Genomic DNA, 72089 nt, shown 5'->3' with positions numbered 1-72089 from the left:
TCACGGGCCATTATAGTGTATTTTGGCAATTTTTTATTGAGACAGGCTGTGTTTGAAAAAGCCCGCCCCAACTCAAAGGTGACGGTGGAAGGTGTATCATTCTTTAGTAGGCCAGACTTCGCACATGCCACTGTAGAAAGACGGTGGCGACTTAGGCAGATGATTGCTCAATTTCAAGAGTTGGGGGCGGAAGCCTACTTGCTAAGCCCTGCGCGTCTAAAAGTTGTCTACAAAACAACTACAAGATTTTTTCTTTCAGAAATTAAGGCGGGGGAATATGTACAGCAGTTGAAAACTGGTCAAGGGAGGGGCTGCTGTGAATAGTTGTTTATATGTAAATGTATGTGATACTGATTGGGGTGTTTTTTTGAACATCTATCGGTTAAGGGTTTTGATCGGGAGGGTGAAGATGAGGGGCCGCGTGTATTGATTGGCAAGCCATAAGTGTGTGAAGGTGTTTTACGTATGGGTGGGCTAACGGGACTGGCAATTACCATCTTACAGGCTCAGAAGCCTGGCGATTCCATTTGTAGGGGTAAGGGTTGGGGGGTGGGTTAGAGGAGGGCGGGGGGGTCACAGGGACAAAAAGGATAATGGGACACGCAGTAGGGGGTGCGGGGATGGATCTTATCAGTGGAAAAGGTGTCAGGGTGTGAAAGCAGCAAAGTTGAATAAGGCATACAGGGGAACTAGAAGGATCAGCATCCATAAAAAATGGGACAGCAAAGTGAAATACGTATCGCTACAGTGAACGTTTGTGGGCTCAATAATAACAAGAAGCGGCAGTTTGTAGGAGAGGTTTTCAAGTCATGGAATGTCGATATTATTTGTATGCAGGAAACACATATTCCAAGTACACAAAAGCAGCTAATGGAGTTTTATGGGTGGAAGCTAGCGGTTTTTACACGACAACACACAACCACTAGAGGGGTAGCGATATTAACTCGGATCAGTACTCTGGTTATACATAAACAATTTGCTGATAATCTTGGCAGGCTTGCTCTGTTGGAATGCTCGGCTAAGGGACTAAGGTTCACTCTATGTTCTATTTATGGATCTAACACAGATGATCCTGAGATACTGGATTGGCTTAATTTAGAAGTTACGAATTGGGCAACACCTATCATAATGTGTGGAGATTTCAATATACATTTAGATAGTAAAGAAGCCATTCAGGAACAAACTCTCTACCTGGGTAGAAAAAACAAAGTTTTTAGGGCACTTCAGTCATTGGCCATTAATCATGGCTTGATCGACGTCTGGCAGTTGTGTTGCCCGCAGGATTCAGGGTCCACCTTTTTCTCTGCTCCGCATAAGAAATTAGTCAGGTTAGACTACTTTTTTGTGACAGCCTCTCTACAAAATCAAATAGGGGTCAATAGACTTCCTAGAATTATATCAGACCACAACCCATTGGTTTTGGCTTTGGAGACAGGGAGAAAGGGCCCGCAGCCGAGATCTTGGACATTTGATAGGACACTATTAGCTGATCCAGTGTATATCCATAAAATGAAGGAATGGATCCCTGAATTTTTTAAGATAAATCAGGGTTCTGCTTCTTGTCAGATAGTTTGGGATACTTTTAAAGCTGCTGTCAGAGGAGAAACCCTGAGTTATGGGCTAAGAAAGGAGAAAATACGCATGGATCAGCTAAAATTAGTTCAGACAAAGCTGGTTAAAGCTGAGCAGCGACTAGGGGAAGTGATCCGCAGTGGAGTAGATATTTCAGACATTCTGTGCGATGTGAATATCATCAAGGCAGAAGCCGCCAAGATTTTCATGGATAAGGCTGCTGCAAAATTTTTAGTATACCGTCTGAAATGCTATGAGTATAGCGGGAAAGTGGGCCAACAGTTGGCCTTAAGAATAAGACAAAAGCAGGTATTTGGGAGTATTAAAAGCTTAGTGAATGAAGAAGGGCGGATGGTACATAACGGTCCTGAGATTATGGAAGTCTTTAGACAATTCTATCAAAAATTATATACCCAGGAAGAACAGCCCCAAGAAGAGGAAGGGATCGATGCCGCGGGCAATGAGATATCAGGTCAGTTAAGAGAGGAAGATAAGGCAGCTTTAGAAGCACCTATGACACTGGAGGAATTGGATGTAGCAACTCGTGCCTTGGCAAGTGGGAAGGCGGCAGGGGGGGATCTAATTCCATTAGAATTCTAGAAAGTTTTTTTTGTGGAGATATGTAAACAGCTACTTAACTTATTTATTGAAGTACAAGCAGGGGCTCCTCAACCGGCCTCCTGGGGGGAGGCTAAGATAGTAGTTTTTTTGAAAAAGGACAAGGAACCCACTCAGCCTTGTTCATATCGCCCAATCTCTTTAATTAACAGCGATGCCAAAATCTACGCTAAAATACTTGCTAGCCGCTTGAGTTTGGTAATTTCAGGCTTAGTATCTCCATGGCAGCATGGCTTCATCCCGGGGAAAAGCACGGCAGATCATATAAGACGAGTTATTACGTTACTTGATGTTAGTGCAGTAGCGAGGCTTCCCATGGCAGTAATGTTGTTAGACGCGGAAAAAGCCTTCGATCGGGTCCATTGGCCCTTTTTATGGTCTGTCTTGCGTAAAAATAACATCGGTCCCGGGTTTGTCAAGGCAATTCAACAGCTTTACCAAAACCCAACGGCTACGATACAAGTTGCCGGGCTAAAGTCGTCCTCAATCAATATTCAGAGAGGCACGCGACAAGGGTGTCCGTGTTCACCACTGCTTTTTGCGCTATATATTGATCCCTTGATCAGGAATATGATTCGGAATGGTCGGATCATGCCAGTCTCATTGAAAGGGGGGTGTACTAAGATTTTAGCATATGCAGACGATATCGCGGTGGTGACCACGGACCCCAGGACTGCTATATTGGAAATAGAGCAGGAAGCCCTGCAGTTTGGGAAAAGATCTGGTTATTTGCTGAACAAGAGTAAATGCCAAATATTGGTGAATGAATCAGTAGATTTTAAGGACGAGCGGGTGCTGACACAGGTACAATATTTAGGTGTTAAACTTACAGCAAACCTTGACGAAGTGGTGAAAATAAACATGGGCCCAATTTTAACAAAGACTAGGAAAGATCTCGCTCGCATTAACAATCTACACTTGTCACTCATGGGACGCTGTAATGTGATAAAAATGGTGTTTTTACCCAAAATACTCTACCTCTTTAGAACAATCCCCCTAGAGATTGGGCAAGATTGGTTTAAATTAATAGAGGGATTGGTTAATAGCTTCATTTGGTCTTATACAAAGCCGCGCCGGGCTTTCCATTATATGACTCTCCCAAGAGAGCAAGGGGGGTGGGCACTTCCCAATTTTAAACTTTATTATTTGGCAGCAGTGCTTCAGTATGCACAGATACTTTATGTTACGGATAGACCCGGGCAAGATGCTCTCCCTTCGATATATACCCTGACTCTGGGCAAAGAAGGAGACGCAGTCTTCCTGCGGATTCTGGAACCCAGCTACTATAAAAAGGTTAAATTTAAGGTAATTTATGCTGCATTTAAGGCATGGACCCAGGTTAAGCGCAAGATAGGTATTGGACGAATCTGCCACTACACTCCCTTGTGGATTACCCCCACGCTTCCAGCAATATTTAAAGATCACTATTGCTTGAGGTGGAGTAATCGGGGTATTCACAAAGTCGGGGACTTTTTTCACTCTGGCAGCCACCTCAAATCTTTTGAGGAACTGAGTGCAGAATTTGCGCTGGAAAAAATAGACTTTTTTAAATTTTTACAGATTAGAGCCTTTTTACTAACTAGTATGACCCAAGGTTGGCACACGGATAAGATTAAGCTAATGGAAGTCTCACGACACCCCACTAGCTGCGGTATTAAAAATCTGTATCCACTGCTCTTAAATTCTATACAAGATGACCTGGTGACATTGGTTAAAAAATGGGAAGCACGGGTTGGAGCTAAAGAGACAGAGGTTTGTGAGTTTATGGAAATGGCACGGACTGTTTTAGTGTCTGCTGGCCCGCAAGCTCAACACTTTATGGTATTTTATAATTTATATTATACACCTGCTAAGATTGCGAGCTGGGGCAAAACGGCGAGAATTATGTGTCCACGATGTGGTTGCCCGAAAGCAGATCTCTGTCATATGTTCTTTCAGTGTGTAAAACTGGGAAGTTTGATTACTGGGATATCCGATATATTGAAGAAAATCTTGAAACAGTCTATCTATCTGACACCTCAAATGGTTTTATTGGGAGTTGATCATTCAGTCTGCAATAGTCGAGATAGATACTTTCTGTTCATAGCAATGTCAGTATTTCGTAACTGCATAGCATCTCTGTGGCGTGATGTCGATCCCCCACGGTTCAATTAATGGTTTTCACAACTCTTATCTATGTATCACCTGGAGAATAGCCTGTATGAACTAAAAGGAGCAGCGGCCTGTAAAAGATTCACTAGAGCTTGGGCACCTCTCTCCGTATGGCTCTTGGGCCCCGAGAACGTGCGACTATATAAGTAAATTTATGAGATTCCTAAGAGTAGAAACTATTATCATTCCCTCCCTTAATTTATAAAAAAATATATATGTATAGTAAAAAAAAATGCAAAAAGACAAAATGAGTATGAGTATAAGTGAGAATTATTTTACTTTAGTCTACAGTGACTTGTTCTGTGATTTATTTTCTATAATAAGCTTTCTTTGGCAAACTTTATGTCATTTATCTAGTTTTAAAGGAAAATCAACATCAAATCTATAATTATTTTTTTTTGTTTACAGATAATTTGCAGTAATATGAATTTGTGGATGTCATGGAGTTCTACTTAAGAAAAAGCAGATTATCACAAAGCTAATCTTCGGAAGAACTTCCTACCCCCTTTGTCCTTTCTGTTGATTTCAAGTTTGACTTCTTAGTTACACATACTTTACCCAGCATTTAAAAGAGGTAGTAGAGCGTCTCCATGGACTTGATATGTATATTCAGTCTTCTGTTATAGAATGTATTATTTATGATGTTATCTTCTTTAAAATGCAGCGTGGAGTGTCATTAAAGGAACGTATGCATAATGTTAGCCTCCGTGTCCTTAATGAAATTCAGATTCTGTTGGCATTTCATTTGGAGAATCACTATTCTCACACCATACCGGACCCCTAGAAAAGAAGTGAAAGGCTGTACAAGGCACACAAGACAAGGCGCTTCATCATCAAGAGGACCATTGGGATACTGAAATCCGGGTTTTGCTGCCTCCACAAGCCTGGCAGGCAGAGCACTGCTGTACAGACCTAAGACGTGCTGTAAGAGCATTGGCACATGTGCCATACTACACAACATTGCCATAAGGAAGGGTCTGCACAACATCATCGTTGAAAAGGAATCTGACTCAGATGATGATTTACCATCACTACAGGTGCAGCAGGATGAGGCATGTGCAACAGAGGGCTGTGCACGACGCAGAGATCACCAAATAGCTATTTTTGAGGTTAGAGTCATTACAACGTCTTAGAAATTGACATCTGACAGGATGGTAATTCATAGTGGTGCATAACAGAAAAATCACCTATTAATTAGGTTGTTACAATAATGTCACTCTCCTAAACTAACTGTATCCATTGCAGATGTAACATTGTGTCAAGTAGGCAACAAAGTATGCCATTAAATACAAACAGTGGACTCATGAGTGTTCATGGTAGTAATTTCTTCCGGACTCTTGGTATGGGTGCCTTGACAGCAATGTTCCCTCTATTTTTGTTCCCCTGTGTGCAGCAGTGTAAGGTCTCTGTGCGTTGCAGTCAAGGCTATGTGCAGCAGGAACTCAACCATGCATGCTAGTGCAGCGACAAATATCAGTGCAAATACCACTCCAAACTTTTGTTAAAAAAAGTGAAAAGACAGTGCATTTCCACACATACAGCACCACATGACGGGTCTTAAGGCAGGTTTGCAATTAAGATACATACACTTAGGGTTGACCTTACTAATATCAATTTATTTCTACCCAAACAAACACTTTTTAGCAAAATTAGGATAATCAAAGTATGGAAAAAAGCATAACTTTCTACTTGCATCAGGCAGCTTGCATGCTGTTCTTTGATGACGGTTCATTCCCACTTGAGCTATGCACATAAAATATTGCCCTGTGATCTGCATAGTACACATTCTTTGCAGCAGGCATATTAACCCTCTGTGCTGCCTTAGCTGAGTCAAAACTGCCAGAAAGAACCCTATCTCTCTCCAGCAGGTACATTAATCACCAGACTTATATTAACACTTTTATTGTTGCCTGAACACTGTTTGATATGCAAGGACCTCTGCAGTGCTTTTAAAACTGCTGCACTACAATACCCCACCCCCAGTAACAAAAGCGCCTCCCCCCCCTTGCAGCCTCCAGAAATGCCTAATGCCTGGTATGGCCAGTCTTGCCTTGTTCATCCTGCATGGCATGGTTGGAGGAACCTCTGATATGACTTTATTGTTGTGCGCTAAGTGCCAAAAATGACATTTGCGGACTAAGGCCCATATTTATACTCTGCTTGTGCCGGATTTGCATCATTTTTTGTATCCAAGTTTAGCGCAAACCTAACACCATATTTATACTTTGACGCTGGACCCGTCTAACGTCAAAATATCTCAGTGTGCGTCATTTTCTGAATGGGTGAAACCCCCTTGCGTTAATGACATGCAAGGTAGGCGTTCCCGTCCATAAAAAATTACTTAAACACCCGTGCACCATATTTATCCAACTGCGGAAAAAATGGCGTACGGCTTGGAGGCAGAGTCGGAAAATCGCACCAAAAATTAACGCCTGGGTCAGGGCAGGTGTTAAAATGGGGCAAACACACCAGTACTTAAGGAAAACCCACAGAAGCAACATCACAGCTCCAAAAGGAAGACATGGAGGTGCTATTCATCCAGCATGCACGAAGACGCAGAGCACAGGAGCAACAGCAGCAGCTTCCAACACACCAACAGGGACCCCAAGGCAGGAAGGCAGGAGAGGATATTCCGGACCTGGAAAACCCTTCAGGGCCTCAGGGAACATGACATCATCCAGAGGTACAGACTAAACTGGCAAGCCATACAGCAGCTGCTGCGCCACATTGAGCCACAGTTGGCACTCAGCTTGCAGACACCTCACATCATTCCACCAGAGACCAAGCTGCTAGCTGTCCTGCACATGTTGGCAAGAGGCTCTTTTCAAACCACTGGTGCCCTGGTTGCCGGGATCTCACAGCCCTCATTCTCTGCCTTCCTTCCAAAGGTACTGGATGCCACCATCTCCCTCACACCCCCCACATCAGCTTCCCCAACACACAGCAGAAGCAGCAGGAGACCAAACTGGGCTTCTGTCAAGTCAATGGCTTCCCACACGTGCTTGGTGCCATTGACTGCACACATGTATGGATGCAACGGAGCATCTATACCGCAACAGGGAGCACACACACTCCATCAATGTTCAGGCCATTGTGGATCACCGGGGATTGATCACCAACATCGTGGCAAAGTATCCTGGGAGTGTACATGATTCATTCATCTTCCGCCACAGCATCATAAATCAACACTTCCAGGATGGACGATATGGAAATGGCCTACTTGTTGGTAAGTACAGAAACCTAGTTATATACACACTGCACAGCAACCCTGTAGGACACACAACACATACACCACTACATTGACATGTGGCCAGGAAGGCACTGAGGTTGTAACACTGCTAGTCATGTTTGATATCCTGACCCAATGGGATACACACCTATGGACAAATGACAGATGCAAATAACAACAGATGCCACTCCAGAGCCACAAGGGACCAATGTAAAACCACACAGTGACAATGACATGGCCTTAACTGGCAGTACAACTTGGAAGATGAATCTTCCAGTATCACATCAATAACACTCAATCACACACCCTTCCAAGCAATGCGTACTGTGTAAGGGGTGTGTAATGTGTTTTGCTGCAGGTCAAACACCATGAGACACATAGCATGATGATGCTGACTGTAATGAAGGTGACATGGAATCATTGAGGCAGTACCAACATCTCACATCACTACTGGGGTGACATTGCCCGCTAGCAATAAGGAAGTGGACTGTGCTATGAACACATATTGATGTGACAATAATGTCAAGGTGCACACTGCTACACATAAGGATTGAGACAATTACACATATACATAACAGATGTACAGGCACGTGGACCTTCTGACACTCAAGCCTTCACCACCACAACCAAGTTAGCCAGCTTACCTGGAGCAGGTTCAGTAGTATAGGTACATGTTTGCACATGAGCCAACTCAGTGAGGGCACAAAAATAAGTTTGCCTAGAACTTGTCACACATGGGATATTTGTGCATTGTCAACTGTGAACACTTCAGTGCTGCCAACTTATGGAGATGTGTTGTACATTGTCACCTAGCCAAATCAAAGGGCCTCACTGTTGTTTTTCACATGCTATTACATATGTTGAATTGGATGGGATGTTCAGGCCATTTAGTGCAACTGTGTTACCACCACAGTGGAATCGATTGTGTGTGTGGAAGTATCATGTCACCTCCAGTGAAGGCACATTGACACTTCTTTCACATGACATAATGCATGGGAGATACACAATGAACTGCAAGTTTACAAATATATCACTGATATCAGGTCAATCAGCCAAACACCAGTTTTGATAATTAAACAACCCAATGCAGAAAGTACATTCTAGAAGCCTAGGATCCCACACAATAACACAAATACAGATGAGTCACAGACAACACAAGATAACAACTGCCATGCAAAGTGATAATCAAGGTGCAAGCAACATCCAAATATTTACATTCATTTTTTCTTTCAGTTGATCAGGGTTATGGGATCCAGCCATGGATCATTACCCCATTTGCCAACCCAAGCACAGCATCAGTGCGTGCCTATAATGAGGTACATCGTAGGACACGCACCATAGTAGAGAGGACTTTTGGCATCCTTAAGTCCAGATTCCGGTGCCTCGACATCACCGGAGGCAGCCTCCTATATTCACCTGAAATGGTCTGCAAGATCATTTTGACCTGTGCCATCCTGCACAACATTTGTGTAAGGAGGAACATTCCCCTCTATGAACTAGACCCACAAATGCCTGAAGAGGAGGATGCTGTTCATGAAAATGAGGGAGACAATCCAAACACTGCAGCAGGATTGTGTGAGAGACAACACAATGTACAAAACTTCTTCTAACTATAGTCACCATCACCACTTTGTTATCATATGTCATTAAACACCTACCTTCATCACTCAATCGTGCTCTGGGTAATTGTTATGCATCACATGATCCCTAGGAATCATAATCAGAGTTTAGCCTCATGGAGCATTGAAGAAATACAGATTAGGATGCTGAAAAGCCACATCACATTTGATGGGTATGAATGTACACCCAACATCACACACAGAGTGTAAATGACATATATCCTGTCTATTTCACATGTGAAGGGCAATATCAGAGGACCACAGCTATGACACACATCCATGTTGCCAACATGGTCCACTGCAGCACATGACACACAACTAAGACACCATCAACCATAAGGTAAAAAAGTGTTTCATACATGAGGCAGTGGATGTGCTATTGCATTGGTAACAGGAATGTATGACCAGACCCTTGACAGCAGTAAGTGTGACATCAGCTATCTTTGCAAGGAGCATGTGTGACAAGGAGTCCATCTAAGCAGAAAATGGATAGCACGAGTGCCCCAGGTATGACAAGCATTGTTCACATGACATGCCCTGCGCAGTCCATCCCAGGTAATAAGTCCTGCCACTGCCATGTTTTCTGTCTCTGCCCACCCTTCTCTAGGGGGGCATGTAAATGGACTATCTGTACCCTGAAAATATTAATCTACACACACCCAGACTCCCATTCTGACTCCTGTGTGCTTCCCTTTTCAGTATGGCATGCCATAGTCATAGTTCATCAGTCTGCATGGACTTCAGGTCCGATAATGCACTGCCTGGTAGTCGATAGGACCTGTAATCAGCTGTCCATTGCTTCCCATGCGAAAGGTCCAATTGGCCCTTTGAACTTGATTCTCAACTCCAGGACTTGTGAGAGACTGAAGCTGCACACACCTGTTAGCACTTCCATGCAGACCAGCCATTTGAACTTGCCCTGCCACTGCTGCTGCCTGGAACTGATTAGAAGCTGCCATTTTCTGAATCTCCTTGTTGTGCATGGGTGTACAAATCACTTGTGTAACAGAGCCCTTGGGGGATTGTGTAACCTTGCAGACAACAGCACAAAAACTGTTTTTAGTTCCCACAGTGTTGTTCCAGCTTTTCCCAGTCAGAGTCTGCTCACTGTATATTTGACATGTTCATGTTAGTTCCTGACACAGACTGCATCCTGTTAGCCTAACTGGTTCCTGTCTTTGCGTTAACCATAGAGGTTCCCTGTGGCTATAGTTGTCTCATAGTTGCTTTCCATGCCCTCTCTTTCCTCCTGGGGTATTGTAACTGGTAGGTCTACGATGAATCCTTAAATAGATAGTATAGTTTAATCAGTTTCCTTATCGTATTCTGTTCTGGGACATGTATTCAAATTGCCTAATCCAGTCCCCATTCCTTGTCTGGTTTGCATGTATTCATTAGTGCCAAACAGTGACAGTGTGCTATGGTTGTCTTCATGGATTTGGTATGGTGCCTCCAGCACAACAAACAAGGGTTGCTAATGTGTATGTAAGGACAAAACATGTTTGTGCCCTGTCAGTCCACACACAGATTCCCTTCTGCAGCCACCTTTTGATGGTGCTTGCGTGGTGACTAGCAGTGAGATTAATCAGTACAGAGACACTGATGTTCCCTGTTGCAGTGGGAATTTTAGAGGCCACCCTGTGTACAAATGTTGTGATGAAAGTTGCCTGTTTCCTATTACTGATCCATAAAGTTTTTAAGCACACCAAGGTTGCCCTGTCATTAGCCTTATTCAAGTTCTGCAGTGCCATAGCTGGACTATCCCCATGTGTGTCGTTAGTTGTTCTTTGGCTTTAGTTCAAATCTGCTTTGAAGGATTCTATGTTAATTCAGGGAATGGCTCCACAGACTCATGACTAGACCTGCCCGTAACTGTGACAACATGGAGGCCAGTACTGACACAGGGTACAAATGGTCACACACTTGAACTGGACACCTTTGTGCACTGAACCACTGGAAATATGTGAACACATGCAGCATGGTCTGCTGGTCCTCCACAGCCACAGGAGAAACATAGGTCATTTACATGACTCAAATTGTGGTGTACCTTAACTTTTTTGGATTGGAGTTGGGACTCTGTGTCACAAACACTGTACCTACCTAGCATGTTCAAATGCCTGACTCATGGGTAGTATACACACAAGTGACCATAAAGTGGTATCCAACATTCCATTACATGTGATGGCTTACATTTGTAACATTGCCATTATCAACCGTCCTCCTGTGTATAGTTTGTCATGGGACATGTTTTGTCCCCAAAGTCAGGGAAGTTCACGCAGCATAAGACACAACAGATATGACAAACACATATCATGACTGATGCACCTCAATGAATGGCATCTGATGGTTATCCATGATTACAACACATGCATACAAGCACATTATGCAAAACACGTCTTGTGACGTTCACACAGAGGCCCAACAACAATTGAAATAGCCAATTCACAGACATAAACACACAGGCTGTGAGTGAATTTTTAAAGTTGCGTAGCCTTGCTATCCTCTATTGATGCACCACCTGCTCAAACTAGGGAATACCAATTTTAATTCCAAATGTTTGGGTTGCTGTTGCGTCAGTTAAGAGTGCTAATCCAGCACTACAACATGAGTATTATGGTCCGCAGTAGTGTGGTCTGCCACATGTGCCCAAACACTAGAACACACACAGCAGGCCCTAACAGCCTACCTTTGTATAGTTACAGCCTTCATGTATGTTAAAAATGAGAAAAATTACACAAACACAGTTAAAGACAGAAATTGTGACGCAAAAAAGTAAAAAAAGACACATATGCGTCAAAATATGCAGTATATGCGTTAAAAAATGACGCTCGCACCCATTATACATCGATTGGTCCCTAGCGTTAATTCCAAAACTGCACGCCATGAAATTGGTTATCCATGAAAAATATATTGATTCTTGAATGCGGGGGAATGTTTAAGCATATGCGTCAAAAAATATTGACGCAAAGCCCGTAAGCATCATAAAATTACATGCATCATAATAAAAACGCACCGCATTTGAGTCAAGAAGTGATGTAATAGGATATCCTGTTTACAGAAATGGTACAGTGGGTGTACATTTTCACTTTCACTTTGCAGTCTGTGATTCTTCTAGACTGTGTGGCTGTGTAGAGAGTTGTTTCTGTCAAAATTGTGCTTTTGTCTCATGTGTGCCATTCTAATTGTCATCTGTTGTTTTTGTAATTGTCTCTGTAAATCAGTGTAAGTGTGTTTTTGTCATTTTTTGTGTCTAATTTTCTCTTTGTATTGTTGGGAGTGTGTAGTGGGTATTGTTAGTTGGGGTATTGTTGGGCTGTTTGTGGGTTCTTTATGTTTCATTTTCATACCTCCTTTCCCTGAATTTTCCTGTTTTCCCTTTCCTATCCCCATTATTTCTGTGATGTTGGGAAGGCCACGGCTGGGGAGAATGGGTGAGGAGGAGTTGGGGGCTTTGATTTGGCTGATGTGCCACTTTCTCCCCCTGATGTTAGAGGCTGGTGGCAGGGTGATACAGGGGTATCACACCGAGACCAGGAGGCTCAGGTGGTCCAAGTTGCTGTTCCACTTAAAGAGAGTGTTCAACAGCCAGTGCAACGACCACCAACTTAAACATCACTGGGCTGACCATGCGGCCAGAGAGCAAGACCTGCTGGACCACCTGGGTGTGGTGATTGGTGGCCCTGTTGGTGAGTACAAATCAGACTAATATGTACAGTAAAATGCTCTGTAGTGACAGTAGCAGATTTTGCATGCAATGTTTGTGGACATGTGGAATGCAAGTTGAACATACAGTGGCCCTGATGTATACTATATTTGCTACGCATTATCGTCATTTGTTGATGCAAAAGCTGCACAAACTTACAAAAGACAACTTGATCTTGGAAATTAGTGCTGCTTTGACGTCAACAGTTGATGGTAATGTGACACAAACAAAAGTATTATTCATGGCCTGTGAGTGTACCAGGAATGAGATGTATTTCACATGCTAATGCAAGGAACAAATCTAGTCCCCAATTATTTTGAATACATGTCTGAACTGTATTCATGGCCAGACGTACAAAGATCTTCCTAACCTCTGGTAATATCTTAGGCTGATATTTTGCCTTGGATTGTGCAGCATTTAAATTAATTATGGATGCCAAAGTAATGCACACTTCATAATATCTAAATGTTTTGTGCTACTTTCCATAGCTGTAGCGTAAAAAAATGAAGCAAATGCTACACATAAAAAATAAAAAAAGATCTGGCCCTAAGTTCATTGTTCCTTTGTGTTTTGTTTTGGCTTGGGCAGAATTGCTGGTACAGAGCTGATGCATTTGCCATCTGTTTCATTTTATAGCCAAGCAATTTTCTAAAGATAGGTGGTCATCATGGGATCCCTGAACTTTGTGAATGCATGGTCACAAATTATTTATTTGCATGATATTGTGCAAGGGATCTCTGACTCCTTCCATCATACATTTAAAGTGATGAAATAGTTTGCTAGTTTACGTTTGGTACACCCCTGCTGATCTACTGCAGCATATGTACAATTGTTAAGTTCTCAGTATGAAGGCTATCACAGACATGGGTGTATGCTAAGATCAGCAGACCAGCATTCCTGTGAGTGCTGCCATTCCTAAGGTGCATACAAATTGAGACCTACCTCATCAAGATTGCCAAAGTAGGACATTTGCTAAACCATGTTTCAATTAGGGGACAGTGTCAGTTCGTTGTATAACCACTGATCACCCAACTTGGCAAATGTAAGATAATGAATGTGGCTAACTGTGATCTACAATACCTGATGTAGGTACACAGGGCCCTGAGTAACACATTTCAGGTGCAATGACTACACCTGTGCCCATGCATTCTGTCACAGATGATCAAATTAGACACTGTCAGCATATATTTCTTTGTTGTTTTGATTTAGATAAATGGCCAATCCATGTTTATCATAACATTGTCATCAAGTAACACACAGGATCCCTGCCATCATGGTGTCATAGGGGGCATATATGGCTCTGGGTACACTGCCAATGTGGCATATGTAACCTACATACAACACAGGCACACATATAATGGACCATAGAAAGCACAATAATTCCTGAACTAAACTCAACCCACATGATCATCACACAGTAACTCATTGTCCCTTAATGCACAAGCCACAATACCTGAGTGACTGGTATTGCAGTGCACCAGGAATGTGGCTTTGCATGTCTCTCATAACAACAAATGAAGAAACGGAGTACCCTCCAGAAATAATTCTGCACAAAATTGAGTAATCATGTTTGGCACCACATGATTGTTAGGGCCAGTGCATGTGTGCATATGTGTGTCTATCACTCACTGGAGTGACAGGGTGAATACATGTTTGCAGTAGTATGTCTGTTGGGGTGTGTACATGCCTGCGGTGCTGCTCCATCATGTGAAATGTCACACACAGTGATTTGTTGTTCCAAGTTTTGTACAGTGAGTAGACATTGAGCACATTTCACCCTTCCATGTTTTACAGGTGGACCAGCCCCCTACACAATTGGAGAAGTGGCTCGATTTGCGGACCCAGACATCCGGTAAGTGTTGATATTTTAGTTCTGTGTTGTGTTTGCAGCTGTTGTGTGATTGACTACTGTGTGTTGGACACATTGCAAGGTATGATGTGCTGGCAGATGATCTGATATGTGACTTGCCAGGAGTTTGACATTTTGTTCCATGTTTGAGTTGGACAATCAGTGGCGGAGAGTCATATTTTGGGATTCCAGTGCTGCGCTATAGGCATGGGCAGGTGAACAGGGTGATATTTGTTGCTACATGTATGCCAATGATAAATTTGGAGGTGGTCATTTTCATGATTTAGTCAGCAAGTCATACCCTGATTTACACAGACCAGTGATGCCAAAGTATTACCCACAGACTTGAGCCTCCCTGTTAACTAATGAACATGTAGGACTGTATGTTTGACTTCCTAGCAGCATCTAGCTCCACATGTTGTGATATGGCTATGTGGCACTTGAGTAGAATGTCATAGGTGTGCATGCAGCTCAAGCCCAGATGGGTGCTTGCATCTATGTGCTTGTTTTTGGAAAGGTATTAGTGAGATCAAATGATGTTGACAATTGTGCACAATTAGGAACTTAAATGTGGATGTGATTGTCCAATGTTTAAGTCAATCCTAGTTGGCAGCTCCCCTTACCTGTGGTGGACTGACTAAACCCATGGACAGCTGTCCAAAGCTTCCTGTCTGTCCTTGATTTTTGAAAGTATGTGTTGCATGTCCATCACTCCCTGAGGCACAGGGTTAGGGATATGAAATATGTGTACCTAGGTGTGAGGATCCCAGTGTAGAAGACAGACATGTAATTCCAACATTCATTTGTTCCAACCTAGGATACCCCCTCATGATTAGCAACTGCATACCGTCCAGGCAATTCCATTTACAAATCACAGATCTTGTGGGCCTTGATTGTCATCCAGAAGATAGTCATTAGTTGGCCTGTCACATGTGGAGTACTTGCAGTATTTGTTACGTGACTAATGGCAGTACAATGATGCACAGATCATTTAAGTAGGTACACACCTTTTTGAGCGTTGCTGTGCTGTTAGATAGTAGATGTGTATGCTGCATTGGCCTGTCATTCCTCAGGGACATTCTATGATCTGTACTGTGATTTGGACTGTTTCAGCTATATTTGAGGAAGTGTTACACTATCATCTGTAGAGGTATCACACAATGATGTCACTAATGTTTGACTTTCTCTATTTTTACAGCTGCCAACATGAATGCCCATGAGATCAGGGAATTCCAGAGGCGGGCAATGCGTTACCGCCACATACTAGATGTGGAATCTGGGTTCCGCAATATGGCACAGCGTTATCGGCATGAGAGAGCCACAGGGGTCTGGAGGGCATTTGCCCAAAGGGTGCCATCCTTGCCCACAACAGCAACCAGCACAACCGCTCAGACCACAGTTGCCCAAAGGAGGACAGCCACTGTTGCAGGTCCGTCAACCTCATCAGCTCCAGGCCCACAGACAGCAGCTCCTGCACCTCCCCCTCCAAGCACGGCACCGGCACCAGCAGTGCCATCCACTAGTGGCACACAGACAACCCCAGCTGCAGTGATAGACAATGCTGAATTTCAGTCTATGAGACGTTACATGCAACGTATTTTGCTCAGGATGGACATGCTGCAGCAGGGGGTGTCCCGCAATAGCAAGAGACTGCAGGGTATAAAGAAGATCCTGCAGAGGGCAAATATGTGACTTTTGGACCCTCAGCCATGATTCCCTCCCCTCCTTCCTCTTTCCTGGTTTTTATCTTTAGTGGGTTTAGGGGGCTTAGTGTTAGGTTAGAGTGAGCTGTTAGTTTAGTTAGTATAAGTAGGTTGGGGGTGGAGGGGGTTATATTATTACATGTTTTTTTGTGGGTAGGTGGGTGGGGGATGATGTTGGAGTTTATGTATATAAACAAAATACAAAAATACAAAAATAGATATAAAAATATATTATTTGATTAGGATAAGATAGTATGTGTTTCGGTTAGTATATGTTGTCCTACATGTGTCCCGTCATATAAGGGGGATGGGGGGCTGTTTAGTTAAATGGGATAGGTAAGTTTAGATTAGGGTAATTAGGGCCAGTTGTGGGTAATGTGTAGTTAGGAAAGGTTAGGTTAGTTAAGGTGTTTCCCCTAGTTTTATTATCCTTTTTTACTGTTAAATAAATATTTAGGTACTCCTTTGCAGTATGTGTCATATGCTTCGGGATCGGGGCCTTGGCATGGGCGAACAGTGTCAATTTAGTATTTGCATTTGTGTTCCATCCTGCATCTAAATCATATTATTGACATGGTTGTTCACAATGGCAGCAACACCAAAGCTACTTCTCAATGCATCTGCCATCCATTGCACCCACCACTCAAGGTTACTATGGTTCCCAATGTGTTGTGAAGTTTGGATGTGTTTTTAAACCTGTCATCGTTTGAGACCTGATTTGGAATCTTGGGCACTGTGGTATGTCTGCCTGCAGCCTGATGTTAATGTGAACCCTGATAAGCTGAATGATGTTATAATCTTATGTAGTATTGTATACATAACTCACACCTATCATTTCTTACATTGTACTTCCAGGTTACATAATTGTCCATACACTCATACACATCCATTCCTGCTGTATGGTGTGTGTGTGATGAAAGTTTATAGTCAGATGTCACATACATAAAGATTGTCATGAAGGGAATGTTGGACACATTGATTTTCAGCTTATACATACCTTGAAACTGACTTTTTCAGTCCAACACAGCATTATATTGTTAGTTTTCAATTTACTTCAGAAGTAAGCCTCAAGAAGCGCAGATGATGGTACTATCCAGACCCCAGTGCATAGTTATCTTTCAATGCAGTTGGATTGACATTCTATGGCCATTAACATGTGACATACATCACTAATCTCCTACACAGTTGATGTGTCACATTGTACAGAGACAAAGTGGTTGTGTAAGTGCTATTTATTTGAAAGTGCTGTAGTGCAATAATTACATAGTCCAGGATTGTGAGTCCATTAGTGTGATGTCTTCTGTTGTGAAGCTACACAAGTGCAATGGGACATGTCAGTGCAGAGGAACATGAATTGCCAATGGGGTAGTGAGAGACAATCACAGAGCATAGTGTCAAGGTTAACAGTGTGCTGGAGAACAGTGGATGTGATTAACTGTTGCAAGACTAGCATGTTAACAAGCACAGGACCTAGGATATCAGTGCTCATGTGGCATGGACTTGTGCTACCGGGTACTTCTACGGGTGAAGGTGATCTGTTCCACGTCTTCATCTTCTGATGTGTGTGTCATCTCCTCTAACCTTGGTGGTGGTGGGTTTGAAGGGGCAACACACACTTCAGTGTTTGAAGACATGGAGTCAAACATCCCGGAAGCTGCCAACTGTGGGGCTATTAAGGGCATTACTGCAGCAAGGAAGAGCTGCTGGTTCTTGAGTATAGCAGCTACATCACTGTGGTAGGCAGCCAGGTCGGCCCGGGGGGGGGGGGTCATAATTGCATTTGTGCACGCAGTGAAAGGTTTGGGGTGCCAGGTGTTGTGGCAGCTCCCTTACTGCAGTGGTGAATTCCCTTACACTTTGTTGTAGTCCATGCAGGATGGATGTTAGCACTTGCATGGCTGCTGCCTGTTCTTCAGATGACATCATGCACAAATGCATCCCCTCAAGGCTGGCTGCCATATTTTGCATCCCCACCCGTAACTCCTTGGCCAGCTCCCGCTGTACTCCAACTACAGTCCTCTCAAAGGTGGTACCAGTGTCCTCAGATTCCTCAGCTGGGTTGCAGCTGCCAGGTCGTACTATTGGGGTGGTGGGTGGGTCCTCTGTGATGGCTGCTAATTCTGTGCTCCTCCTTGTGACTGAAGGTGGGGTCTGGAGGGTTCCAAGGACATCTTGGAGGGTCTGCTGGCTAATTTTTGTCAGCTCATCATCCATCTCATCAGGGAAGTCCTCGACAAGCATATCCCCAGGAGAGCCTTCGTCCTCTTCAATGAGATATTGTACAATTAGTGTGTCTGTGTTGTGACATTTGTAATGTGACGTTCCTGACTTCCTATCAGTTGAACATTGTGATCTTGGTTCCTGTTCATTGTGCCTGTCATTAAGATTATCAGTCTCACAGTCCTATGCCCCACCTGCAAGTCACATGTAGTATGGGCAGTTTGGGGAATTGTCTGTGTCACATCCTCTAGGTGTAGGTTCTGTACAAATTGTATGTTGACACCTTCTTGTACTACTCAACCCTCCGTCTATTTCCATTATCATGGTGGGGCCTTGCACTGGCTGTGGGTGTTCTGATGGCACTTGCACCACACTTAACAATCTGGAACTGACCCAGTCTCTGATATTTCACATCCACCTACATGTTGCTGAGACCTAGCATATACTATGTATAGCATTGGCATGGCACGATACAGGTGTCATCATTGGTAGTGTGTACTGCTGATGTTGGGGAATGTGTGCTACATTGGATTGCGCTGCAAGTGTTCCATTTCCTCTTATGACTGTGCGGGTGTGTTTCACTAGCTAGACACATATGCCCTCCCCCTCAATGCTGTTGTCTTAGCACTATGACACTTGAGATGCTGCATGGTGGCATTGCAGCTATTATAACACAGGCACAGGGTAGACCCTGAAATGTGAAGCATGGGTATGACATTACTGCTGTGTACCTCATAATGTTTATAACAATACCTGTTGTTTATAGCACCTATAGACATGAGCATTTGACAGGATTTACACATTGTTAGTAATTACAGGGGATTGATAACTTCGTCATCCTGAACCCTCTATTTTGGGTGTGTTTGATCCATGGGCACATAACTGCCATTTGCTACTTGACCTGCACACACAGCACAGGTGGTAGTGGCAACTGTTGTCAATGGCAAATACCACTTGCGGATATGGCCTGAGACTGGAAATTGAGCCCTAGTTCATGTAATGACAATACCAGCTGTCATGTGACAGCAGGCCAGTTTTATGTTGTACCCTACCCCCTGGACTGCCTTTGCCTTTCCAACAGCCTTGGCATGGCAGAGTACCCCCATGCAAAGGTTGTTGGTGTAGTGTTGTGCTGTGCCCCAGGTTTCCCCTGCACAGTCCATGCACCCGTGCAGTGCCCCTTTGCCCTTTCCACTACCTGATTATCATGGCTGACATGCATTGTGTAGTAGGTATGTCCCCCCTGCTTGCAGTTAAAAGTTAGGCATTTTTGTCCCCCATGCCTCTTACCCTGCATCTGTTTTGTATCCTGGTAGTCTGTGCTGTCCTGTCCTTGAATCCTTGTGATGATCTCCTCAGGGATGACGGCTGCCACCATCTCCTCCATGTGGTCCAGGGCCTACTGCGGTGCTGGACTCCCACCTTCAGTCTGCAGTGCTGCCTTCCTGTTCCTTACCATCTTTTCCTTGGTCCTGCGCTTGCAGTCATGCCAGCGTTTCTTGCACACAGTGACTGTTCTCCGTACTTCTGCCACACTGTTGATCTTATCGACAATTTGTTGCCAAATTGCCTCTCTCCTCCCAATTGGCATTTTTGAGGTGACAAAAAGTTGATGCTGGTGTTCCGTCACCTCTTTCACCAGTATTTCCTGCTCCTCTTCACTGAACCGGCACTTACATTTCTTCTTCTCCCTCTCCTGGGTCTTGTCTGGGTCCTCCTGGCTGGTTCCTGGTCGGTTGTAGTCTTCCTGGGGTCTCTCATGGCTTCTGGGATCCATTTTGGGGCTCCTTTGCACATTTTGCTGTGTTTGCGCCGGTTTTTGACCCTATTGTGGCAAAAAAGGTCCGTATCCGCTTTGCAATGTCGTAAACCGGATAAAAGTCATGTCTGCCACGTTAACGTTGTTTTTCTTTACGATGTTTGAGTAAAAAAAAAATGAATCTAACCTGTGGTTTGTGCCACGGAGCATCAAAGTATACATTTGACGCCCAGGTGATGCTAAGAAATGGCGTTAGCCGGCGTTAAACTTTTTGACGCAAAACTGCGTCAGCGCAGTTTTGCATCAAAAAGTATAAATATGGCTCTAGTTCAGCAGCAAGTGGCTCCTGCACTTGCCACTTGCTACATTCCTTTCATTAGCAGGAGCGCTGCTGCAAGGCAGACTGTGTGGCTTTTTGAAATTATTCCTCTCATGAAAGTGTCCGTCATGCTTCTAGGTGGCACTGCTGTTTTGTGGCTTTTTAAATATATTAGTGATTATGAAAGCTGTGTTACCTCACTTTCATAATCCCTAATATATTTAAAAAGCCACACAAAAGCAGCACTGTCTAGAAGCATGACAGGCACTTTCATGAGCCTTGCAGATGCAGCTGCGTTCCTGTTACTGAAAGGAAAGTGGCAAGTGCAGAAGCCACTTGCTGCTGAATATGGGACCCTGTTCAACTTCACAGGCTGCCGTGAAAGAGGAATACCTACCTACCGCTCGTGTTCCCCTCTTCCACAGTGGTCTCTTCCTCTGCCTGAGATGGCTGCCACTTGCTCCTTCATGTACCACAACAAGGAAATGACAGTTTTTTTGTGCTGCTTGTATTTTAAAAGCAGTGGCGTGAAATGGTCTCTCGTGGGAAGTGCCATGCAGTGAAGTGTGTGCGCGCTTCTCATGAGACACTGAGCTCTTGGGGTTATATAGGTGTGTGCAGGACTTACAGGTAGAAGTCCTTGTCAGCATTACTGGCCTGAGGGAGTGGGGACATGTCAGACCCAGAACTGTTCTTGCATGTATGCCTGGCACAGCATACCTCCTGCAAAGATGTGGCACTGATGCTAGTTCCGTCTTTACTCTCAGGTGGCGGCAGTATGCTGGAGACAGAGAGGTTGTGGGTCTGAATGTCCTCAAGGGCTGTGGTCACATGCATAATTCTGACAGCAGTGCCTCATGTTATTCTGTACGTTGACAGTTCTCCTTGCAAGAATAGTTGTGGCTAATGCCAATCGATTCATGGAACGGGTAAAGGCATCAAAGTGTGGCAGGTACCGCCTGAGTCTGTGTCCCTGCACCCATTGCTCCTTCTCCATGGAAGCAATCCAATCACCCTGCCTCTTCTGCAATTGCTCCTTCAACTATGACTTATGGAGCAGATGCCTATTAAAAGTCTTAATTTGTTTTCTTTGCAGGTTCTGCATGGAGATATTGGACTTCTCCAGACCCTCAAACACAGGAGAGCTGCCTGCCATGTCGTCTAACACATGCTCATTGTGGACTATAGCTGGCTGGCACCCACAGTGTCTGTGTGGCCTGCCCACAGATGTGTTGGTATCCCTGCTTTTGGTTTGTCCCTCACCATCGTCCACAGAGCCTGGAAGCGATAGAACGGTTGTTTGTCTAGCAGTAGGAGTTGGACTAATGGGCCTACGGGTTGCTGATGTGCTGGCTTCCATTCCTACGCGTGTGTCACTAACGTCTTCAGCCTCAATTGTTTGTGACAAGTACTGGGTATGATCTGTGGAAATGCATGTATATTGTTAGTAAATGGTTAAGGTCTGTTCACAATATTGTTGTAGCAGTGCTTCATGTGTGTGACAGGATGGTAATGGACAGGTCTGTGTAGTGAGTCTTCAGCCCACAGTACAGCATGCAACTATGGTGTAGTGCAAATCCCATGATGCATTGCCAAGGTAGTGCAAGCATCACAATGGAGTCAGATTTGTTCTGATGTCTCATGTGAGGAATTACAAACATTATGTTATGTGGAGTAAGTAAATGGGAAATGGCTTACCCTGGCTGGTGCCTGCAGGGCTAGAGATGTCAATGTCAGACACACCAACCACACTTTCGGGTTCCAGTGTCTATGCCATGACCCTCAGCCATCCTGCTGGCAACCTTATCTTTTGTGCAGGATTTCAAGTCATACCACCTTTTGCGGATCTCTGGGATGGTCCTCAGCGTTCAGCCAAGGGGGGTCACCTTCTCCAAGATACTATTCCATATCTTGGCCTTCTGGCTCTCAGGAACAGAGAGAGAAACCTTCCCAAATATCTGGTCCATGTGGGCCACACATTTCTATGTTAGTAGCTCCAGCTCCTTTTCAGAGAACTTAACCTTGTGCTTCCTTCCCCAAGATTCCTTATTCCCATATTCATGTGGTGCAGTGCAGTAACAGGTATTCCCTTACCAGTAGTGAGACAGGTGCACTCCTCCCTTCTAGCATCTTCCTAGGCCTCTGGGTTGTGACCACACCCTGTAATTGTACACTCCCTGGTCTGACATCATCCATCTGCATCCAAAATGTGACTCCTTCTAATTTGTGATTTCCTATTAGGAAATCACAATTTAGCAATTTCCAAAATTGTGATTTCCTGATTGCAAATGTGAATATGTAGGAATCACTATTAATGGAATTGGCAGTTACATACATATCGTTTTGCAATTCTCTAATAGTGATTTCCATAGATTTGCTATTGGGAAATAGCAAATCCAAAATTATGTACATATTGCCCATGGTTCTCTGTAAGTGGGATGTTGTGATGAAGGCCAAACTTTTCATAAAGCTAATGCACTGCTGTATGAATTTATAATTTTTATGTATGTCAAACCAGGTGTTGAAGTAAAATCTCCCAGCATTGGAAATTGATCTGAAAGCACTAATTGTGTACTCTGGATCCAGCAGGAGTGATGTACTCTTCAGTTTTCCACCACCTCCATTAATGACCACATACATAAGAATGTCAGAGGCTGTGGCAGATATGGGAAATAAGTTAAGTGAGAAAACAATGACACGGACATCATCAATCTGAATTATCACATCTTCTGGGCACTAACATCTACAGGGCAATATAGGTATTTAAAGGGAATCTGTAATATCTTGTTAACCTGCCAAACAATCCTGCATTTCTAATAAGAATGAAAGGATAAACCTTATCTTTATCTCTGTATAAATATATCTCTATTTGTGATATGAAACTTGCTACTCCTAAGCTAAAGCATGAATACCTTATGTGTGTTCATCAACACTTCTCTTTATTAACAAGATAACTACTTCAAGCCGTATAACTATGCACTTCTCTGCTGGAGATATGCTTAGTTTCTATTAGACCTGCAATAATGAAAGCATAATCTATAAGAATTATTATTTTGTGGTTACTGACATTGGAATATATATATATAGCTTGCTAAGGACTTGCAGTACCTTGCCCTAACATCATATCATGTGCAGGATTATCTTGACAAGAGAATCATTTTAGTTCCATCACAAAATCAACCGAAATTCCAGTGCAACAATTTATATGTTTGTAACAATGCCCTATGTCACATTTTGCACAAAGTTTGTTTTACAAACTCAACCCACTTTTAAGAATATTTCTCTGTAATCACAAATATCTTCTCTAAGAAGCAAAACGCCTTTGTAAAAGGAAATCCTGAACCTAAGTAACGAGGTCCTGGCAGCAGCAATATTGTAACATCCTAGCAAGGGTGCCATGAAACATAAGGACAGTTATTTGCAATATTCCAAGGTGGCCATCGCAGGCTTCAAACAATGTGAGAGTTCAGAAATTACTGGGAAATGTATTTTGTCATCTTAGTCCCATCACATAGTGAAGTCTCAACACACATAAAGTCTCACTCGACCCAGTGCCTATGCTCTGTAATGAAGCTGAAATTAAGTTGTTGCAAGTACCAACATCCACTGTGCATTACTCTTCACAAAAATTGATTTTTTAAGGGTGATCTCCAGAATAAAGTCCAGGAAAGGTTCAATAAATGTCTGTTTGTGAGCAGGAGGTATGTCGATTAGGTGACACACTGAGGATGGATATGCAGAGCACTGGCTTAATGGAGATCCCATCCTAGGTATGTGGACTCTAAAATAGATGTGGGTGGGCAGGAGATTTTGTGTTGGTCAGACAATTTATGATAAGTAATTTATAACCTTGGGTATAGCTTCATGTAATATCCGTGGTGCATCATCACTTAGCAAGGTTTCAGTGATAAACATCAGGACAGGGTAGGAGTTTGATCTGATATAAATTCATAGATATTCAAATGATCCCTGTTCATTTATCTAGTACTCAGGTTTATGCAAGAACAGGAATGACTAGAGACATAGCTGGGAGTGTGCTATGGATGAATTGAGATGTGCATGTTTGGAGTGGAAATCAGATTTGGTTATTATCTAACTAAATCAAGCTCAGTATAGATTGTAACGGATTTGGAATAGGTGGGGAAAGACTGGCTTGATGGGTTGAGACCAGATATATAAGATGAGCCACTGACAGAGTCTGATTCCATACAGTTTGTTGATGGGTCTTGACAATGACAATGAGGGAACTCTGAGAGCTGCTTACACAGTCTTGCACAGTCTGCACAGACTCAGGAGTGGTTGAAGCCTCCTGGTTTCGAGGAGTGTTTTTTGCACAAGTGGCTGAACTGATTGCTCTTACCGGAGCTTGCTGTGTCTTTGAACAGCTGTGAGTGACAATGTTCATGGATAGTAGGTATGGCTTTTGTGTTTTCATGATTTACAGATGAATGTAGGAAAGAGGACCCAGGAGGGTCATTCAACAGGATGCAAACGGACTTCATTGAAATGCCTATGTACAACTGGCTGAGATATGTTCTGGTGATTGTGTGCATCTTCTTGTGTTGGGTGAAAGCTTACTCAACAAGGAGAATAGAGAGTCTCACAGTAACCAAGCTGTTATTGAGGGAGGTAATACTGAGGTTCCGTTTCCTGACTTTGCTGAAGTCAGACTGAGGGACTCATTTCAATAATTTGGTCTTGAAAATGTTGTGTGCAACATTACAAGTGGATCAAAGATTACATTACAGATATTGGCCAGAGGCTTCTGGCTTTGTTGAGTAGGTGAATGACTTGCTGATATCCAGATTGGCCAATGTGTGTGTGTCAACATCTCTGAAATGGCCTGAAGCTTTGTCTCTTGTGCTTATGAGTCTTCCCAGTGCTCCGGATTGCAAAATAGGACTGTCCCCACATGAGATAATCATGGAGAGAGCAATTTATGATCCAGTTTCAGCTCTTTCATGCCCTTTTTGGTCATGCCACTGACAGTGCACAGGCACACTCGTCCAAATTCTAAATGCATCTACATTAAATATTAAGGGATAGTGATCTGTGTTTTCATTATTGTAACACAACAGAAGTTCACTAATGTTACTGCAAATAATCTCCATGACACCCTCCCATTTGTCATATGTGAGGTCCTGTTTTGATCTAAAAGAAACTTTTTTGATGAATGTTGCATGAAACATAAACACAACTCTTCTCTGCAAAATGTCTGTAATGGACTCTCACACATCACCCACATTAAAAATAAATGAAAGGAAAACGGTATTCAAAACAATCTGTTTAAAATTATTCTAGATCATCAGGACAAGACTCTCTGCAGATCACAGCTGGCTCTATAAGGTAGCCTCCTGAAGACTGGGGTCCTGGCCCACAGCCCAATTTGCCCATTCCTTAAAACATCTCTGCGCAGTGCCTGCAAATGCACTTCTGGACATTACAGATGACATGGTTCTTTACTATTGCAAGGGGCTTGCTGATGTGGTCCATTCTGTGTCCCACCATGTTAAAGCTGCCATCACCTCTCCATGTTTGGAGCATTGGCATGTCCTCAGTCCTGGTGATTGGGTCCTCGTGAAGAAACACGTCCAGGGGACGTGCCTGGAGCCTAGGTGGTATGATCCTTTTCCGATCATTCTTGTGACAAATGTTAAGTGTGGGGGTCTTCCCAAATAGATTCATGCAACCCATACTTGTAGAGTGGAGTGTCCACTTAATAATGTGACAGTACCTTTCCCTTAAGAGCAACCCGCAACTGAGAGACAATGAGAGGAGGCTGCACAAAGTTCTAGGACTAAGCAACAGCCTGTGACAGCACATCCTCAGCATGGGGGGGGTCTTGATGAGTTGACATTTGAAGAATCTTAGCCTGAACCGCTACCTGAGCTAGGGCCTGATTCTTGCGTGACTTAAGTCCATATTACAGCTCATACACCCTTCCATATTATTTCCTTCCTTTGGGTCAAAGGTTCTTGAACCACTGTGGCATTACGGATTACAGCCACCCTCACCTTCTTTCTGTCCTTCAACTAAAGCGCATATTTATGAAAAATTATGCACAACTGCGCTAGCACAGTTGTGCGTCATTTTTTTATTGCAAGTTAGCAACATTCCTTAGAGCCTTATTTATGAAATGATGTAGGACGGTGCTAAGGAAAGGTTAGCGTGAAAAAATAGATGCTAACATGTGCAACATGCCATAATGAAAAATTACACTGCAAAAGTGGCACAACACCGTTTTGCGCCACGTAAACATATCGCAAAAGGGTTAACACCATTTTTACACCGAATTAGCCTCAAAACAAAATGCAAAAGCAGGAAAGAGTGCAATTGCTAGAGAAGATGGAATCATCAGGTCAGGAGAGACCCCAAGGAGACAACAAACACACAAGTACCAGCCACGAGAGTCCAGAAAAGTCACAGGAGAAGTTTAAGAGAAAGCGCAAGTGTCACTTTAGCGAGGTGGAGCATGACATCCTGGTCAGAGAGGTGAGAGAGCACCAACACCAGCTCTTCGTCACCTCCAAATTGCCAGTTGGTAGGAGAGGTGTGATATGGCAGCAAATAGTGGACAAAATAAACAAAGTTGCAGAGGTCAAGAGGACTGTCACTGAGGTCAAGAAGCGATGGCACGATTGCAAGCGCAGGACTTTGGAGAAACTCGCCAGGAACTGTAAGGCAGCACTGCAGGCTGGAGGTGGAAGTCCCACACCACAGAAGGATCTGGATGAACTGGAGGAGATGGTTGCAGCAGTCATCCTGGAGGAGCTGGTCACTGGAATCGCAGGACACCGCAGTTTACCAGGAACCACCACAAATGCAGGGTAAGTTGCAGGGGGGATATCTAGAACTCCACTATTGGCAGAAGGGTAAGGGACATAGGACACACTCATTGCATTTTAAAGGGTTGCATCAGGATACATAGGCCCTGAATTAAGAGGCACTATCCCCCCAAGCCACACATGTACTGATGCTTTGGTTGTGCAATGTAGTCCAACATATGCACAATGTCAACGTAGGCCCCTCACTAAAGCTTTATTACACCAAGTAAATATGCACCACATTGCCTGGGAGGCATGTGTAAATAGTGAAGATGTGGCTTTGCCATTACGACACTTATTGCATATAGTCAAAGCCCCTGTACCAACACAACGTAGACATCAGAGACTAGGACGGAATTCAATACCACCCCAGGTTTGGTGTCAGGGTGGTGTCTCTGCCGAAATGCTTCCCTTCCTCAATGTTGCATTGCCTTTACTCATGTGTGCTGCATTTTGCAACACACATTGAAATGCCATCTCAGCAAATTTAGCTTGTACATGTGCAGGAAGGGACACCTCCTTGCACATAAACAAATCGTCTCTTCAAGGCAGGCTCCCCGTAAATATGCTACAACAATGCCTGTGCAGGGAGCACAAATTTGGCAAATCACTGTGTATCTAAACTCCTTCAGTCTACTGCAACACATCTTGCAGATGCCCTGATCAATCCCAAATTAGAATAAATCTGCCCTAATGCTTGACATCTGCAGAGCACAACTCGTCCAGGGTGAACCCACAACAACTCATTCACAACCATGTGCATCATATGGTAATGGCCACAAAATAAAATGCATACAACACATAGTGCATTTATGTGAACACCATGTGTGCGGCTGTACAAGTGGCTGTAATCTCACCATCTGACAAGATAGAGGGCTAGATCAAACAGAAAATGATGGTGCGTGCTGCTGTGCAAAGTTAGGCAGCATCACACACCATCATTTCCAAATCGAGGGATGCGCCATATACACAAGAATACAGCGCATCATTGTGTACCCCCCTGCACAAGTGGAAAGTAGATGTCATGCGCCAATTCAGCCACCCTTGTACTGTAGTGCAAGGTTGGCTACATTGAGTGGTACAATGTTTGTGTGAAGGAAGGAACACCGTTCTGCACAACAAACTTAAAGTGCTCTTATTCTGAGTGCAGCAAAATGCAGCACACATAGTAAAAGCAAAAACTCCAGTAGAAATGAAAGCATTACTCCCAGATATTGCCATGATAAACCCACCCCTGGGCTAGTGTCAGATATTGGCCCAGCGTCTGGTATACAAATAGTCCAAAATCCGAGGCAGTGTCAAAAAGCGATGGGTGTTGTCGTGGTATACCCACACCAACACTCACTGCACACACATTCCAAGCAAAGTGCTGGGTGTGAAGGGGCCTTATATACAAGGCGGCGTCAAGGCACAAAACGTGGCTTCATGCCACCTAGTACCTACAGGGCAGGGCATTGTGCCACCTGAACCTGACCAAAATTAACAATCAGGTTGAACTTGGGGCATCTACATTTGCTCCAAAATACCTAGGGGCATATTTATGAGCCCCTAGTACCACCAGAACATCACTTTTTGTGATGCTCCGGTCGCAAAATGCCCTGTGCCATATTTAGAAGGTGGCGTTAAGCTACTTTTTGTGGCTTAACACCACCCTGTAAATATGGCCCCTTCACTCGCAGCCCTTTGCGTGGAAAGGGCGAGCAATGGTTGTTGCTGTGGGTGGCCACAGTAACACCCATTGCATTTTGACACTGCCTCAGATTTACAAGTTTAACAAAGGGGAAATTCAAGAAAGAGGAGAGCCATTTACATTTAAATATGGCACAGCCCTGCGTTGTGAAAATGACGCAACGGGCACTGTCACTTTTGGCATTGCACTCCATCATTTTCCATTACTAGTGCATGTGACCTGTGTGTGATGCACAATGCTACACATAAGTACTACCACAACCTTGGGTCAGTGACTGTCACTGAGCCTCCAGTGGCAAATACATGATGTCCCATGTCAACAGCCAATACAATTGAATAATTATTTTACACTATCTCATTGCAGAGGATGATGGCTTACCTCCTGCTGACCTGCCTGTCCTGGATTTTGCAGATGACATGGATAACCAGCTGCCAACCATCAATGAACAGACTCTCCAGGATGTCCTAGGATCACTCCATACACCACTTCAATTTACAGGGAGGACACACAGTGTTGCGGGTTCTCCACATAAACCACCCAGCCACCAACACACGCCACCAGCAAGTGCTCAAACCGCCCTGGACTCCGAGGACCCAGACATCAGCTTTCAGAGGAAAGTGGTAGGAGTCCAGCAGAAAGTAGGTGCGGTGGGGATGAAGTCCATGGCAGGCAGCCTAGAGGTCTCGCATGCAGATGTAAGGGCCACATGCTTTTGAAACAATAAAGCCTTGAGTCTGCTCAACTTGTGCAATGTGAGGCCAACTGTCAGCTACCTCTTTAATTTTAGTGGGGGGAAAAAGTACGTTCCTGCAGCATGTAACAACCTTAGAGACAGAAACAACATAAACTATTCCGGCCCGCATACCACAACAGTCTTCACCATTGAGGAGGACGTAGCTGCCGTTTGAAAGCACCTGGAGCGTTGGTCTAATCAAGGGGACTGGAACTCCCTTCAGATAACAAGCTAAGTTCGGTGAAGAAGCGTTACACGCCCCATGCAAGGACAGCTGTTTACAAACCATTGATTGGCTGACTAAAGTCTCGCATTCACTACCACTAAGAAAGACTCCTTTCATGCCACTGAAAATTTGTACTAGAAGGGAAGCTCCCACACTTCATGGATGTAACTATCTCCCAGCCTTTCATATCTTCCAACCGGAATGTGTTTTAAAAAGGAGGTAAATTGAAGTGTAGAAATACGCAGATTGATGACCCCGTGTATTAGCCATTCAGCATATGGTATTTCAGCCAGTGTAAAAGGCAACTTTTCTAATTTCTCAATATTAAGCATGTCGCTTCTTTCTTAGCCATTAGTTGTTGTTTTCGCGTTAAATTAAAGGAGGAAAATATCTCCCTCGCACTGACATGCTGCCAGGGAACACGACCCGCCTTCAATGTTTGAAGTGTCCAACCCAACTGCATAATGGACCTTAGCTGACTTTGTCCATGATATAAGGAAGACATATTTGTTTGTACGATGTCTATAGCAGAAGAAACAATGTTGTTTAAAGTGTATATCCGATTGGACAAGGTATTAATCCCATTATCCACAACAGCTAATGCCTTTTTCAGATTTTACTGGTCTATTTGCCTTAACGGGGCAGCTGCTTCTTGTTGGGAAAGCTTCCAAATTTCATTATATACTTCATATAAGAAACACTTCCTACGGTGTTTGCTGGGGCCTAACAGGAAGTCCTGTAAGTCAGTGGTATTAGACAGGAGACTGAGGTGTTCTCTAACCGCATCTATTGAGGAAGTTTTTAACCATTGCTGACATAGTTTCCCTACACCATATGTCGTGACTATACCTGAAAGTTCGGATGATATATAGCGAGGCTCTGGCCTACTAGTTCTAAACCCCCCCGAGGAGTTGATAAAACGTTGATGACACCCATTGGTATCTATTGGCCACAATAACCACCCACCAGGACGTGTCAGTGAAACATTAAATGTGCCATTCTGGACCCATTTGTCGAGCTGATTTTCAGTTGTGTTTATATATTTTTGCCATTTATAAAACTTTAAAGGGGCAGGTATACTGGGCAAGTTTAATTCCTTAATTTTAGCTAAGCCTAAACAACTTGTTTGTTGTACTGTTTCATTTAAGAATATCATTTGTACCGGTATAAGGCATGCTCTAAATAAAGCTTCCTTTCCCCTAATTTGCCAATGTCTAGTTCCTCATACACTTTTCAGATCAATCGATTTCAGCCAATATTCATCGCCTTCTATAGACAACCGGGAAACAAAGGATTCCGAATATATAAATTTAGTATTCATCAATAGAATATGTATATCTTTAGTAGGTGGTACTTTAAAATAATAAGACTCAGCAGTTTTCACATTGTGCCAGAAAAATATGTAAACTTTTCAGAATATGTTTTGGAACTCCCTTGTGGTGGAGTCGGACAATGTTCACATTGTGTATAATTAAAAACAGTTTTGGGGCTGCTCGCTCTATGTATGAAATGGTGCCCATAATAATTATGGCAAAACATATCACCATAATTCTCTTTAGATTGATAAACATCTTCATTTTCAAACACAGTATAATACTGCAATTCAGTCATCATCGAATCAACTATTTTCACATCCCAATTATCAGAAACAATGCCTGGTATTATAATATCGTTCATTGATAGTTTGAACACATATGGTATTTGAATTACTTCCGTGGGACCATATATATCAAATATTACTTTGTCCCAAACAATCCCATCAGGAATTGGTACTGCGGAAATGTTCACAAATGATAAGTCTCTTCTGACCTTGTGTGATGAAAAATGTGGTTTTAAGACCTCCTCCACCAATCCGATTGTTGATTTTTCTGGGAGAAAATGACCATGTATTAACACGTGATAAGGTGATAACCAAACCAATCCAAAGTGGGAAAGCTAGGACAGTCAAAAGAGCCATAGATAGTTCCATGGAAAAATAAAATATGTTTTTTTGAGCCAGTTTGTTAGCTTACGTGTTTTTGACAATTCAGGTGTCGAAGAGGCGAATGAGTCTGAGACGTCATCATTGAAGTCGACAAAATATCCAGAAGCAGTACGTGCAAAAGCTGGAGCCGTGGTCATTGGTGGAGTTGGTGTTTCCCGTTGTGGCACACAATAGATAGCACCATCTGTTTGTGTTGGAGTTGAGTCAACTCAGTCAATTATTTCTGTATTGTTCGATGTTAGTGGAACCAATGCAAGATCATCTTCCACCCTCCCCAAGCTCGGAGAGGTGTCAGTGTTGGTATAAACAACTGTTAGAGGGACTTCTTGACCAGTAGTGAGAGGGATTCGGGAACTACTGGATGTTCCTCTTGGTCTGCTGTGCAGGATCAGCCACATGGTGTAGTTTGAAATTGTCAATGGAGACAAAATGATTTTCTTTGGCACCTGCCAACGATGGTAGAATTACACTTCTGGTACCATGTATTCCTAATACTGGGACTGGTGCGCAATAGGAAGGGCCAAATTCCTTTTTCACAGAGACTTTTTCACGTACAAGATCCCCAACTCTGGGAATCCAGCTGGTAGGTGTTACAGGCACATCCTTGATTCCTGTGGAGGCAGCACTGATAGAAGAATTATCGTCACAGAACTGTTGCAATTCCTGTAAGACAGTGACACGTTCATTTATGTCAAAAGGTGTTTCTGCTGCCTCCATGCCAGGACCATCAAGATCCGGAACAAACTTTTGAGTTCTGAACAGGCACTCATATGAAGTACGACCCCCCAGGGACGTTCTAGGCAGATTATTAAGTGCTCTCTTGACTCCATATAGGTGATTAAGCAACCTGTACCTAAGACTCTGGCTGTTAAGGATTGCTTTAAATCACGGTTTAATCGCTCCACGACACTATTTCCCTCGGGATGAAATGGAGACGAGTACTGGAGTTGGACCCCCAACTAAGCCATGGCGTCCCTGAATGCCCTTGAGGCGAAAGCAGGGCCCTGGTCTGAGTGGAAAGCCGCAACCGCATATGAACCGACAAAGACTCGCAAATCTTAAATAACAGCCCGAGCGTCAGCCGAACGTTGTGGCCACACCCATAAAAATCTGGAGCATGAATCAACAGCGACTAATATATACTTGTATGCACTATCCGGTGTTAGGGGACCACAATGGTCCAAGTACACACATTTTAATGGTTTGTTTGAAATCAAGAGTGGTCTCTGCGGCGGGCGTTTGGCAGTAGAAACTTTGATTTGTTGGCAGATGTCACAACAAAGGACATACTGCTTGGTCTCTTTAAAGAGGCCTGGCCACCAATAACGGGCTTGCAAGATCGAAATTGTAGCCGCCACACCAGCATGGCCAGATGCCACCCCCTCATGCGCTGCTTTACTCAACCCTAGTCTTATGTCTTTGTTGAGAATATCTCTCACGCCTACACCTGATATTCTAACTTCAGCGTTCAGGCGATTTCCCATTCGGTAGGAATATTTAGCCGGAAATGTTTTAGGATAGGGCGTACCATCAGCCATAGCTTTCACAGCAGCCCATATGTCTGTGTCCGGTTTCGTACTTAAACGTGGTACTGCAGCTACAGCAGCCACAGCCACTGGTGACTTTGCGGCTTCATCAGCCAATGTATTTCCAGCAACGTGTATCCCAGCGTGCTGGTGTCCAAGTGTATGTACAACATGGACATTTGGTAGCGTCTCTTTCAGATCTGCTACTTTCAGCCACAGAAGTCTGTGTTTAATGGTGTCCCTTTTGGAATCTCTGAACCCATTCTGGTGCCAGTAATGCAGATATTAATTGAAGGACTGGACAAAATAATATGAATCACAAATAATCAGTGTAGGCTGTGCAGGATCCGTGTGCTCCAGTGCCATCACCAGAGCCTTTAGCTCTGCTAACTGTGCTGTGAAATCCCCTAAGGTTTGCGTAAATGTATATAGGGGACAACATTTATCACCCTCCATGTAGCCGCTTATGACAGCGCAAGCAGCAGAATATTGGTGTTTTGTGCCAATTGCAGGTTGTGCGGAGCCATCGGTGTACATGACTATGATATTGTTCAATAGGCAATGTATTTGCTGGAACTGGGTATTCTATTTCATACTGCAAACATTCTTGATTTCGTAATTTTGGGTCAAAAATGTGGCTGTCAAAGGCGCAGCCCATTGTATCCAACGTGGATGTAATGCTTTTGCGTTTGGAACGCATGCTTTTGTAACAGGCTCTAGGGCTGGGATCGGAGACACAACAATAATGCGTTTTCCTTGAGCAAGAGGTCGTTCTTTAATGACAGCCATCTATACAGTAGTGAGAATTGTCTCAGTGGGAGCAAAGCGCTGTTCTGTTGCTGAATATAAGTGTGATTTGTACGCAACTGGGACTGTCTCACCTTCATTAAATGTCACATAGGTGAAACCGATGGCACCAGCTATTACTCTGATGACCAAATGTGTTTTGTTGTCCCTTGTGTGTAAGTGGTGTGCTGCAAGCATGTCTGTTTGCAATTCTCTAAGAATGTATGCATGTTCAATTGTCCCGAATTTGCTTGAAAAATCAGGACGTACCAGATCAAATAAAGGTTTTATGCGTGTAGCATAATCTGGAATGTAAGTTCTGCCAAAATTTAGGAAACCCAATAGAGATTGGAGTTTTTTAATTGTTTTCGGGGGTGTACCTGTGCGCATTTTTCTAAGAATTGTGGCACTAGGCTCTTTCCTTCACTTGACAGCACATATCCCAGAAACAAGACGCTGAGGAAGGCGATTTTTGTTTTTTTTAAATTGAATTTGTAGCCAAATTCAGCAAATCCTACAACAATGCAAGCTACCTGTCTTAAATGTTGTAGCAATTCATCATCCGTAAGATAGATTTCATCTACATAGGACAATGCTTCAGGATCAATCTTGTGCAGAATTGCTGTCACACGAGCTGCGAACAGTCCTGGACTGTTCTTATACCCCTGAGGTAAACGACAGAATTTTTTCTGGGAGCCTAGTGCACTGAAACTTGTTAAGTCTCTACTCTGAGGCGCTATATTCTGGCTGAAGAAACCATTTGAAATATCCAGTGTTGTTTTGTATTTTTTATGCACTATATTGTTCATTAGTGCTGTGCTACGTGAGTTTTGTATAGCATACGTTCGTGTATGACTGTTTAAGTGTCTTTAGTCTAAGACTATTCCATATGAATGGTCCTGTTTAGCTACTGGGAACAATGGATTATTCATTGGGGAGACACAGGGTTCAATTATACCTTGTGTGAGTATTTCTCTCGCAGGTGCTTTTGCTTTGTGTTTTATTAGATACTGAGATTAGGGTTGAGGCTCATTTTTAATTGGAATTACATGGTAGGGGGATTCTTTATCCCATCCTACGTGATTTTGGTATAACGCAGGTGCCTGTGCCAAAGCCCAATCAATGGCATAGTATTGAACAAGGGGCGAGAAGGAAGGCTTAATGATGTCTTCTCCATATGGGCAGGTACGGACAAATACAGGTGCCCAATCTTGTTCGGCCAACAAAACACGTTTACCACGCGGTCCCTAAAGATTGCATCTATTATGCGCTCAATGTCTCCTTCTAACTGTAGCGTTACTTTATACACCCTATAAGGCGTGCAGACACGCATGTCCGCAGTTTCTACTTGTAGAAAGTCATCAGTTGCTGTCACCTCCAGATGCTCTAGAAGACTCCGGCTAACTATTGTGACCTCTGCTGCGCTGTCTATCAATGCTAGTGCCCACTTCTTGTTCTTCAAGAGGACCCTCTTCCTGAGTGGCATGTCGGACTGCGGCTGCTGCCACTTTTTTCTTTTTGAATTGGGGTTTCTGTTAGGAGGGTTACTCTTCCTTTTTTACAGAAACCTCCGATGAGCGTTTTGATTCCTGTCTCGGTTTCATGTACTCTGTTCTTCGCTCTGACCACCCACCTCTCTCATTTCTTTTTTCTGATGAGTCCTGAAAGGAACGAGATTGGCATGTATCAGTATATTGATATCTATCAGGCTTTTTATATTATCTCTATTTCTGAGATTATATCTATGTTGCAGGGTCTCCATCCATGGAGATTTTCCCCTCTCTTTTTTAGGAGTTTGTTGTTTTTTATCCCAGCGTTTCTTATTACCCTCAGGGGCTTGCTTGGGAAAATCTTTATTAGATTTGGCCTGAAATTGTGGTTTAGATGGTCTGGCCCCTAAACTGTCTCGACCAATGCTAGAATAGGTCCCTGCGATAATCTTAGGCAGCTTGCGTTCCTGATCCTGTTGCCGAACCTCACAGAGTCGCATGCGCACTGCCATTGCAACCACTTCCCCTTTAAGGTTACTTAAAATGATTGAGGATAATGTGGCAAAATTGCCCATCAATTGCATCCCCAAATCTAGGGCCGGGGCAGCACTGTATTCATCGTGAATTTGTTTCAACACCTCAGTGAAATTGGCAAGTGTCGGTGTACTGTGTGCGGTTGTATAGAGCGCAGCAAATACCGTGCCCCAGGTATTACAGTTATCCACTGTAGGGACCATCCCAAATGGCAAGCACACCATCATTAATACTCTATTTTAATCCTGAGGCCCGTATGGGAAACTACCGCCTGCAGCACATTTATTTTTTGTGCTAACCAAAACAGAGTTTCCTCTCGTTTGGCGGGTACCTTACCCATTATTGAATGTACAGTCGCATGAGTTATACCTGACGTTACTGCATGTGGATGTGCTGGAGCAGCACGTCCGGGGTTTGTATTTAATGTTTGCATTACGAATTGTACTAATCGTCTATATATCGCTGTTAATTCTCCATATAAGCGACGAACCTCAACTACCGCTAAGTTTGCAACTGCAGGATGTGGTGTATGGGTGGCCAATAAAGGCCAGGTAGGACCATTGTTACTTAGAGGACCTAACATTTCTGGTAAAATTGTGTGGGGTAGGGTACCATCAATCCAATTATTAGGTTCTTGATAAGATAATGGTATTTCTAAATATGCGTATGCTCTGTATTGTTCAGGTGCATTTGCAAGTGTATAATGATGAAATGTATTTGTGTTCCCATCAACTGCTGGAAATGTGACCCAAGAATAAAACAATTCTGTTCTATAAGCTGTGTGGGCATCCACCACAAATGTGACTGGACCCCCCTGGACCATTAGGCCATTTGCTAATAAATGTGCAGTCAAAGGTTGTCTCACATTAACTGCTATTTGTTTCTGCTGTGGATTCGCCATTATAGACAGACTATAAGTTCAGAGAAGTCACACCATATAGGGTTTTCCTTTCAAAGTTCAAGCTTGAACAACCTCCAGCTTCAGATAGGATAGCCTACGTAGCTGGTGTAGAAATTCTCAGTACCACAGACGTCTCCGTATATGGTATTGAGGTGTCATTGTATATAATGAGACAGAGATACTCCAGAGGGCCCGAAAATTATAGCCTGACCAAATGTTGGTGGCGCCATGTCATGTAGGCTCTCATTATTCTAATGAGACTACTAGATTTTGAGCAGCAGAATTGCCTGTGTGTGTGGGAGACTAAGGGGGTGATTCTGACCCCGGCGGTTCCTTACCGCCGGGGCCAGGGTCGGCGGGAGCACCGCCAACAGGCTGGCGGTGCCCCGCAGGGCATTCTGACCGCGGCGGTTTTGCCGCGGTCAGAAGTGGAAAACCGGCGGTCTCCCACCGGTTTTCCGCTGCCCTGGGAATCCCCCATGGCGGCGCAGCTTGCTGCGCCGCCATGGGGGATTCTGACAGCCCATACCGCCATCCTGTTCCTGGCGGTTCTCCCGCCAGGAACAGGATGGCGGTATGGGTTGTCGTGGGGCCCCTGGGGGCCCCTGCAGTGCCCATGCCAATGGCATGGGCACTGCAGGGGCCCCCGTAAGAGGGCCCCACTTTGTATTTCAGTGTCTGCATTGCAGACACTGAAATACGCGACGGGTGCCACTGCACCCGTCGCACCTTCCCACTCCGCCGGCTCAATTCTGAGCCGGTGTCCTAGTGGGAAGGGTTTTTGCACTGGGCTGGCGGGCGGCCTTTTGGCGGTCGCCCGCCTGCCCAGTGCAAAAGCCAAAATACCCTAAGCGGTCTTGCGACCGCGGAGCGGTATTTTGGAGGGGGGAAGTCTGGCGGGCGGCCTCCGCCGCCCGCCAGACTTAGAATGACCCCCTAAGTCTAACCCACTGCGGGTGACACCTGTCACTCCAATCCGGGTTTTGCTCTAACTAGCAGTGCCTCATCTCTACCCAAGGATAGTGATGACTGGACAGCCGAGCGCATGACATACTTGGCTTCTCAGGGAAGTCGTGGTCACTCAGGTCTCATCCGTTTCTTTCATTTACAATCCAATCCCATATATAAATGACAAACAGAAGCAGTATATGTTTCAATAAGGAGTTTAATAAAACGGCTGCATCTTAGATAGCAACATGACAGGATTAGAATTGTGACGAGAAGAGTGAAGCATAAAAACAACGCTATCATATTGTCACTATAATCAATGGTCTAACTCCTACCTAGGCTATGATAGAGCACAGCATGTTAAGCTCTAATTCTGCCCTTCAGGTTCCCCTGGGAAGACATCAACCCTTATACCTGAGCAAAGGCCTGCGGTCTGCATTAGCATCCGTAGCGAAGCATTCAGCAATCAGCATACAGTCATGGTTCCATGGCCGGAATCTCCCTCTAACATGTAAGGGGCAAGGAAGTGTTTTTATAATAACACAGCTGATGTTCTGAGAAAATGTCCCTGCTTAAGGATGTGTGTTTTTTACGAATGTTGGAGACTAAACGTCTACCACGTTCACCGGCAATTTACCGTGCTGTAGCCTTGGAAGAAGCACAGAGTGATCAAGAATGTCTTGTTTGAGAACAGAGTGCTGGCCTAGGCAAAAAACAGTTAGATAAACGGAAAATAAAATAAGACCGTAAAAATGGTTATTGTAATAATAATAAGACAAAGCTGAATAAAATATATCTAGGTTAAAGAGCACAGTGGCCTAGTATGTAAACATGATGTGCATGGAGCTATAACTAAAATGGCTACACAACAGTATCATGTACATGTCACTGGAATGACAGTCATCCATTGTTAACCAACAGGGCCCACAGCTGATTGGACAAAATTGTCCATGACCAACATTTGTGTCATCAAATGTGTGAGGATCCTGTGCCCCAACAAGTTTGGATTTTCTGTGTCCCTGTGCATAAGGGGGGGCTGTGCATGCAATCCATCACCTTGACACCCCTGGTGAAACATCAAGGCTTGCCCAGTCATCATGGATGCAAGGTGGGGGCTATATGATAGGGGGTCTGGTAACTTCCCACTGGCTATTCTAAGGTTTGGTAAATCAACATTCATGTGTCCTGGTGTAAGACCTAACCTGAGCATATATGTTACAAGGGGGCACGTCATTGCCCATGATATACCTGCATGGACAACTGATGCACTGATCCCAGAAGGCTTGGACAAAGCCTGAGCTGAACTTCAAAGTTGTCAACACATTACAGAACTGAAGCCCCCTACCCTGTGCTATGTTGTGCTACGTGTTAAACGGCACACATATCATGGCTGTATGGGTGTCCTTAGGCCCACAGTGAGTATGGCACTGAGGTGGGTGCTGCAACAGTATCCTGATGCATTGTACATCATTTGCACATGCATCTCAGACAGCATCAAAGTACCAGGCACGCACACAGCATTCACATCATATGCATATGTGATGTGATCTACATCCCTTAACCCCTTCGCTGCCAAGCCTTTTCCCCCTCCTGTGCCAGGCCTTTTTTTGGCTATTTGGGGCATTTTGCGCCTAGGCCCTCATAACTTTTTGTCCACATAAGCTAGCCAAGCCAAATTTGCATCCTTTTTTTCCAACATCCTAGGGATTCTAGAGGTACCCAGACCTTGTGGGTTCCCCTGAAGGAGGCCAAGAAATTAGCCAAAATACAGTGAACATTTTTTTTTTTTTTTTTAAATGGGAACAATTGGCTGCAGAAGAAGGCTTGTGTTTTTTCCCCTGAAAATGGCATCAACAAAGTGTTAAAATCACCAGCTTCCCAGCTTTCAGGAACAGGCAGACTTGAATCAGAAAAACCAATTTTTCAACACAAATTTGGCATTTTACTGGGACATACCCCATTTTTACAAATTGTTGTGCTTTCAGCCTCCTTCCAGTCAGTGACAGAAACGGGTGTGAAACCAATGCTGGATCCCAGAAACCTAAACATTTCTGAAAAGTAGACAAAATTCTGGATTCAGCATGGGGTAAATTGTGTAGATCCTACAAGGGTTTCCTACAGAAAATAACAACTGAAAAAGAAAAATATTGAAATTGAGGTGAAAAAAACAGCAATTTTTTTCTACGTTTTACTCTGTAATTTTTTCCTGCAATGTCAGATTTTCGAAAGCAATATACTGTTACATCTGCTGGACTCCTCTGGTTGCGGGGATATATAGGGCTTGTAGGTTCATCAAGAACCCTAGGTACCCAGAGCCAATAAATGAGCTGCACCCTGCAGTGCATTTTCATTCTATACCGGGTATACAGCAATTCATTAGCTGAAATATAAAGAGTGAAAAATAGCTATCAAGAAAACCTTTGTATTTCCAATATGGGCACAAGATAAGGTGTTGAGGAGCAGTGGTTATTTGCACATCTCTGAATTCCGGGGTGACCATACTAGCATGTGAATTACAGGGCATTTCTCAAATAGATGTCTTTTTTACACACTCTCTTATATTTGGAAGGAAAAAATGTCGAGAAAGACAAGAGGCAATAACACTTGCTTTGCTAATGTATGTTCCCCCAAGACTCCCGAAAAAAATGACACCTCACTTGTGTTGGTAGGCCTAGCGCCCGCGACAGGAAACGCCCCAAAACGCAACTGGACACATCACATTTTTTTAAAGAAAACAGAGGTGTTTTTTGCAAAGTGCCTACCTGTAGATTTTGGCCTCTAGCTCAGCCGGCTCCTAGGGAAACCTACCAAACCTGTGCATTTTTTAAAACTAGAGACCTAGGGGAATCCAAGATGGGGTGACTTATGGGGCTCTGACCACATTCTGTTACCCAGAATCCTTTGCAAACCTTAAAATTTGGCTAAAATAAACACGTTTTCCTCACATTTCGGTGACAGAAAGTTCTGGAATCTGAGAGGAGCCACAAATTTCCTTCCAACCAGCGTTCCCCCAAGTCTCCTGATGAAAATGATTCCTCACCTGTGTGGGTAGGCCTAGCGCCCGTGACAGGAAATGCCCCAAAACACAACGTGGACACATCACATTTTTTGAGGGAAAAAAGAGGTGTTTTTTTCAAAGTGCCTACCTGTAGATTTTGGCCTCTAGCTCAGCCGGCACCTAGGGAAACCTACCAAACCTGTGCATTTTTTAAAACTAGAGACCTAGGGGAATCCAAGATGGAGTGACTTGTGGGGCTCTGACCACATTCTGTTACCCAGAATCCTTTGCAAACCTCAAAATTTGGCTAAAAAAACACGTTTTCCTCACATTTCGGTGACAGAAAGTTCTGGAATCTGAGAGGAGCCACAAATTTCCTTCCAACCAGCGTTCCCCCAAGTCTCCTGATAAAAATGATACCTCACCTGTGTGGGTAGGCCTAGCGCCTGCGACAGGAAATGGCCCAAAACACAACGTGGACACATCAAATTTTGTCATAGAAAACAGTGCCTACCTGTGGATTTTGGCCTCTAGCTCAGCCGGCCCCGGGGGGCAGAAATGGCCTAAAATAAATGTGTGTCCCCACACCCCCTCCCCCGGGAGTGACCCTTGCCTATGGGGTTGCTCCCCCTGCGTGACATTGGCACCAAAAAAAAATCCCCGTGGGTGCCTAGTGGTTTCTGCCCCCTTGGGGGCAGATTGACCTAAAATTGGCCAATCTGCCCCTAAATACAATTTGCCCCATAGGGGAGCGTTCCTTGCCTAATGGGTCGCTCCCCATCTCTAAAAAAAAAAAAACAGAAAAAAAAAAATTGCCCTGCCGCCTAGAGGTTTCTGCCCCCCCTGGGGGCACATCGGCCTAAAATCGGCCAATCTGCCCCCAAGGGGGGCAGAAATGGTTTAAATACAATTTGCCTCCCAGGGGAGCGACCCTTGCCTAATGGGTCACTCCCCATCTCTAAAAAAACAAACAAACCAAAAAAATAAACACAAAAACAAAATTTGCCCTGGCGCCTAGAGGTTTCTGCCCCTCTGGGGGCAGATCGGCCTAATAACAATAGGCCGACTTCCCCCAGGGGGCAGAAATGGCCTAAAATAAATTTGACCCCCCCCCCCCCCCGGAGCGACCCTTGCCTATGGAGTTGCTCCCCCTGCGTGACATTGGCACCAAAACAAAAAGCCCCGGTGCCTAGGGTTTCTGCCCCCCTTGGGGGCAGAATGGCGTAGCAAAAAACGGCCAATCTGCCCCCAGAGGGGCAGAAACCTCTAGGCGTAAATACAATTTTCCCCTCCAGGGGAGTGACCCTTGTCCAAGGGGGTCGCTCCCCATCTGTAAAACAAAAACAAACAAAAAAATCCCCGGTGCCTAGTGGTTTCTGCCCCCCTTGGGGCAGATCAGCCTAATCAAAATAGGCTGATCTACCCCCCAGGGGGGCAGAAATGGCCTAAAATAATTCCCCCCCCCAGGGGAGCGACCCTTGCCTAAGGGGTCGCTCTCCATGCATGAAATTCACGTAAACAAAAAAAACTCCCTGGTGTCTAGTGGTTTCTGCCCCCCTTGAGAGCAGATTGGCCTCATCAAAATAGGCCAATCTGCCCCCAAGGGGGGCAGAAATGGCCTAAATATAATTTGCCCCCTAGGGGAGTGACCCTTGCCTAAGGGGTCGCTCCCCACCTAAAAAAAAAAAAAAAAAAACTAAAAATGATCCCTGGTGCCCTAGAGGTTTCTGCCCCCCAGGGGAGCAGATCGGCCTAATATTAGGCCGATCTGCCCCCAGGGGGGGCAGAAAAGGCCTTCCTAAAAAATGCCCCCATTGGGAGCGACCCTTGCCCAAGGGGTCGCTCCCTCATGTCTATTTCACACAAAAAAAGCATCCCTGGTGTCTAGTGGGCATTTCAAAAGCCGGATTGCAAGCAATCCGGCTTTTGAAACGCTTGGAGAGACTTCAAAGGGAAGGAAATAAATGTCCTTCCCTTTGAAGCCTCTCCTTGCCTCCCCACGTGATCGAAAGAGAAATGCAAAGCATTTCTCTTTCAATCGCGCTGGAAGCTGTGCTTTCAGCGCGATGGGGAGGCCCTGTGACAAATCAGCACGCACTCGCGTGCTGACGTCACGGGGGTGGGAGGTGTCGGGGGTGGAAGGGGAAGGGCTTCCCCTTCCATCCCTGCCTTGGGGGGGTGGGTGGGGAGCACAGGGGGGGAGCACTAGCGCTCCCCCAAGTTCCTGTGACTTGGACGAGGTGACCTCGTCCAAGGCACACGGGAACTGTAGCCTTGGACGTGGTCACCTCGTCCAAGGCACAGAACCGGTTAAAAATATCATGGTGGCAGGATTATGTTGTGAAAACTGCAGAGATGTGGCATGGGAAGAATCATAGACTTTTCCCACAACCATTCTGGAGCTGAGTTGTCTACTAATTGTGTACACTCCTGACTGTTGTGCAGCACAATATGGCTCCTTGCAGTACTACAGACTCATTATATCTGAAGGGTACTGAGGCACCTGTGGTGTATGTGTCTCCTACATAAGCCCCCTAGAAACCTCTGCAGATATAACCTACATCTGTGCCGTCTTGTCAGTAAGCGTAATCTATGTGTGGCACACAGTGCTGACAATGGTGCTGTGACAAAGTGGTTGTCAACAGGCATGCAATGTACATAAACATCTGTCCTGAGATCTATCATGGTAGACATCAATGAATAAGTGGCCAGCCATTACAATTCCTATTTCACACAATTCCATGCCAGCACATGTTACCTCTTGAACTACAAGCAAGCCATTCTCATTGCACAACATTCCAACGTACATTATGTCACTATCCATACTCCAATTATATCATATAATTGGTCAGGCAAAACCTTCTTTCATAGCATTCCATACTTCAGACTGACTCACACCAAACTCTGAGTTAGCACACATGACGCACAAGATGACACTTACTGGATGCATTGGGGTCTTCAAATCAGGCAACCTCGCCTATGGTGTTGGGCGCAAGTCCACCTGCAAGACATGAATGGAAAATATTGCTTAGTGTAATTTGTATATATCAGTTAATGGACAACATTGTTTACTGTCAACTTGTTAGGCTGAGTGAGCAAGTCATCCTAGTGGTAGATCAGAGCAACTGACAAACAGGATGCGGGAGCACCGCCAACAGGCTGGCGGTGCCCGCGCAGGGCATTCTGACCGCGGCGGTTTGGCCGCGGTCAGACAAGGAAAACCGGCGGTCTCCCGCCGGTTTTCCGCTGCCCTGGGAATCCCCCATGGCGGCGCAGCTTGCTGCGCCGCCATGGGGGATTCCGACCCCCTCACCGCCATCCTGTTCCTGGCGGCTCCGACCGCCAGGAACAGGATGGCGGTGAGGGGTGTCGTGGGGCCCCTGGGGGCCCCAGCAGTGCCCATGCCAGTGGCATGGGCACTGCAGGGGCCCCCGTAAGAGGGCCCCACTTTGTATTTCAGTGTCTGCTTTGCAGACACTGAAATACGCGACGGGTGCCACTGCACCTGTCGCACATACCCACTCCGCCGGCTCCATTCGGAGCCGGCTTCCTCGTGGGGAGGGGTTTCCCGCTGGGCTGGCGGGCGGCCCTCTGGCGGTCGCCCGCCAGCCCAGCGGGAAAGCCAGAATGGCCTCCGCGGTCTTTCGACCGCGGAGCGGCCATTTGGCGGCTCCCTCCAGGCGGGCGGCTCCCGCCGCCCGCCGGGCTCAGAATGAGCCCCATAGTTTCAGATAATGTATACTTATGCACCTACAAACCATCACTGTCCCTGACAGTCCTGTGGTGCTTCTCACTGCACCATTATGCAGGTGTCTGTTAGCTCTACACCTCCCTGACCGTATGGGAATGCTTGACACTGTATATTGCATCTGAGGGGCATGTCACGTTTGTTGCAGTGGCTGTCTCATTGTGACACTCATAGTATTTCAGCCTGCCTCAGATGTTGTAGGCATCTACCTCATTGTCACAGCAAACTGACAAACTACTAGCCAGGGGTTGTGTGGGTATTCCAAGGTGTTGAGGAATGCTGTGATACATCCTTCAGTGAAGTAACATGCGTGTGCCATCACAAGGCACACACAAGATCAATAATGCTATGGGAGTTTACTCATGTGAAAATAGATGTACCTACCTGTACATTGACTGATTTAAATCATGGATGTATTGCCAATAGTGTGTGGTCAGCCATTGTTGCCATAGTATACCATTATTTGTCCAGGGAGCAATAAGAACATGGACATAGACATATGCCCGAACAAAGACACACTTGCTCTGTGGTCCAAGGCTGCATTTGTTGGTGCAGGTTATTGAATAATGTGCCAGGGATGGTGCAGATGCAGGGCAGCCCCATGCTGTCAGTGAGAAGCGGCAGGCCTGTGGAACTTACTTTGCATATGTGTGTGGTAATAGACATAGTATAGGGTGTAAGTGATACAAAATGACCAGGAACAGGGAAGGTCTAGTAGTCCGGATCCAGTGCATGGTCAAGCTCCCTTATGTGGCCTTGGCCAATGACACAAAGGGCCCAATAGAACAGCAATGGTGCAGCACCAATTGCATTAATACAATTTGTGTGGCCCTCAGTGCACCCTTTACCCCCTCCATGTGTGTGTCTAATGAGAATTAAGGCAGAGCATGATGTAGGTAGGATCCTATTGCATCTATTTATGTGTGGGTATATGATATACTCAGCAGGAGTTGCAACAGATCATCACAACGTCTGCTGAGTACCTGGGGATCCATCTCATACATTTATATGCCCTCATATCACACCTGCTCTCAGCAGCCGTTTAGAGTGCATGAAAAATTGAAATAAGGGATTTCTCATTTTTCTAAGTGGCTCATACATTTGCCTCCCAGACAGATTTTGGGACACCCTCCCATACATGAGGCATTGCGCAGGCCGCATTTGGTGCTGCTCATTACCGAGTTGCCCTATGCATGCATCACAATACTTTGTGATGGTTGTACAGGAAAAATGGTACATCTGCCCTGCATCAGCTTCATTATTGTACATTTGAACTGCAGGCCTAAGGTGGCGCTGGGACTCTTCACACAGGTAGCATACGACATGTCCAGATCCACAACCATTACATGCAGCACTCAACCATATCTGCAACTGTCATGCACATGCATAAGAAAGGACTTTGTATGGAAATGGGAGACTTACCAACTGTTCCACCAATCTCTTTGCCCAGATGATCCAGCAGATCCTGCTCCCTTGCAAGGAGGTCTGCCCAGCGGTGCTCAAGTTGGTGGTCATTCCTTCCTGTACCAAAGATCCATGTTAGGTGGTGGAGCACCTTGCCTCACTGCAGCCTCCTTGCCTCTGTGGGGTAGCCAAGAATGACATGGCCACCCAGTTGCAGCATCATGGGGAGGTAGTTCTGAACCAGCCAAATAAAAAAAAACAGCTCATCGGCCATCATCCGCTCCATCCTCCCTTTCCCAGACATACTGGACGCAAATGCAGTTCACCCAAAACAAAACAAATTATCACCTAACCCAACTACCCCAAACACACCACAATACAGAGACACAAACAGTACACTTACAATACAAAACAGAAGTTTAAAGACAAATAAAACAGAACACCTACAGGACACAGCACACTCAACACTAATGACACTACAAAACTTCTACAGCAACAGCTCCACACACCGTCATACAGTCTCAGAAAATATGACTGTGAAGTGAAAGTAAAAGTGAACTCACTGTACCATGTTTGCAGGCAGGATGTCCTGTTTTATTTCTTCCTGGGCAAGTGCGTCACATTTCCAGTCATGCATCGTTTTTTTCACTGTTGACGGTCATGCATTGTTCTTCTCAATTTGTGTGTGAAATGGCCTGTGGATGTGCGATAGCTGTTCAGGCGCTAGGTGTCTTTTAGCTTAGGGGAATTGTATGGTATATGCGTTTGCGCTAAAAAATGTAAACGCATAGGGCTCATGTGTCTATTTTTCACCATGGTGCGTGAAAAGGCGTGTGAACGTGTGATTGCCGCTCAGGGCCCAGGCATCATTTTACTTACATTGCAGTGTGGAGTTAATGGTTTGCATCATTTTTTTTTTACGCATGAGAGTATTGTGTAGATTTTTCCGTTTTAGGCCTTGAGTGCACCCTGATTCACTTACTATGTCACAAGGGCTACTCTGCAATGTTGTATATGTGATATGGTTACATGTGCGTGACCATCCAATAATGTAATTACGGTGACATTGGTATGTCAAATCCATAGGTTTGTCTATGAGTCTGCTGAATGAGATTACTCATACCTTGTGCATATGTGCATGTGTTGCTACACTGTGTCCATATACATGTTGGCACATGTGTACTATGTGTGTACATATGTGTATGAATACTAATTTGTGGGTGGACTACAGTGTTATGTCTGAGATACAAATGTACTCATACCTACAACACAATAATTTATGATGCCCTATGATAGCCATATAGTAAAGCCTGTGACAACCATGACAATTTGTACTCAGAGTATTCAGTAGACTTGGACTGCATTGACATCATGTTACCCCTGGCAATATGTGTGTTCATGTGTGTCCACTCTTTGGTGTGTTGTTGGATTTTACTTCATGTTGCTCTGCTACATGTGTGCCATTTGGTTCCCCATACATCTTAGTTGCAGGAGATGTAATGTACACAGTTGTTAGCGAAGGTTGGTATATGCTGTGTGTGTGTGTAAAGACATGTGTAGTGTAATTTCTGTGACATATGATGACAGTGGTGTGTTCATTGGATGTGACCCTCACATTACTAGCTTCCTGAATGGACTCATATTGGCATTTTACAAAGTCACATCAGTGCCACCTATGTTTCCGTATGTCAGAACACATGTGAAGGTAATTTCTGTCAGTCACTGATCTTGTGATACCTATGCCTTTATTTTTGTTCTAGGTTGCCTTTTGTTCAGAATCCATACACATTACCCTGCCTGAGCCATTATAGTGGTACTTGTGTGCTGAGATATGTGGTATATGTGTGCCCAGACGTGGGACCCGTGCTCACTGTGCCACTGGATTCAAGCTAGCCTGGCTGATGAAGGGTGATACCCTGTAACCGGTCCCAGGATTTTTGTTTCCAGTCCAGGGAGGACCTGGCTTGGCAGTTCGAGCTGGACTGTTCCCATGAGGAACAAGCTCAAGACTGATTTGCATATGGCTAGGTCCAAATTGGGGAGGCATGGTGAGCAAGAGAACAATGGATTAAACCTAGATCTGTGACTGGGGTGAGCGTTTGCATTATTCAGCGCTCAGTCCATCATCCTTTTATGTTGTATAGGTGTGCATGCCTCCAACTGGGCACTCACATTCGTCAACATCATGTTTGTTATGACTGTCACATACAATGGCATACCACTGTGTAGCAGTGTTGCAGTCTGGCATCGATGCCAGCCTACTCGTCATCACAACTGTGTGAGTTTGTATGGCAACACTTACCCATGGTTGCATGTGAAGAGGCAAGTTAATGCTGCTCGAGTTTACTCAGCCCCCTGTGCACATGCATCAGGCCCATGACAATGTAATACTTTAATGTAGCCAGAGCAGTGGTGTGTGGGTTTATTGAGCGGGGATCTAGACTCTTCATGATTGCTACTCAGCAGAACTATGCACACTCTCCAGCAGACAGACACATGCACAGGATATCACATTTTCCTCTGTGGTACTTGGTGTCAGCCTTCCCCTCTCATGTACAGATCTCGGTGGTGGCACATGTAGGACATGTCTCATTATTTGATGCCCTTAGTTGCTTCCATGGGCAACTTGTTTAGGGGTTGGATATCTGTTGTGACTTCGGTTTTGGAACTGTGCCAGGGTACAGATGGTGTTGTCTGTCAGTGCCTCCTGTTATGGTGGCATGCAATGGGCAAATACGATGGCATGCTAGTGGCCAACATGACTGGATTATGTACTGACCTGTCCACACTCTCTGTACATATGTTAAATGTTAACATGTATACATTGATGTAGACATTGTTGTACAGTCAGTATTGGTCTATCTGTGTCCCTTCTCCATGTTTTCCCGCATTACTGGTAAGGTATGTATCATCTCCTACATTGCTCCCATTCTTTAGGCTGCTTGCACTTTGTACACATCTTCTACGGCAGCATTGACTGGTCATACATGGACATGATGCAACATGTGACTTGTGTAATTTGTTGTCTCCTACTTCAGGCTACTTGATAGTTATGGTTCCATTGACGGTATTCGTGAGATGTAATGAGTGCCGCACACACATGACATTACACCTGCCACTGCACTTGTGTTGTCTCCAAGTGACCCCCTGTGTTGTATTTGCAAGCTGTCCATCCACATCCTCCATTGAACATGGGTATGCATTTCTTCCAGCATGCCACAACCTAGATAACTCTTACCATGATTGAATGATGTTGAGGTGTGAAATCATCTCAGTGCTGTACCTTTCACTAGCCAAATACAACATATATGCCTAGGTCTACTCCTACTCAGTTTGATGTTGTGTCTCAGACATTATTTAACAATCCTGGACATAGTAAAACATCCCACACCTGATTGTGATATTGGAGCCGAAAACATGTATGGGAGAAATTATTACTGTTGCCACCATGCACTTCTGACATGTGAGTGACAATGAGTGGTGCATCTTGCTATGTGCTCTGTGATGTTGTTATACAGAGCATAATAGGCAGACATGCTGACACATGTCACGCATTGTTGATACTGGCAAACCTGTTGCTACCTAGGACATACACCCATATATCAGTTGTCACATGTGTATCTGGATTTGTAGTCATGTGTCAAGACAGCAGATTTGTGTGACAAGTTTTCAGCTCATGTACATAGTGAATGTAAGACACTTTGCTTACATTCGACCCAGAAAATTATTTGGTGGTGCATTTTCCCAATGAATCCTAAGATTCTCACAGTGGGTCATGTGTTTGGATAGTGATTCTGCACACATAGCTGCTTATATTGTCTGACAACTCATTGTGCACTCCACAGCCAACGTGTGTGTGCTATACGTTAGGTGCAGTCCACCATGTGCCAGTCTTATGACCTATTGCAGAGCCAGGACATTATCCCATGGATACACTGTGCAGGCTCAGCATTGGACATTGGTTAAAATCCCTGAACAATTACTGAAGGTCCATAGTTACCAATGATGTCCCACCCTTGTCACATATGTACCATGCAGGCAAAGCTGCAATCACCATGAGTTGTGACAGTGTTCTGTTCCTACATTTCTTAAAATCCATTTGTTGACAGCCCCTACATTGTGTGTTCCCCACATGCATATGTTCTGTTAGGCATGGTGTTGTTGTGATGAATGGGCTAGGTATTAGCACCTTGACCACTTGACGGCACAATATATGTAGAGGTGTATGGATCTAGGCCTTCAGGAGTCACATGCCCATGAATTGTCTGTCACTGATATGTGAGATGGAGGCAGCAGACCCTCTTACACCAGAAACAATGTTGCTACCATACTTGTCACCATTTTGTTTCTTACCTGCTCCCTGGGGGTTGAGTCACATTCCAATGGTATATGTAGTGGAGAATGAGAACAAAAGGAGAATCAGGTGCAAAGTCTTTTATTTGTGCTATTTACAATGTGATATTGTTAGTCCAGTGACTATGTGTAGAAGTTCTCAACAATGTGAAGAAGTCTCCTGCAAACTCCTACAGCAGTGTTCTGTTGTTCACCCTCCAAATTATCGGCTCTATCATCATCATCCTTCTCCTCGTTGTGGGCATCAACCTGGACATACCAGGGAACATTTGTTCGGACACAGATGTTGTGGAGGATTACACATGGCAGAAACATTTTGCAAATAAGTGGTGGAGCATACACGAGACTCCTGTCAGGGCCAGGCACCTAGACCTTGATTTTAGGAGCCCAAATGTCCTCTCCACCACATTGCATGTTTTCCTGTGCCCCTCATTGTAGGCCCGCTCTTCCACCATTGTGGGATTGGCAAATGGAGTCATCTCCCATGGCTGTATGCCGTACACTTGATTAGCTGCAAAGGAAAGAGAGAAGTGATGTAGTAAAACTTGATTTACTACAAGTCCCTTAGTACGGTGCATGTTAGGTCAAGTATGTCCTCTATACTCCTACCGAGTCCTACTATGGCATCCATGATTGTTACAGTTTTTTCACACATTCTGCACCATCGTGGACCATTTCTGGTATACGGAACACACATGGAGCTGCTAGGGGGCACTAGTGACGCATGTGAGGTGGCACTGGAGTAGGTGCTGCCCCATTTCTCATGATTCTGCCCCATGGTCTTTAATGTCAGATAATTTTGTATTCGTATGTGTGCGACACAATGCAGCTGACAGGTGTATGTGCACACTACAGGTATGTCAGGTATGTGTAGATGATATGTCGTTGGTTATAGCACCACTTAGGTGGCATTTGATTTAGGTTCTGCCAGAGGCTTGCACACCATGACTGTGGGACTGTGCCTATGTGTGACTTTCTCAAAATGACCATGGCCTTTGCCATTGACATGCCTGGGCGCTTCTTTGTTTGGAGTAATGTGTGTGTGATATGTATTTAGTTGACAAACTGTGGACACTTGCAGTGGTTTGTGAGCACCTTCTGCATGCAAAGGGGACCTGTCTATACCTGTCTACACATGCTGTGTCAGTGAGGGTGTGGCTGTGTTATGTACATGTGGGTGTATGTGTTTATGAAGTGTAATGTATGCAGTGTAGTGTGGCATGTTGCATATGTGTTGTTGCCTGTACATCTATGTAGCCCTTCTCATGTGTATTTAGTGTGATGTTTGTCTTGTTTGTCCTAGATGGTTGGTGTGTTATGATTGGTATGGTGGCTTTCCTATGAGTAGACCATTGCCATATTGACCATCCTGGAACCCCTTGTTGATGGTGCAATGGTGAAATATGTATGCATGATGGATGTAGACTGGATATTTAGCAAGGATGTTGGTGAAGAGCCCACGGTAGTCCACAATGGCCTGCACATTTATTAAATGTGTGTGCTTGTGGTTCCTATATAGGTGTTCTGTTGCTGCAGGTGGCACCAGTTGCACATGGGTGAAGTCCATTGCACCCAGCACATGCGGAAACCCAGAAATTTGACAGAAACCTTGCTTGGTCTCCATCTGCAGAGGATGGGTGTTTGAGAAGCAGATGTGTTGGGGTATGAGGCGTATGATAATGTCCAGGGCCTTAGGTAAAAAGACTTAGAAGGCTGGCTGGGAGATACCAGCCACATGTGCACCCATTATCTGAAAAGATCCAGACGACAGCATATGGAGGACAGTGAGGAGTTTGGTCATGGGAGGAATGTTAGTAGGAGTTTGCACCCTTGCTGTGATGTTTGGCGCAATATGTTGCAGCAGGGGTACAATGGACTCCCGGTTCAGTCTGTACATCGAGATTACATCTTGCTCCCGGAGTCCAAGGATGGTTGTGCACTGTCTAAAGATCCTCTCCCGCCTTCTGCATTGCCTTTGTGGCTGCTGTGGTGGTGTTTGAGGTTGGTGGGGTGGTGGTGGAGGGACCTGCTGTCTTCGCTGATGTCTGCAGCGTGTGCCAAGTTGCAGCAGTACCACTTCCATGGATTCCTGGAGGTTTCAAAAGCTCCTTCTGTGTGTTTTCCTTGACTGGTGGTGTGAGGGCCTCTTTTTAATGCCTGGTCTGACCAGACGTTAAAATTTTATGCTAATTGGACTTAGCACCATTTTTTAAAGTCTTTTTCCTTAGTTTGAGTCACTTTTGCAATAAGGTGCTAGAGGGCTAGCGTAATTTTTTGGAAGGGAACGCCTACCTTGTATCTCATTGTCGCAATGAGACGTAAGGTGGTTTGGCTCTCCCTCAAAATCGTGCTAATTCCTACATTTTGACACTAGACGGGTCCAATGTCAAAATATAAATATGGAGTTATGTTTGCACCGCTTTAACGTACAAACAAATGACACTAAGGAGGAGCAAACATTTCATAAATATGCACCTAAGTTTCTAGTTGCATGTGTAGCATTAAACTGGGATGGGACATCTTCAAGAGGATAGGTGAGGACTTCCAGTTGTAGCAGGGTCTACAGCCCGGTTAAACCCTAATTTCTGGAGTAAAGTGTGGATCCTGCGCCCTTCAGAAAGCTAAATTTTGTGTAGATTTTTGGCTGGAAGCTGCACAAGGGAAGAATTGAAGCACGTGGGCCCTCATGAGAATTGTGGGTCCCGATTATTAAGCCTCCACCAGGCTGCTCATTGGGCCCCTTTTCTGTAGAGGTCAGAAGTTCCTCAGTAGTGCAGGTGAAACACATTAATTGGGAGGACCGTATGGTGTGTTTCTTCCTGGCAGACCAGCTGGGAATGGACCCCTTAACATTCCCTGACCTCAATGGATTAGAGTCCCATAGAACCCTTGCTCAGTCCGCTCAGCCACTTTTCTTCCTGGCAGACCAGCTGGGAATGGACCCCTTAAACCTCCCTGACCCATTAAATTAGAGTCCTGTAGAACCCTTGCTCGGCCCCTCAGCCACTTGGAAGCAGTGCACTCACCTTAAGTCCAGCTGCTTCCCACTTACTTGCTAGGTTGTTTGTTTCATCAGAGGGGGCGTGATGTGGGACGGACGGGGAGGTTGTAGATGTAGGTTTAGCCCTATGTAGCAGGCTCAGATGTGGGCTACAGATACTGAGATGTCGCCATTACTATGGCTGGAGCGCGGAAGACAAGCTGGAGGCTGGGGGTAATAAACACAGGCCTCAGTGATGAACATACTTGAGATGGTAAAGGAGCCGTAATAGGGTCCCTGCACTCACCACTTTTTGCATAGTTCCCCCGGGTGGCAGTCAGCTAAAGCAGCTCCAGCTGCCACCATCAGTCCGTGTCGCTGCTGCCAGCAATCCATCACCCGCTGCTGTCACTGCTGCTGACGGCAGCTTGCTGCTTCATTGCTGCTGCATTTCTTTAGCCTGCTCTGGCTCTCCAGCAGCACTGCAGCAAAAACTCTCCTGCTGCTCTCTCCTGTGGTTGTGTGGTCACTGGCCAGACCTCACTGCTAATACACCTGCAGAAGGGTCAATTCGGTTTCTGTTTTGCAGTGGTGTAGGAAGTTGGCTCTGTATGTACTATTTCAAAGTAAGAAATAGCATGCACAGAGTCCAAGGGTTCCCCTTAGAGGTAAGATAGTGGCAAAAAGAGATAATTCTAATGCTCTATTTTGTGGTAGTGTGGTCGAGCAGTAGGCTTATCAGAGGGTAGTGTTAAGCATTTGTTGTACACACACAGGCAATAAATGAGGAACACACACTCAAAGACAATTCCAGGCCAATAGGTTTTTATATAGAAAAATATATTTTCTTAGTTTATTTTAAGAACCACAGGTTCAAGATTTACAATCAATACTTCAAATGAAAGGTACTTCACTTAGATATCATAGGAGCTTTGAATCAGCAAAATAGCATGTACAGTTTTGGCAAAAATGGCAATAAGCTATTTTAAAACTAGACAGTGCAAAATTCAACATTTCCTGGGGGAGGTAAGTATTTGTTAGTTTTGCAGGTAAGTAACCCACCTACAGGGTTCAAAGTTGGGTCCAAGGAAGCCCACCGTTGGGGGTTCAGGGCAACCCCAAAGTTACCACACCAGCAGCTCAGGGCCGGTCAGGTGCAGAGGTCAAAGTGGTGCCCAAAACACATAGGCTTCAATGGAGAAGGGGGTGCCCCGGTTCCAGTCTGCCAGCAGGTAAGTACCCGCGACTTCGGAGGGCAGACCAGGGGGGTTTTGTAGGGCACCGGGGGGACACAAGTCAGCACAAATAGTACACCTTCAGCGGCACGGGGGCGGCCGGGTGCAGAGTGCAAACAGGCGTCAGGTTTGTAATAGGTTTCAATGGGAGACCCAGTGGTCTCTTCAGCGAAGCAGGCAGGCAAGGGAGGGGCTCCTCTGGGTAGCCACCACCTGGGCAAGGAGAGGGCCACCTGGGAGTCACGCCTGCACTGGAGGTCGGATCCTTCAGGTCCTGGGGGCTGCGGGTGCAGTGTCTTTACCAGGCGTCGGGTTCTTGGAAGCAGGCAGTCACGGTCAGGGGGAGCCTCTGGATTCCCTCTGCAGGCGTCGCTGGGGGGGCTCAGGGGGGTCAACTCTGGCTACTCACAGGGTTGCAGTCGCCGGGGAGTCCTCCCTGTAGTGTTGTTTCACCGCAGGTCGAGCCGGGGGCGTCGGGTGCAGAGTGGAAAGTCTCACGCTTTCGGCGGGAAACGTGGAGTCCTTTTAAAGTTGTTTCTTTGTTGCAAGTTTTGGTTTCTTTGGAACAGGGCCGCTGTCCTCGGGAGTGCTTGGTCCTTTTAGATGCAGGGTAGTCCTCTGAGGCTTCAGAGGTCGCTGGACCCTGGGGAACACGTCGTTGTTGCAGTTTTTCTTGAAGTGGGGAGACAGGCCGGTAGGGCTGGGGCCAAAGCAGTTGGGGTCTCCGTCTTCTCTGCAGGGCTTCAGGTCAGCAGTCCTTCTTCATCTTAGGTTGCAGGAATCTTGTTTCCTAGGTTCTGGGGGCCTCTAAATACTCAATTTAGGGGGGTGTTTAGGTCTGGGGGGTTAGTAGCCAATGGATACTAGCCCTGAGGGTGGCTACACCCTCTTTGTGCCTCCTCCCTGAGGGGAGGGGGGCACATCACTAATCCTATTGGGGGAATCCTCCATCTGCAAGATGAAGGATTTCTAAAAGTCGGAGTCACCTCAGCTCAGGACACCTTAGGGGTTGTCCTGACTGGCCAGTGACTCCTCCTTGTTTTTCTCATTATCTCCTCTGGTCTTGCCGCCAAAAGTGGGGCCGTGGCCGGAGGGGCCGGGCATCTCCACTAGCTGGGATGCCCTGTGGCGCTGTAACAAAGGGGTTGAGCCTTTGAGGCTCACCGCCAGGTGTTACAGCTCCTGCAGGGGGAGGGAAGAAGCACCTCCACCCAGTACAGGCTTTGTTACTAGCCACAGAGTGACAAAGGCACTCTCCCCATGTGGCAAGCAACATGTCTGGTGTGTGGCAGGCTGGCAAAACTAGTCAGCCCACACTGGAAGTCGGGTATGTTTTCAGGGGGCATCTCTAAGATGCCCTCTGGGGTGTATTTCACAATAAAATGTACACTGGCATCAGTGTGCATTTATTGTGCTGAGAAGTTTGATACCAAACTTCCCAGTTTCCAGTGTAGCCATTATGGTGCTGTGGAGTTCGTGTATGGCAGACTTCCAGACCATATACTCTTATGGCTACCCTGCACTTACAATGTCTAAGGTTTTGCTTAGCCACTGTAGGGGCATAGTGCTCATGCACTTATACCCTCACCTATGGTATAGTGCACCCTGCCTTAGGGTTGTAAGGCCTGCTAGAGGGGTGACTTATCTATGCCATGGGCAGTGTGAGGTTGGCATGGCACCCCGAGGGGAGAACCATGTCGACTTAGTCATTTTCCCCCCACCAGCACACACAAGCTGGCAAGCAATGTGTCTGTGCTGAGTGAGGGGTCCCCAGGGTGGCATAAGACATGCTGCAACCCTTAGAGACCTTCCCTGGCATCAGGGCTCTTGGTACCAGGGGTACCAGTTACAAGGGACTTACCTGGATGCCAGGGTGTGCCAATTGTGGAGACAAAGGTACAGGTTAGGGAAAGAACACTGGTATTGGGGCCTAGTTAGCAGGCCTCAGCACACTTTCAAATCATAACTTGGCATCAGCAAAGGCAAAAAGTCAGGGGGTAACCATGCCAAGGAGGCATTTCCTTACACAACCCCCTCCCCCCCCAAACAAAGAGGATGAGACTAACCTTTCCCAAGAGAGTATTCATTTTCTAAGTCGAAGAACCTGGAAAGGCCATCTGCATTGGCATGGGCAGTCCCAGGTCTGTGTTCCATTATAAATTCCATTCCCTGTAGGGAGATGGACCACATCAACAGTTTGGGATTTCATCTTTCATTTGCCTTAGCCATCTGAGAGGTCTGTGGTCAGTTTGAACTACAAAGTGAGTACCAAAGAGGTATGGTCTCAGCTTCTTCAGGGACCAGACCACAGCAAAGGCCTCCCTCTCAATGGCACTCCAACGCTGCTCCCTGGGGAGTAACCTCCTGCTAATGAAAGCAACAGGCTGGTCAAGGCCATCATCATTTGTTTGGGACAAAAGTGCCCCTATCCCATGTTCAGAGGCATCAGTCTGCACAATAAACTGCTTGGAGTAATCTGGAGCTTTTAGAACTGGTGCTGTGCACATAGCTTGTTTCAGGGTGTCAAAGGCATGTTGGTATTCTACAGTCCAGTTTACCTTCTTGGGCATTTTCTTGGAGGTAAGTTCTGTGAGAGGTGTCACTATTGATCCATATCCCTTCACAAACCTCCTGTAGTACCCAGTCAAGCCAAGGAATGCCCTGACTTGAGTCTGGGTTTTTGGAGATACCCAGTCCAGAATAATCTGGATCTTGGGTTTGAGTGGCTGAACTTGGCCTCCACCTACAAGGTGTCCCAAGTAAACCAAGTTCCCTGCCCTATCTGACATTTGGATGCCTTGATAGAGGCATGCTGCTTGCAGGGCCTTCAAAACCTTCTTCAGGTGGACCAGGTGATCCTGCCAGCTGGAGCTAAAGACAGCAATATCGTCAAGATAAGCTGCACTAAAGGACTCCAAGCCAGCAAGGACTTGATTCACCAACCTTTGGAAGGTGACAGGGGCATTCTTTAAGCCAAAGGGCATTACAGTAAACTGATAATGCCCATCAGGTGTAGAGAATGCTGTCTTTATTTTGCTCCTGGTGCCATTTTGATTTGCCAGTACCCTGCTGTCAAGTCAAAGGTACTTAAGTATCTGGCAGCACCTAGTTTGTCAATCAATTCATCTGCCCTTGGAATGGGATGGGCATCTGTCTTGGTGACAGAATTAAGTCCTCTGTAGTCCACACAAAACCTTATCTTTCTCTTTCCATCCTTGGTGTGAGGTTTGGGGACTAAGACCACTGGGCTAGCCCAGGGGCTGTCAGAGTGCTCAATGACTCCCAATTCCAGCATCTTGTGGACTTCCACCTTGAAGCTTTCCTTAACTTGGTCAGACTGTCTGAAAATGTTGTTCTTGACAGGCATGCTGTCTCCTGTGTCCACATCATGGGTACACAGGTGTGTCTGACCAGGTGTTAGGGAAAAGAGCTCAGCAAACTATTGTAAGACTTTCCTACAGTCAGATTGTTGTTGGTCAGAGAGGGTGTCTGAATAGATCACTCCATCTACTGAGCCATCTTTAGGGTCTGTGGAGAGGAGATCAGGGAGAGGTTCACTCTCAGCTTCCTGGTCCTCATCTGTCACCATCAACAGATTCACATCTGCCCTGTCATGAAAGAGTTTGAGGCGGTTCACATGGATCACCCTTTTGGGGGTCCTGCTAGTGCCTAGGTCTACCGGGTAGGTGACCTGACTCTTTCTTTCTAGCACTGGGTAAGGGCCACTCCATCTGTCTTGAAGTACCCTGGGAGCCACAGGCTCCAGAACCCAGACTTTCTGCCCTGGCTGAAACTCAACCATAGCAGCCTTTTGGTCATACCACCTCTTCTGGAGTTGTTGGCTGGCCTCAAGGTTTTTGCTTGCCTTTTCCATGTACTCTGCCATCCTGGAACGTAGGCCTAGTACATAGTCCACTATATCTTGTTTAGGCTCATGAAGAGGTCTCTCCCAGCCTTCTTTTACAAGAGCTAGCGGTCCCCTTATAGGATGGCCAAACAGAAGTTCAAAGGGGGAATCCCTACTCCCTTCTGAGGCACCTCTCTGTAGGCGAAAAGCAGACATGGCAAGAGGACATCCCATCTCCTTTTGAGCTTTTCAGGGAGCCCCATGATCATGCCTTTCAATGTCTTGTTAAATCTTTCTACAAGACCATTGGTTTGTGGATGGTATGGTGTGGTGAATTTGTAAGTCACCCCACACTCATTCCACATGTGCTTCAGGTATGCTGACATGAAGTTGGTACCCCTGTCAGACACCACCTCCTTAGGAAACCCCACTCTGGTAAAGATACCAATGAGTGCCTTAGCTACTGCAGGGCCAGTAGTGGACCTAAGGGGAATTGCTTCAGGGTACCTAGTGGCATGATCCACTACCACTAGGATATACTGGTTCCCTGAAGCTGTGGGAGGTTCACGTGGACCCACTATGTCCACACCCACTGTTTCAAAGGGGACCCCCACCACTGGAAGTGGAATGAGGGGGCCCTTTGTGTGTCCACCTGTCTTACCCCTGGCTCGACAGGTGGCACAAGAGACACAAAACTCCTTTACCTTCTGGGACATGTTGGGCCAATAGAAATGGTTAACTAACCTTTCCCAAGTCTTGGTTTGTCCCAAATGCCCAGCAAATGGAATATCATGAGCTAAGGTCAGAATGAACTCCCTAAACTCCTGAGGCACTACCACTCTCCTAGTGGCACCAGGTTTGGGATCTCTTGCCTCAGTGTAGAGGAGTCCATCTTCCCAATAGACTCTATGTGTTCCAGTGATTTTTCCTTTGGTCTCTTCAGCAGCTTGCTGCCTAAGGCCTTTAAGAGAGTGACAGGTTTCTTGCCCCTTACACAACTGTTCCCTTGTGGGTCCCCCTGGGCCTAAGAGTTCAACCTGATAAGGTTCTAACTCCATAGACTCAGTTCCCTCAGAGGGCAGAACTTCTTCTTGGGAAGAGAGGTTTTCTTTCTTTTGTTGTATTGAAGCTGGTTCCTCAGTCTTCTTTACTTTTCTCTTGGAGGGTTGGGCCATTTTTCCAGGCTCCAACACCACTTTTTCACCCTGAGCCTTGTGCTGTGCCCTTGTCTTGACACTCACCAGTTCAGGGATACCCAGCATGGCTGCATGGGTTTTGAGTTCTACCTCAGCCCATGCTGAGGACTCCAGGTCATTTCCAAGCAAACAGTCTACAGGGATATTTGAGGAGACCACCACCTGTTTCAGGCCATTGACCCCTCCCCGCTCTAAAGTTACCATAGCCATGGGATGTACTTTAGTCTGATTGTCAGCGTTGGTGACTGGATAAGTTTGTCCAGCCAGGTACTGACCTGGGGAAACCAGTTTCTCTGTCACCATGGTGACACTGGCACCTGTATCCCTCAGGCCTTCTACACTAATCCCATGAATTAAGAGTTGTTGCCTGTATTTTTGCATATTAGGGGGCCAGGTAGCTAGTGTGGCTAAGTCCACCCCACCCTCAGAGACTAGTGTAGCTTCAGTGTGAACCCTGATTTGCTCTGGGCACACTGTTGACCCCACCTGGAGACTGGCTATTCCAGTACTAACTGGAGTAGAGTTTGAAGTGGAACCTTTCTTGGGACAGGCCTTGTCTCCAGTTTGGTGTCCCTGCTGATTACAGCTTCGACACCAGGCCTTTTTGGGATCAAAGTTTTTACCCTTGTACCCAAAATTGGATTGTGAAGAGGCTTTGGACCCTCCCTCCTAAGCAGGTTTTTGGGGCCCTGTAGAATGCTCTATACTTTTTCCCTTGGATGTCTCAACATTCTTCCCCTGGGGAGTCTTTGTGACCCCTTTCTTTTGGTCACCCCTTGTGGAAGTCTTGGTCACCCTAGTCTTGACCCAATGGTCCGCCTTCGTTCCCAATTCTTGGGGAGAAATTGGTCCTAGGTCTACCAGATGCTGATGCAGTTTATCATTGAAACAATTACTTAAAAGGTGTTCTTTCATAAACAGATTGTACAGCCCTTCATAATCATTTACACCACTACCATGAATCCAACCATCCAGTGTTTTGACTGAGAAGTCAACAAAATCAACCCAGGTCTGGCTCGAGGATTTTTGAGCCCCCTGAACCTAATCCTGTACTCCTCAGTTGAGAATCCAAAGCCCTCAATCAGGGGAGCCTTCATGAGTTCATAGGATTCTGCATCTTTTCAAGAGAGTGTGAGGAGTCACTTTAGAGTTTAAAAGTTTTGTAAAAGTTTGAATTAAGTTCTAGAGATAGTTTTAGATTCTTAAAAAGTATTCCAACCTTTAGAAACAAAGGGCCATATTTATACTTTTTGACGCACAACTGCGCCAACGCAGTTGTGCGTCAAAAAGTTTAACGCCGGCTAACGCCATTCCAAAGCACCATGCGGGCGCCTTATTTATGGAATGACGTTAGCCGGCGCAGCTGATTGGTGTGCGTCAAAACAAATGACCCACACCAGGCAGCGCCGGCGTAGGGGAAAATGGAGCTTGGGCGTAAAAAAATGGGGCAAGTCAGGTCTGAGGCAAAATATTGGCCTCAACCCGATTTGCGCCATTTTTTTTTCTCCCAACCCCCATTGAAATGACTCCTGTCTTAGCACAGACAGGAGTCATGCCCCCTTGCCCAATGGCCATGCCCAGGGGACATATGTCCCCTGGGCATGGTCATTGGGCATAGTGGCATGTAGGGGGGCACAAATCAGGCCCCCCATGCCACAAAAAAAAAAAAGAACTTACCTGAAGGGGATGGGGGCACATCCCTAATCCTATTGGGGGAATCCTCCATCTGCAAGATGGAGGATTTCTAAAAGTCAGAGTCACCTCAGCTCAGGACACCTTAGGAGTTGTCCTGACTGGCCAGTGACTCCTCCTTGTTTTTCTCATTATCTCCTCTGGTCTTGCCGCCAAAAGTGGGGCCGTGGCCGAAGGGGGCGGGCATCTCCACTAGCTGGGATGCCCTGTGGCACTGTAACAAAGGGGGTGAGCCTTTGAGGCTCACCGCCAGGTGTTACAGCTCCTGCAGGCGGAGGGGAGAAGCACCTCCACCCAGTACAGGCTTTGTTACTAGCCACAGAGTGACAAAGGCACTCTCCCCATGTGGCCAGCAACATTCCTGGTGTGTGGCAGGCCGGCAAAACTAGTCAGCCCACACTGGAAGTCGGGTATGTTTTCAGGGGGCATCTCTAAGATGCTCTCTGGGGTGCATTTCACAATAAAATGTACACTGGCATCAGTGTGCATTTATTGTGCTGAGAAGTTTGATACCAAACTTCCCAGTTTCCAGTGTAGCCATTATGGTGCTGTGTAGTTCATGTATGACAGACTTCTAGACCATATACTCTTATGGCTATCCTGCACTTACAATGTCTAAGGCTTTGCTTAGACACTGTAGGGGCATAGTGCTCATGCACCTATGCCCTCACCTATGGTATAGTGCACCCTGCCTTAGGGCTGTAAGGCCTGCTAGAGGGGTGACTTATCTATGCCATGGGTAGTGTGAGGTGGCATGACACCCTGACGGGAGTGCCATGTCGACTTAGTCATTTTCTCCCCACCAGCACACCCAAGCTGGCAAGCAGTCTGTCTGTGCTGAGTGAGGGGTCCCCAGGGTGGCATAAGACATGCTGCAGCCCTTAGAGACCTTACCTGGCATCAGGGCCCTTGGCACCAGGGGTACCAGTTACAAGGGACTTACCTGGATGCCAGGGTGTGCCAATTGTGGAGACAAAGGTACATGTTAGGGAAAGAACACTGGTGCTGGGGCCTGGTTAGCAGGCCTCAGCACACTTTCAAATCATAACTTGGCATCAGCAAAGGCAAAAAGTCAGGGGGTAACCATGCCAAGGAGGCATTTCCTTACAGGTGGCTATTACTGTTCTGCATGTTATTTTGTTAAGTCTGATCTTATTGAGATATTTCAGCTTACCAGTTCTGAATATTTTTCTGGCAAGTCTATACACTGGACTGATCAATAATCTGAAATAAATACTTTTAACAACAGTCACAGATTTCTGGCCATTTTTGTGGTGTCACATTGGCTTCACAAGTCTGAAATGTATTATTAATGCTGACTCCCTTTCAGTGCTTCATGGCAACCTATAAAGGTCCATATGACCAATGGGGATTTTTTTTTAATTACTTTACTAAGAGACTGCGGTTTACTTCCCTGTGTACTCTTACCAGCTCAGTCCAGAGCCACCAAATTGTGAATGGAGTCAGTATTGTTTCATGGCAGTGTTTTTTTATGGCAGCCTTCTCTCCAATTTGCTGCAGGTTAAAACGACCACGATGGTCCTATCAAACATCTGATTCTAGCACTTTTTTGACAATCTCTTAGGTCAGGGGTTTCAGGGTCTCTACCAAGGGATGCAAGAGGAAAGCCAGGGGTCACGATTGCAAGCCCTGGTGACCCCTAAATGATGTCCATAAGGATACTCAGGCTCAGAACCAAAAATCACGTCATATCTCAATGCTCCTCCCTCACTTAAGGCATGCCAGAATAGTGAAATGTGAATGGGAGGGCATTTATAATAGTCTCATTGATTTCCAAGAAAGCTTCTGACCAGCAGGGTGTCAAAAGCATAGGAATGTATTCATTTGTAAGACAGAGAAGCTCTAAAGTGCCAACCCTAATACAATGTCCCAGCTACAGTACATTTTAATAGTTAGAAGATCTCTGAAGAAGTTCAGACCTCCTACAATTTACAAACTTCTCACAAAACCAAAGATACTCTCAGCTAGCGACATTAGAGGCTAGTGAGGAGGGACTTCATTGATGAAGCATGACACCTAGGATGGTGAGTATTGTGCATCCTTTTTAAAAGGAGCCCAAATGTAGGGGCATTAACACAACATATGATCTCAACAGGTTAGGATGAATCAGGAAGTACATATTTCTTCCCTGCATCAGAATTAGTACATTTTTGTTTAGAAATAAATGTAAAGGGGAAGTCCTACTAATGGCCACAAAAACACTCTCACTCCATAGAGTAGTGATGTAAAGTTAAAGGTGTGGCAAAAGTAGAAAAACTGGAATTTTAGTGATATTCCATCGGGATGTTGACATGATGTCTGGCTTATCTCTATTTACTGTGGATTTTCTGTATAATGGTGGTAATGGCAAGGGCTTCAAGATTTTTTCAGGTTCTCAAAGAGGAGTGGGTCAGTTAACACTCGACTAAAGTCTGAGTTTCATGAGTGAATTACAATAAATTCTGGTTTGTTACCTACCAGGCTGGACTGGGAACCCAAAGCAGCCCTGGCAAATTTTGTCAGAACAGCCCCGTAGATTGCATAGCGAGCGGGCCTGACCACTACAATGGGGCTTTCAGGGGATTCTCCACCCTACCCCCCAAGACAATTTGGGACAAATGGCAAGAACGGTGCATTCTACAACACATTCTTCATTATATATTCAGCTCTGTTAGTTCAATTCATTTTTAAAGCATATTGATTGATAACCTAATGGCAATCTTTATTGGGGCTCTTCAGTGATTCCTTCACCATCATCCTCTAACAATGCCTCTCATCTCTCCATAGCCCCTCTCTCACATGTATTTTGTTTGTTTTATAGCACATCTCCTGCTAGCGCAGGGTGTTGGAGCACTTTTTATAACACATAGATACAGAAACAATGAATCATACATGTGTAAATCAGTGTATAGGAAATGTTACATAAAACAAAGGGGACTACAAGGTGTATGCAGTATTCCACTGAACTATGCACCTTAAATACTGTTCGGTGATCTGCTTAGTACACGTTCTTTTTAGTAGGCATCTTAATCCTCAACGTAATCCTCTGCACTACCTTAGATGAGTCAAACCTGCCACTAGACAAAACTATGATATCTCTCCAGCGGGTACATTAATCACCAGAGGTATCTTGGCACTGTAATTGTTGCCTGAAAACTGTTGGATATACAAGGGGCTCTGCAGTGCTTTTAAAACTGCTGCACTGCAAATCCAGCCCCTCCATAACAAAATTTGCCACCCACACTTCCAGCATCCAGGGGAAAGCCCGATGCCCAGTACGGCCAGTCCGGCCTTGGTGTTCATGGCTAAACTGTGACTTCAAAATCCCATTATAAGTATGGGCCTACAATTAAAAACATGATTTGTGCTGTTGGCTGAAAGACCCGCACTGACTGAAAGGAATATGACAGTCATGACCTATGACTAGTTGAAAGCTATGTTTTTTCATGAGTCAGGGGCGAGTCCTGAGTGCCAGGGACAACTGCAAACATTTAAAAATGTATCGAAAAAATCTGTGTAGCTCAGTGCAGATGTGTAAAAGCAGGCCTCTACGGGGTAGTCCCAATTCCTTCGCCCTCCAACCCCGAAAAAACCTTTAAAGAGGGCCCGTTCAGCCCACGGCCAATGAATATATGTGAGCTATGGAAGACTCAAGGTCTCATCAAATTCTGAAGAGGGACCCCTTCATTTTTCGTTACGCCACTGGCTTAGTGATCAGAACAGAAAGCTTTAGCCTTTACGAGGAAAGTTTCCACAGAAAAGAAGGCTGCAAAGCACACTCAGTATAACCATGGCTTGTTAAGCAGTCAATAATGTATAAACATGTTAACACATAAACAGTTTTCATTTCATGTTGTAAATATAAACCTTAGGCAAATGAAAACCGTTCCAACTCACCTAACAATCACAAACCGAAAGTCAAACAAGTGGTGAACTTGTTTTTCTTGGAACAGCAGAAAGTTCACGCATTCTCGTCTCTCTGCCTGTGAGCTGAAAAGGCAAACACGTGTGACCAGTCCCCCCTCTCCGCCCACTAGCTCAAATTCCTGCAGCATTATTGTCTCTCGGATATTCGAAAGACATTCCCCCAGGATTTGCTGAAATCCGTTTTGTTTTTCCCAGTTGCTGCTTATGTAAACCAAGACCATTTCTGCAAATTGAAAAGTGTAAATCATTCGTTATTGTTCAAACTTCCAATATTGCTGCCTCATAAATCATATATTTCTCAAAAGGTCTGTTTCTGGAAAAAAAACACAAATTTTGCACGCCTTCCATGCAAGAAGGTCTGATTCTTGGAAAGTAAGTGAAATGTTTCCTGAAAGACTGCAGAAATTCTAAATGAGCATCGGGAAAATAGTATGGTTATGTCAGTGGATGGATACCAATACATATCTCACATTTGTAAGGTATGTATTATTTCACAGCCCATCCATATGTCATAGGCAGTAAGGCTGGTTTAAGGGAAAACATGCTCAAAGTTCAAGCCTGCTATCAAATGCATCTAGTTCAAAGTTCTGTGACGTCTGCAGGTTCAAAGGAAGGAATAGTAAGCGTTGGTAAATGCATTAGGTTTCGCCTATGTGATTGATAATAAGGTTTTTCTTGTAAGTTTTAGCTCTGTGAGCAGTTGAGCAATATAAATTAAAGAAAGTGTGAATGACAATAGAGGAGGTACTCGCTTGTCCACCTAAAACATGAGGGATACTAAAGGCCTATGTAAATGCAAAGACAATACAATACAATAACGCATCACAAATTCACTAGGGCACAGGGTTTTTTCATTTGCAGCAAGAACTAAAAGGGAACCCATTGGCATGCACAGGTAGTAATTTAACAAGTTCCAAGACACCTCTCTAGTGTAACATGCATTCTACATAAATGATGGGCCACTTGCAAGATCAAAAAGATGTTTTAAAGAAGAGCAGCAAAATGAATGTATTCACCGGCCAGGCTCCTTTTGTATTTCTTTTTTATATTGGTGCATTGGATTCTTTTTTAAGCATATGTACTTTGGATGTTCCTAAAATTGTCTCACAACCAGTTTCAGTCCTGCTTGATGCAGATGATGCAGTCCTTTTAGCACGCACAGCTAATGGCCTGCAAGAGCTTTTTGATGGGTTTCATTGTTTATGCATGGACTGAACCTTAAGGTTAATAATGATAAATCTTACATTTAATTTGTGGCACAAAAAACACCCCCTCCAAAAAAAATTAATAAATCAAGTTCTTTAGTTATTTGGAAATGTTATTTGACACAAACCTATCCTGGGACCCATTACTTTCTCGGTGGTCACAAACAATCGAGGTGTGGTGTGAAACACTCTTTAGGTTTGCAAAAAAGTTAGGCCACAAACCACCAAAAGAAATGTTTCACCTCTATGAAAGCAAATGCCTCTTATCGGGCATTTATGGCACAGGGTGTGGGAGTATATGTCACCCAAATTACTACATGTAATGGAAAATACATTTTTGCAGACATTATTAGGGCTCCCCAGATCTACTATGAGTTTTGTTTCTCATTAGGAAGTGGGACTGGAGTTCCTGGAGGATTGGGTGGGCTTTGCGCCCATCGTGCAATTGGTGAAGGTTTGGTCCTCTCCAGAACTGAATTTTACCTGTAAAATTTTAGAAGACTATCTTAAACAAAGTAAACATTTGGCTATTCCATTGATGTCCTATGTGAAGAGTGTACCGCAGGATATAGGTTTGAATCATCTTTTTGAAATTCCCGAGAATATCAGCCCGAATATTAAGTGCCATGTTAAGGAATTGTACTTGGCCCCTATGGATAGATTGAGAATAACAAAACTGGCCGATATTGTCTTCAGTGCAAACTTATATACCAATTTCTAAAAACGTTGGCATGGAGCATTATTGGACATGGGTAAATGAGTTTGAACATAGGTTCTATTTAACACGGCTTAGAACCAACACAATTCTCTTTCTGGGTGCTTTTTCAGTTACGGGGTCAAGGTTCCTGTCATTACCTTGTTGTCAGTATGACAGGATTTCTAAGCAGTCCACTATGCACTTGTTTTGTTTTGCACAATATATTCTGTTTTTAGGCAACGTTTTTTACCCTAATTTGAGAGAGAAAATCCTTATAACATATTGGGAGGGTTTTATGAGTGTACAACATTGGGAGTCCCCAAAAATATGCTTCGCAGTTTTAAAATGTATTACCGAGGCTTTGAGAACAAGAAGGACGTATCCTGCATGATTTAGAAATGGGGGAAGAGCGATGTTACTGTTGTATTTATTATAAAATGTTTTATGATTTTATTCGTTTTTGATATATTGTGCTTCTATGGTCATCTGCAAGACTGGATAACGTTTGATAATGACGACGATGATGATGATTGATGCACCGTTTCAGTAACATCCAGCTATTGATTACACCACTAATAAACATAAACATATGTATTGCAGAAGTCCCATTACCAATCGTCCACACCAAAGGCACAGATGTTAACCACTTGCACGTGGTAGAGATAGCAGGGCTTAGAGAACAGAGCAGCACAGCCCTGTCTGCGTTGCCTTGTTTAAAAACACATTCTTTTTTGCTCCCAGTTGATTTTTAATTGCTCGGTACGTCAATACTGAGAGAGACATGCACGTGTCGATCTCATCATACTGATGCAGGAACACGCACACATGCACAATCCTAAACATGCGTTATTTCTATGAGCGGCAAAACTCCTTCTCTGAAGAGTGAAAGTATTAAACTGCACATTAATCCGTGTCACAGTAAATGCTATCACAGATGTAAAATTTGAATAGGATACGCTCCTAAATTGCTATACCCAATCGTGCTCAAACAGTGACGGTCAGAAGCACACGATTTAACTTCACTGCAAAAATCCTACAAGTCCCACAAGCATGTACTATTTGGATGTTGAAAAAACACTCCCCCCTCCTTCCGTGCACAATGAAGAAGCAACGTAAAGCTGGTGGGTGGAGGGTGGAGACAGGAGGAGGTGGGGTTGAGGGGAGTTAGAAACACCAGAGAGCATGAAGAGGGTGGGAGGATGGCGGGGTGGGTTGAAAACAACAGCGGAGGTCCGGGAAAGAGACGCTAGGCACATGCACTCTCTGCAGCATGTAAGGCCCTTGTAAGATTTATATCAAACACAATAGGCGGATTTAAAAACAAGCATTCTTACCTGAATGCCTATTCATTTTTTTAATGTAATGACTCTGTCCTAAATAAAGGGTGCTGTCATTCTGTCTACCAGCCCTAAATTGTCAAGCACATTAATGAAAGAAACTCATATGAAACTCATATGGAGGGCCATCAAACACTATTCAACCTTCCTAGCAAGTGCCAATGTGCTGAGTCACACAGCCTTTACTTTTCTGCTACCACTGTCACACATATACAATAAGATTCAATGTGAGTTCATCAAAGTGTCAAAGTATGGAATTCCATCAACAACATGCATCCATATAATGTGGGTTTCCTTTGTCAAGCAGTGATTTCCATAGCAATTGGGTGCTGCATTTATGCTTGACAGTAGGGCACTCCCTACAAAATGCGGTAAAACTTTCCTGACATAACCTCATCCACTTTTTCAGTAGTTCTTGTTTGCCTTACTGCAAACAGGCCCAAAATGTCTTGTCAATGGCATTAACAAGATGGCAAAAGCATTTGGCCAAACTAAACGTGGGCTCAGATAGTTGTGAGTAGTGAAGTGCATTATGGTAATCACAAATGTCCCCCCACCTCTAACACTAAAATCCAGTTTGAAGCAGATCCTGTGCCTACAACCAACTAAGAGACATAAGTTTATTAGGGCAAAGACAGGGTCCTTTAGCACCCAGACAGGCGACTCACAAAAACTGTCCCTGAAACCTATATTCTCCCTTTCAAGTGTGCCAAAGTATTACCAAGTGGCTTAACCAATGTACTAGGCAGAAACTAACACTATGGCATCAACAGGATGCCCAATGGCCCAACCATGAATATTCTGCAGAGCTCAAATGAATAATGTCTGCTCATTGTAGTTCCGGTGAGAAATGTATTTCAGACATCTTTCACACCTCATTCAGAGATAAGGACAGGCTCTGAGATGGCAGAGGGTAATACCAATTACCCTTCTGAAAGCTGAGACAGGTAAAGGGTAACTTTCGAAATTGCCTTAATATTTCATAAAAATATGAATTCACCATTGATTTGTATTTTTAATGGCTATGTAAAAAGAGTGGTTTAAATGTTTTTCTACTGGTGCCATTTCCAAATTAGCCGTATTAGTATTTTACTCTGTACTCTGGTTTTTGACACAGGCCAGCTAGGCCTGGCAATGCGAAAATAGTTTTTTGGGCCTCATCAGAGTAGGGACTTGTTAATATTAATTTACTACTTTTACTGCTTTTAAATACCATTAACCCTGCCTCGTGGGCTTCTAATTACTAATCTTTAAAAGATATTTTTTTGACAGTTTGCAGTGCAGCAGTCATGCTATATAGGGTAGGCTTGTAGCCATGTTTGCAGTGCTTCTGTAGTGGATGGCGGCACAAGAGGTGTTATAGTCTATAAGTGGCATTTAACTTCCAGGCCCCAGGTGGGTTTATTACACATATACTAGGGACCTAGAGGCAAATTACAGGTGGCAATCAGGAATAATTATTTAAAGGGGAAGGACAGGCACTTGGCTCCTGGTTAATAGGGGTAAAGTGCACACAGTGCTAAAGCCAGCAACACTAGTGTAAAGAAAGGCAACAAATATGGGTTGACAATGCCGAAAAGGCAAATTTCCTACAGTGTCACTTATGGTGACTCTGCACCGACTCAAAGTGCTGATAAATTTGGGACATTTACGGAGTTTTTTTGCAGCACATTCCGGGCTATGTACTAATGCAAATTGTGCATCAGTATTCCGTTGAACATGAAGATATAAAGAAAAATGTGGAGATATATTCATTTATTTTAACTAATTTGCTCAATATTGTGTTGAATTTCTCAAATTAAAAAAAACATAAAATCCGGAATGCTAACCAAGAAAATGTTGACTTAAATGTCTGGTGTCCACCAACACCAAGTAAGTATGGGATTTTCTAGAACATATTGGGGCATTTTTATGAGAGCCTTCCATAGCTGCTACATCATTATTTTTGATACAATAGCGATGCAGGCAGTAATCTATAGTTACAAGTCAACGCATCTTACCCAATGTGTCAGTTTAGTAGGCCTGCGTCAAAAAATACTTGTGCCAAAACCAGCCATGTCATGTAGAGATTAAAATATGCAAGGTAGGCCGTCCCTTATAAATTCAAACTGAGAGCTGATGCAGTGATATTTATGGTTTCCTAAATATGTGACGCATTGTCTGCAAGTGGCGATCAGAGCCAGGCAGGAATGCATCAAAATGCTTGTGCCTCGGCAGCCCAGGAGTAAGAAATGACACAGTGGCTCTGGTACATAAAGACAACCGACATAAAACAGTCTGGCAAGCTCAAGTATACCATGGAGGTTGTTAGAAATGGGGCCTCTGGTTGACTGTCAGTTTGCACGCGGTCAAAGCAGGGACCCTCCCTCTAGTCAGAGTAAGGGAGATGCACACCTAGAAGAACCCCTGCTTACCCCCTTGGTAGCTTGGCACAAGCAGTCAGGCTTCTCTCAAAGCAATGTGTAAAGTATTTGTACCAACACACACAGTAATACAGTGAAAACACGTCAAAATGGACACAACTGAGGTTTAGAAAAATAGCCAATATTTATCTAAATCAAACAAGAGCAAAAACAACAAAAATCCAACAATAAAGCCATACGGGGAAGCATGCGTCAGAAAAGTCGTCAATGCACCGATTCCTAACTCACACGTCAGGCCGTGCATAGTTTCTTCTCCATTCAGGTAGGCAATGCGTCATTTTTCTCTCCCGCAAGATGCCCAGTGACGGTGCATGCGAAATCTGGCCGCACGTCGTTGAGGGACCGCACTGCGTAGGGGCTGCATCAATTACAGCAGCCACAAGCGGGTGTTGCGTTGTTTCTTCAGCCGCAATGCAGGTGATGCGTAGAGTTTCTCACTGCGATGCAGGTGGTAGGTCGATTTCCCAGCTGCGATGCAAGTGGTGGATCATTTTTGTTTCCTACACGGCTCTTATGCGTGGATTTCTGCCTTGGTTCCACCAGCTTCAGGGACTAGAGGGGCACCACTTGGCAGGGTAGGAGTAGCAGCTGAGAGTTTAGGTGCTAGCAGAGGACGTCTTTGATGGCCCTAAGACTTCAAAACAGGAGGCAAGCTCAGTCCAA

The 72089-nt window shown here is 44.9% G+C and overlaps 1 long non-coding RNA gene across 1 annotated transcript; it reads right to left on the bottom strand.

Moving 5' to 3' along the window:
* Window positions 1–50953: 50953 nt before the first annotated feature.
* LOC138283200 (uncharacterized) lies at window positions 50954–65823 on the bottom strand. Its single transcript, XR_011201123.1, has 2 exons — window positions 65735–65823; window positions 50954–51398 (listed from the first exon to the last, which is right to left on the bottom strand). It is a non-coding gene; the product is annotated as an uncharacterized lncRNA (long non-coding RNA).
* Between the last annotated feature and the right edge of the window lie 6266 nt (window positions 65824–72089).

The sequence above is a fragment of the Pleurodeles waltl genome, chromosome 3_1 (genome assembly GCF_031143425.1).
Source record: "Pleurodeles waltl isolate 20211129_DDA chromosome 3_1, aPleWal1.hap1.20221129, whole genome shotgun sequence".
NCBI classification, from domain to species: domain Eukaryota; kingdom Metazoa; phylum Chordata; class Amphibia; order Caudata; family Salamandridae; genus Pleurodeles; species Pleurodeles waltl.
The sequence above is the reverse complement of the archived record's forward strand: the minus strand, read 5'-3'. Positions and strand labels throughout refer to the sequence as shown.